Genomic DNA, 72089 nt, shown 5'->3' on the forward strand with positions numbered 1-72089 from the left:
TTGGCCAGTACCATTCAGGCCGGATGCGCTTTCACAGGCCCACGGGACGGTGCACCACCCGCCCGATGTCTCGGGACGGCTGTTGGTTTGGCTCCTGAGAGGTTGATCCTGCAGGGCAAAGGTTTGCCTGAGACGGTTATCAACACTATTCAGAGTGCTCGTGCGCCTTCTACTTCTTCCCTCTATGCGGCGAAGTGGTTCGCCTTCTCTAATTGTTGTGAGACGAACCACGCTGTCCCATCTCAATGCGAGGTGGGAAGCGTGCTTTCGTTTCTGCAAAACTTATTGGAAAAAGGTTTGGCCTTCTCCACTATCAAGGTCTATGCGGCAGCCGTTTCGGCTGGCCATGCAGGCTGTGATGGTGGACCGATCTTCAGCCATCCACTGGTCAAGAGATTCTTGCGTGGGGCTAGACGGGTTAGGCCTGTTTCACGCGTGCTTACACTACGCTGGGATCTCCCCACCGTGTTGCGCGGATTGTCCAGGGATCCTTTCGAGCCTCTCTCCCAGGCCCCTTTGGATGCCCTGTCATTTAAGACGGCGCTCTTGTTGGCCTTGGTTTCTGCCAAGCGGGCCGGTGCGCTAACCGCTCTGTCTGTCAGCCCGAGTTGCTTGTTGCTAAACGAGGACAGCTCCTTCGCGTTGCTCAGACCTAATCCTGCGTTCCTCCCGAAGAACATTAATAGTTCTTTTCGGTCGAGGGATATTGTGCTTAAGGCTTTTCACCCCCCGCCTCATTCTAGTGAGGCGGAGGCGGGGTTGCATCTCCTGTGTCCGGTTCGGGCGTTGGCTATGTACGTGAATCGCTCGGCAGCGTTCCGCTCCACACAACAGTTGTTTGTGTGTTATAGCGACGCTAGCAGGGGCCGCGCTCTCTCTAAGCAGCGGTTTTCTCGCTGGGTATGTGAGGGTGTTTGCCTAGCCTACTCTCGGCAGGGCTTGGCGCCACCGTTGGGCGTTAAAGCTCACTCCACACGGAGCGTGGCCGCTTCAATGAAGCGGCCACGCTTGAAGCACGGAATAGAACCGGAGTCTTTACAGACTCACTTTTTTCTCCCTTGATCATTGCCTTGCTTGATCTAGGAGGAATTAGTTTTTATAAAGCTGTTGTGTTTTACACTTTCTTGGCTTTTTGAGTCTTAATGTGCTCTGGTGACTTAGGTCGTTTTGACTGGGGTCCAGCAGGAGTACATTGATCGGGCTCCGCTCGCAGCTTCACCTTAGCCCACAAGGCGAAGCCTAGACGGCGTAGCCTACACAAAATAGAATGATAGTTATGTTATTATAACTCTAGTTCTATGATTGTAGGCGTAGCCGTCTAGTTTCCCACCTGCTGTACCCTCCAAATGCTGAAAGAAAAGCGTGGAGGATGAGCGACGGTATACACCGCGTTATATAGACACGATGCCGTGGGAAATGTGGGCGGTGCCCACGCTGATAGGTGCATAGTTTGAATTTTCAGCGGGCTTGTCCCGCGCACGCACGGGACAAGCCCATAAGGCGAAGCCTAGACGGCTACGCCTACAATCATAGAACTAGAGTTATAATAACATAACTATCGTTTTCGGTTTCAGAACAGGTGATCAGCGTTGGGTTAATCAACTCTGAGTATGTTCACTCTGGGTTGAGGGCGTGCCTGTTGACTATAAAGAGCCATCATCAATGGATCTCTGATAACATGATCAAACATGGACCAAAAGCGTAGATCCACTTACTTTCTCCCACGGAATTGGAAATTCTAATGAACGCGTATGCCGAGCAGTTACCCAGAGAGAGCTTGGCCTGAAATAGCTGAACAAGTCAATGCGTGAGTAAAATAAATTGGTAAAATAAAATAAAATAAGAGGAAAGTTTAATATCTTCCACTTAATCAATATGTAAATTGTGTGTATGTGTGTGTGTGTGTGTGTGTGTGTGTGTGTGTGTGTGTGTGTGTGTGTGTGTGTGTGTGTGTGTGTGTGTGTGTGTGTGTGTGTGTGTGTGTGTGTGTCAATTTACGCAACCCAGAATTGCCCCAAGAGGACTTGGCAACAAATGAAGATGAAGTACAAAAATATAGTTCAAACAGGTAGACTAATGTTGAATTGAAATCAAATCAATTGTGCTGTTTTGCCTGCTGTACCTAATTTAACAGCTATATTCAACATGTGATGGGCCTATATTTAAGCAGTAAATGTAAGTATTACATTTCCCAGCCACCCCCAACACTGCCAATATTTAATAGGATTTAGATATATTAGAAGGCTACACCTAGGCAAAATGCATTATATATATATATATAATGCATTTTGCCTAGGTGTAGCCTTCTAATATATCTAAATCCTATTAAATATTGGATTTAGATATAGATATAAGACTATATATATATATAGTCTTCAAAATAGCGCTTACTGAATATTAGGGTAACATTTTCCTCTATGTTAGCAAATCGAAAAAAAGCAGAGGCCCGGAAGACTGGAGGGGGTCCACCTCTGCAGCCCTCACAGAGGCTGAGGAGATGGCCCTCAGACAACAGAGTATGCGTCCTGTGGCTGAGGGCATCCCTGGGGGGAGCTCCTCTGATCCCCCCCACCCCCCAGGATAGAAGTGCCTTTATAAGAGGTTGGTTATTCAAAATAATTAAATATGTACACGCAACCCAGCATGTTGCAAATTAGATGGGGCAATATTCTGCGGCTGCGCTCAAGTAATAATTTCACTGTCTAATCATCTTCTTCCAGTTACTGATGGCGTCATCGCCCTACTTGAACCAGATGCCCTCACCAACCTCCATGCAATTGTAACAATTCAAAAGATGCAAAAGGATGCTTTGGAGATCCACATTTTGGAACATAAGTTAAAGGTGAGTGAGGTGCAAACTGGGATACTGTTCCCTGCTCTACTGTTTTTTCAGGAAATAAAGAAATCCTCATAAAAAGTAGATTGTCTTTATTAGAACACGGGCTGTGGTGGGACAAGTTATTTTGTTGAACAGTTTACTCAAAGGGTTTTACTTCAGTGAACAATGCAGACGATTATGCTGAGCATGTGCATGTAGAGAAGAACAGCATCTGGTTAAAAGCAGTACCAGGGTCTTTTCTGCCTTGCATTCTTAAAATTAGTTTCTTGACTTGCAGCAGTTATAGGTCCGTGGTTAGTCAGCCACTCTGATCATGGGAAAGCCACAACGTTAAAGTGACTGTAGTACAGGGCGGGTGGGATGCACGGGGCGGATCATTCTGCACATGCGTTAATTGCGTAAAAAAACAAAATTTAAACTTAAAGCATGCCCCCGGTGCGTTTGACAGTTACCATGGGGACTGAGAAGGTGGTCTAAATAAATGATAGATTGCGCTGAAAAACGATAGCGGTCGTGAAGAAAATTATCAGGAAAAGAAAGTATATCCAACGGGGGTCTTAATAATCGTTCCTCACGGAGATTCCTTCTGAGGATCGCAGCCTCTTCATCCACAGGCTCTCGTAGAACAGGACATGCCATTTCTAACACTTCCTTCTGTCGGAGAGCTGCCTTCAGCCTTATAGACAACAAACTCAGAGTAGGTCTAACCACCTCCCGAGCAGGTTAGGTCCACGGCGTATGTTGCCGCAGCAACTAACTCTCGGTTGCGCTGAACCTGCTACCTGAAACGGAAAACCCAGAGTTTCCACTAACTCAGAGCGAACAAACTCGGGGTTGCCTCAAAACCAGCTACCTGAAACAGGCCTCAGGTCTGAATAGGCAACCACTCTATCAGGCTAGATTCATTGTTAATTGTACAGTATGGTGGCCTGCAAACTTAATACAACTTAAACCATACTTCTTATTTTTTTTGTATATTGTGAGTGGTGGCTTTGTATATTGATTGCTGTGTAAAGGGTGTGCGCCGTTGTGTTTTTATTGTTGCCACGTTGTTTTTTTCTTGAGTTTTGATATTGTGAGATCTTGAACGCTGCCATTTGGTGGTGCTATTGCTATAATAGCCTAATATATGTCGTCAGATTCGCGTTTGAGTGATGGCATTATTCAGCTGCAATTTTGGTCCCCTCTGTCACTTGCTACTGTTTTTGATGTGATGGTAGTAATATGTGGTATTTCTGGATTGCGTTATAATATTTTCCTGCATGGGCCCCACCAGAGTTTCCAAACCAAAATCGCCACTGGCTAGCACATCTGTCAGAGTGACGTAAAAAAGCCCTCAATGAAGAAAACAGTCACGTTGAATAAAAATGTAATTCATTTATTAAAGTTCAACTGTCTTAATTGCGGCTTGCTTTCAAAAGACACCATGGAATATGTGCATATTTCCCAGCCAGTGGAACCTATTTTACACCAAAAACAAACCCATTTACGGCAGCTCTGACATGTACCATTGTAAAGGTAACAAGTGAGCTGTGGTTTGGAGTAAAAGCCGGCTAAATCATTTATCTTTAGATTAGTTTCTGACTGAAGTGCACTATTCATGATAAATCCTCTTCTAGGTTATGTACGGTAAATTAACCTCTAAATATAACTCAAACTTGCAAGCAACGTCAACTGCATAGGCCTACTGTAGTAGGCTACCTCATCACAGCGTCTCTCCTATCACAGGAACCAAGAATCAAATCATTTCGGGCAGTGTTCAGAATATTGTGTTCATGTAACATGTTCAAGAAGAAAGATATATCTTGTATGGGCTCGAAAAACTCCAGCTAATGATTTCCAGAGCCACCGAGTTGCATTGGACAGTAAGTACGTCAATCAAACGGTCGTACTGCACTCCCCCTCCCCCGCGCCCCGCGCGCGACCCCTTCGTGCAGCACTCGTGACCCAGAGCTCGTGACCCAGAGCAAGCTCCTGTTTGTTGTTATCCTGCGGTAGCTACTGGAACTAGTTAATCCACATTTGGACCTAGCAGTAGAAGACCATTTCCATGGCAGACAAGACGCCACCATCCCCACCACCACCACCACCAGCAAAGAGAAGGAAAACCCTACGCTAGCCTGGCTCACTCTCATGCATCTGTGTTCGCGCTCGTGCATGATTGCGCGTCCAGGTACTTGGAATGGGTGGAGTCAGAGTCAGCGTTGAAGGAGAGGGGGTAGGACCATTTGAGTTGTGTATTTTCAAAATCTGCTGGCGTTTCGCAAATCCCATACCCAACCTTTAAGTATACTCTGAAAGTAGGCCTACTTGTAGTTTTTTAATATAGAAAATTATCAAGTGCATGTTAAGGCGATTTAGGGTTTCAATTGTTTAAGTTAAAGGCACAATAAAAAATAGTCTTTGTTTTATAATTACAAAATTTATAAAAACATGTCTGACGCTTTTTATAATTTGTAGCTCTATTGATAACATTTTGAAAGCATTTTTTGCAGTTGACACTTCAGTTATTACTTTCATCCATTCATAAAAAAATTATATTTAATGTAAACAAAACTCCACATATCAATAAATATATGTAATTATGTAATTTGTCTTTTTGTAATTTAGGAGAAAATGTCCCACACAGTGAAAACGAATACGCACCAAAACGTAAAAAAAATAAAAGTATGAACTACGATAGAGGACTGGCTTTAGGCATCTGTAGCGGACTTGAGTTGTTCCAGTTCCATCTCAGTATTTGCAGGGACCTTTTTATGGCCCTTCTGAAACACGGCCGCGATCTCCTTGAAGGATTTCCCCTTTGTCTCCGGGACCTTCAGGTACGTGACAACCGTGAAGACCAAAAGCAGCCCAGCGAACAAGATGAATACATAACTCCCCAGAAATTCCTAAAAATACAAAACTCAGAATGAACACGACGATGACATGCCAATCACATCCTGTCCTACACCACACACAGTCTACGAAGAGGATTAAAACCATATGTGAATATTTTTATTCTGATTTTAAAGTCAGATTTCTGAGATTAAATTCAGAACTCCAAAAAGTAATCAGTTCAGTTTTTTTACTTCAGAGTTTTAAATCAGAATTCTGATTTGATACTCAATATTCTGAGATTAAAATCAGAATTCTAATTTTAGAATCAGAATTCTGAGATTAAAATCAGAACAACAAAAAAAATATTCACATGTGGCCCTAATCCTCTTCCTTATGAGTCAGTAGAACTTCGCTCACGGATAATCATGAGGCAGAATATTTGTCTGCAAGTTGATTCAACCCCTTCAACATTATTTTCTTTATGTTCTGTATATATGTATAAACTAGCGACCCCCTATTCATTTCAAGGGACCCCAAGTAGGGTCCTAAAACCAAGGTGGAGAAATACTGATGCAGACGCTGTGATGGGGTTGGTTTACCTGTATGTAAGGGAAGGTCATGCCGATGAGGAAGTTGCAGGTCCAGTTGCAGCAGCCAGCGAGAGCGATGGCGGCCGGTCGGGGCCCCTGGCTGAACAGCTCCGCCACGATGAACCACGGAATCGGACCCGGCCCGATCTCAAAGAAAGACACAAAGAGGAACACAGCCGACATGCAGACGTAGCTCATCCATGAGTAGCCCATCTGAAGAGAAAGACAAGATGAACACAAAGAGTGAGACCGTGAGAAAGAAGAGTGAGCAAGTGAGAATACACAAGTCAAGTATATTACTATTTGACTATTTTAATCATTTATTAGATGCTTAAACCACAGAAACTCATTTTTATACACATCTTCAGTGAGAACGTATATCTGGCTTGGGACCTAAATGTATAGACTCTGGAAGTCGGGTTTGGAACCCACAACCTGGTCGAGTCAAACACCCTCGGCCCTCGACAATCCATGATTATAATAGATGTACTGCAGTTGCATTCAACTGAATGCATATACTTAAGCGTTTCAGTTAATTTGTTTGTTTAGTCTTAAACTATCTGTTGAATCTGTTAATCTATGAAAACACTGGATGTGATAAGTAAGGGATAATCACCTCAAGGCAGGGAAATGAACAGTTTTCCTGTTCATTTCATGTAGGCTACGGCGTCTATGCTTCACCTTTTTGGGCTTGTCCCTGAAAATTTAAACTATGCCCCAATCACGCCCACATTTCCCACGGCACCGTGTATATAAGGCGGCGCATACCGCCGCTCATCCTCCCTTTTCTTTCAGAATTTTACTGATCAACAGCATGACTTCTAAGCTTCAAGAACCCTGTGGCAGCGGCGTGGGCGAGGCGACAGACCACGGCCCTTTTCAGGGCCACCGGAAGGTGGGCCCTTTTCAGGGTCTCATTGTGCTTCCTGTCCCGCTTCCCTGGCGCCGTGTGACGGGCACCTGGCGTGCTTCAGATGTCTTGGCGCTCTCCAGGCACCTCTTCTTCTCAACATCGGTGGACCTCTCTGAGGCCATCGACATTTTTAAGGCCGGAGTTCCGGACGTCGAAGACGACGACGACCACATCAAGGTGGACGACATCGCCTCCTTGAACGACGTCTTTGCGGACTCTGCATCCGGGTTCTCCCACTCCGGTCTTACACCGCCACGGTCGTCCCCAGGGAGAAGCCACGCCGGATGGCCAATCTATTTGGCAAAATCAGCGCTGGCAGCGCTTTTCTGTCCGGGCGCCGGATGGCGTCCTACCGAGAAGCCGCTCTCCCCCGACCGCCTCCAGAAGCAGATTATCTGCCTGACGGACAGATGGTTCGTCTGTGCCTCACAATCTGCGGCAGCGGTCAACAATCTCGCCCTGCTCTCCTCTGCCCTGGTCTCCTTGTCGGCTGGCAGGGAGGCTTATGGCCCGGAGGAAGCCGCAAGATGGCTGGTGGTTCCCCGCTTCTCCAGCACCATCCTCCAGCTATGCCAGCCGATAGCCGTTTCGGCCGGCCGGCATATGGTCTGGACGACCATGATCCAGCCGCAGCCGGGGAGAGCAGCACAGCGGAGACAGAAGCACCGCAAGCTGGCTCCCAGTTTTTCTTTCCATAATAAAGACTGTTTGTCCGAACGGCAGTACATACTTCCTAAAGAGCAATATCCTTAGGCCAACTGTGTCCTACGCTTGTTGTGCATTCCTCTAGGCTGCCTCTTTCCCCTCCTCAGTCTGGTGGCTGTAGGGTGTCGGCCGGACGGCGTGTTTACATAACCTCTGGTTCACCTGCTTCAATTAAGCGGCGTCCCTTTGAGCTAACCCTTGGCAGAGGTGGCCAATCTCTTGGGGAAAGGGGCCATCACTACCGTTCCCCCCCACGAGTCACACCTAGGCATTAACTCCCGCTACTTCCCGGTTTCCAAGAAGTCAGGGGAGAAGAGACCTATTCTGGATCTTCGCGTGTTCAACAGATTTGTTGCCGCGAGGAAATTCAGAATGCTCACTATCAGAGCGCTGCTCCGATGTGTGAGAGAGGGCGACTGGTTCACATCCCTGGATCTCAAGGATGCTTACTTCCGCGTCCCTGTTCGGCAGGCGCACAGGAAGTTTCTCCGCTTTGCCTTAATGGGGGTGGTGTACGAGTACCAGTGCCTGCCATTCGGCCACTCCCTGGCCCCGCGCACCTTCTCAAAGTGTGTGGAGACGGCGTTGGGACCGCTCAGGCGTCAGGGAAGAGGGTTCTCTTCTACCTCGACGACCTACTTATTCTGAGCAACTCAGAGGAAGCTGCGAGAAGGGAAACCATCTCTCTCCTGGGTTTTGCCATCAACTGGGAAAAGTGCTCCCCGCTCCCCAGCCGGCAGATCGTCTACTTTGGGGCTTTGCCTAGACTCAGCCACCATGACAGCGATGCTCTCGCCTCCTTGACGAAATGCAATCCTTTTGGCACTCTCCCGCTTTTGCGTTCGCAGAAACGTAGCCGCACTGTCCACCATGTTAGGGCTGATAGCAGCCGCCCATCCCGTGGTTCCCCTGGGTCTGCTCTTTATGCGCAGACTCCAGAGGTGGTTTGCTCGCCAACGGTTGGACCCCATGCGACACAAGCTCAGGGTGCTCCTCGTACCCCGTTCGGTGTCACAAGACCTGGAATATTGGGAAAACCCCCCCGCCCTTCTCAGGGGTGTTCCCCTGGGCAGAGTGACGTCCGACTTAGTGGTCTTCAAGGACACCTCGTTGAAGGGTTGGGGAGGAACGTGCCTCTCCCACTCAGTCGGAGGCAAGTGGCTTACACCCCCCACAGCACACATAAATGTGTTGGAACTTGCCGCTGGGAGGAAAGTGCTGTTGCATTTCTTTCACCTGGTACGTGGCCGCCACATTCTGATCAGTACAAACAGCGTGTCAGGGGCGGTGTATATAAACAGACAGGGGGGAGTGCGCTCCTCTGCTCTCGACCGAAAGGCGGTCTAGCTCTGGCTTTGGGCTCTTCAGTATCTCCTCAGTCTAAGAGCCCTGCATATCGCTTTGGGGCGGACCTCATGTCTCGCGGCGGTCCCCGCCGAGACGAGTGGTGCTTACATCCCGACATTGTCAGACTGATCTGGCAGAGGTTCGGGACGGCTCAGGTGGACCTGTTCGCGTCCAGGGAGAACACACTGCAGGTGGTGGTTCTCTCTCAACCTTCGGGATCTTCCCCCATTAGGGGTGGATGCGTTGGCACACACACCTTGGCCGCTCTCTTGTATTACAGGAGAGGTTATCCCTCATTGTAGTGGCTTCAGAGAGTAGTTTCCATAGCTAGCAGCACTCTCACAGACAGCGCCGTGGCCGGTACCCTTCAGATGGGATGCACTTTCACAGGCCCACGGGACAGTGCACCACCTGCCCGATGTTTCAGGACAGCTGTTGGTTTGGCTCCTGAGAGGTTGATCCTGCAGGGCAAAGGTTTGCCCGAAGCGGTTATCAACAGAGTGCTCGTGCACCTTCTACTTCTTCCCTCTAGACGCCGAAGTGGGGCGCTTTCTCTAATTGGTGTGACAGAAACCACGCTGTCCAATCTCAATGCAAGGTGGGACGCGTGCTTGCGTTTCTACAGTACTTATTGGAAAAAGGTTTGGCCTTCTCCACGGTGTTTGCTTAGCCTACTCTCGGCAGGGCTTAGCGCCACCGTTGGCATTAAAGCTCACTCGACACGGGGCATGACCGCTTCAACGGCTCTACTCAAAGACGTTTCAGTGGAAGTCATCTGCGCGGCTGCGTCTTGGTCTTCCCCCGGCCCCTTTGTCCGTTTACATGTTAGACATGTCCAGGGGCTCTCTCAGCCACTCTGTGTTGGAATCCAGGGCCCCTTCTACGGCTTAAGAATATAGGCATGTTCTTTTAAGCGCACCTCATCCTCCCTTATCCTCAACACAGGGGCCCCCCAGGGCTGTGTTCTGTCCCCTCTGCTGTACTCCCTATGCACACACGATTGTGCAGCCACTGCGGACTCAAATACCATCATAAAGTTTGCTGGCGACACCGTAGTGCTAGGCCTAATCCACAACAACAATGAGACGGCCTACCTGGAGGAGGTGAGCTGCCTGAGAAAAATGGTGTCAGAAAAACAATCTCCACCTCAACGCAAGCAAAACTAAGGAGATGCTGGTGGACTTTGGGAGGACGCAGGTGCGGGACTACACTCCTTTAACCATAAATGGGACCCCTGTAGAGAAGGTGGATACATTTAAGTACCTCGGTGTCCAGATCACCGATGATCTGACGTGGTCTACCCACCTTGACACCGTTGTAAAGAAAGCCAGACAGAGACTGTTCCATCTCAGGAGGCTGAAGAAATTCAGAGCATCCAAACCATTCCTGTGGAGCTTCTACACCTGCACCATCGAGAGCATGCGGACTGGGAACATCACCGCTTGGTATGGGAACACCACCAGGCATGCAGGACCGTAAGGCTCTGCAGCTAGTTGTGCGTTCAGCTGAGCGTACCATAGTGAGGCAACTCCCTAATCTAGGATTTATTTATATCAAGCGGTGCAAGGGCAGGACCACCAACATACTGAAAGACCCCAGCCATCCAGGCTACGGACTATTCTCTCTGCTCCGCTCAGGGAGCAGATACCGCTCACTGGCGGCAAAGACTGAGAGACTCAGGAAGAGTTTCTACCCCCAAGCTGTCAGGTATCTAAATGGTACTGATTAAGCCCTTTATATCAACTGCATTATTATTTTTTTTATTCCTATGTGCAATAACCCTCTGACATCTTGAATGTATTTACTGTTTTGTTATGTTTGTTATGTGACTATTTAGCATTTAGCAGCCGACTGAGAACATTTCACTGCAATTTTTTGTGTATGTGACGAATAAAATCAGAATCTGAAACATTAATATCCTCCTGCCGGCTGGCGAGTTGAATTTGACTGCCAGTATTTCTCTCCCGCCGTTTTTTCAAATGACAAACGGATGAGAGAAGTTCTTTATTGGAGAGTTGGCTCCCTGCCCCCGTTGGTAGCGGACCTAATGGAAATCGTATTTTCATGCATTCCATGAAGCACGGATTGAGTTGGAGTTTTTACAGACTCACTTTTTTCTCTTGATCATCACCTTGCTTGATCTAGGAGGAATTAGTTTTTTATTTAGCTGTTGTGTTTTGCACATCCTCTGCTTTTTTGAGTCTGACGTGCCCTTGTGACTTGCGTTTTTTGACTGGGGTCCAGCAGGAGTACATTGATCGGGCTCCGCTCGCAGTTTCGCCTTAGCCCCTACGGCGAAGCCTAGACGGCGTAGCCTAAATGAAATAGAACGATAGTTATGATATTATAACTCTAGTTCTATGATTGTAGGCGTAGCCGTGTAGTTTCCCACCTGCTGTACCCTCCAAATACTGGAAGAATAACGTGGAGGATTAGCGGCGGTATGCGTGCCTTATGGGACACAGTGCCATGGGAAATGTGGGCGGTGCCAACGTTGATTGGTGCATTGTTGAAATTTTTAGGGACAAACCCGTGAGGCGAAGCCTAGACGGCTACGCCTACAATCATAGAATTAGAGTTATATTATCATAACTATCGTTTGATATGCCCAGCTCGTCTTCGCTACTCCAAATACATTAAAACTGACAATGAATTCGTCCATTTCTAAAACGCTGCAATGTTTAGAATTACGGTGAATAACGTCAGCTCAGCTGTAGCTAATTTGTTTTAATAGGAACCACACAAGGCTGCATCTGATCACTCGTTTAATACCATAGTTCCTACATTGTATCTCGCTTGCGAAACTATGTCTATGTAACTTGTTATAAAAATAAACTTTTTTAAACAAGGTTTATTTTTACAATGGACCTCACGTTTGAAATTGTGGCGTATTGATCTACTATTTGATGACGCTGTGCTCAGTCAGAACTCAGCAGCAAGTCAGCAGGCATCTTGCCGGGTTAATGCCCTCCTCCCAGCCAATCACAATCAAGCATTCTTTAAGGAAGTAGAATAAAATGTTGTATTGGTTGAATGATGAAAAAACCTCCCATTGGTTGACAAACCTGTAGATTGAGACCCACAGTCATGGCGACGGCACAACAGCACATCCCTCCGAGGCCTATGAGAGTCAGAGTGCGCCTGCCAGCCCTGTCCACAAGCGCCACCTAGTGGAACAAAAATACATTGCAAGGCATTACCATATGTGTATGACCCTCATTGTTGGCAAATGTAAGAATGTTAATTTACCTCAAGCACACGATAGGTGATATTGTATTATTGGTTGAAAGTGAGGCCGTCCTTTAGTTCCAGTGTTTGCCTTATGTCCTGTATGTGGCATTGTTGCCTCGTTTCTCTAAACTGGCTCTATGTGCCATAGCTACTCACAGACACCAGGGTGAAGATTGTGTTGATGACCCCAACGCCGATGGTGGCGTACACCGGATAACCAACACCAGCTCGGTCGAAAATGTCAGTCGAGTAATAAAAGATCTGTGGCAGACAAAGACTCTTCTTCATTTTGTTTGTTGCAATACACAAGATTATGTGCTTACCCTAACTACAACGATGAACAGCGAGAGATAATTTGGTTATATGGAAGTTTGTTCAACAAACCAAATTAATTTATCCTATTGTCAACTTTTTCTTTTTATCACACTTTCTTTCAATATCACAGGTAAACATTAAAGTTGACCAACCTAGTTAAAGAAGAATCTGTAACATGCTAAGTGGAATAAATGTTGATGTTTGATGTGGTTAATATGCCAGTTTAAAAGGGTCCTCACTGCATTGATACCAGAGAACTGCTGGGACAGATGCATCAAGAGGGCCACCAAGAGCTGCTGTCTGTAAACTGAGGACCGCAACTGCAAGGCAGAGATGGGACACAACAAAATACACACAAAATATTGATCTTTTCTTTTAGAACCATTCCAACCACCATGCTCAACAAAAATGGCTAACTATTTAACAGGGGAGAGGCCAGCTTTCTGGCTCTCCCCTCCATGCTCTGCCCAGCAGGCCACCTACCAAGGACAGAATGGAGATTGTGTCCTCCTTCTCTCCCTCCTCCTTCTCTTTCTTCATCTCCTCCAGGTCAGCGCTTTGATCGTACTCTCCTTTCAGCCGACGCAGACCTGCGACCAGAACGATAAGAGTGTTGGTATTTTGCGCGACACACAAAAGCAATTTGAAGATGCTAGGGACAAAACAGACGGAGACAGAGATACACAAAACTTTAAAGAAACGCTGTACAATCTCCCGAAAGACCAAAGAGACTGTTTTCAGATGAGGGGCTGGATCGCAACATGGTTTCACGATACATTTCAGAATAATTGTTTTGAAAATGTTCAAATGATGAAAACGTTTCTGAAGTCTGACCCCTTTAAGACAAATTTGCGTGCTCAAAAATGTTAGCAGATGATTTGCAGCGTGTTTTTCCCCACATGCTCAAAAGTGTCATTGTAGGGGGTAGTGTCATTTTGAGCCCGTTGAAAATCTAACTGTGGTTGAAGGGTTCATATTGTGCTTTTTTGTAGTTAATAATTCATTTTGAGGGTACTATTAGAATAGGTTTAAATGCATATGTAGTCAGGGAAGTTTGTATGTGCTAACCTGGGTTACACAACAAAGATACAGCTATGGGAGTTGTTCAAACTAGTTGGGAATATAATGAATGTCAATTGATCGCCCACTGCCCAATTTGGGAATGCGTGTACACCACGAGGGAGGGCGAGTTGAAGAAAGACCTCAGCTGATCTACATCTAAACATAGACAATCTCACCAATTAACCCAATGTATAAACAAACCTGCCAAATCCTTTCAGGGGTGCAATCAAACCCGCCTCGCCTTATTCACAAGTTCTGTGTGTGTGCGTGTGCGTGTGCGGGTGCGCGTGTGCGTGCGTGCGTGTGTGTGTGTGTGTCTGTGTGTGTGTGTGTGTGTGAGCGTGTGTGTGTGTGTGTGCGTGTGCGTGTGCGTGTGCGTGTGTTTGTCTTACTCTTGCTGGCCTCCTCCACCTTGCCCTGGCAAATGTACAGATAGCGGGGGCTCTCGGGACACAGGGGCAACAGTAGGGACTGCAGGATGGACGGGGCCCCCGACAGACCCAGGAGCAGGGGCCACATGCTGTCATTGCCCAGCAGGAAGTCCAGGCCTATCACCTACAGACACACATATAAACATGTATCTATATTAATATATTTATATATATATGAACCCACACACACACATAACCACACCTACACCTACACATAAACACACCCACCTTTAAGGAAACACACACAGAAATGTACGTTCACACGCAAACTGGACGTGCATGCAGCCCGTTTTCTTACTGGTGTGTGTCTGTGCATGCATCTGTCACCTGGCTTAGAAGAATACCAACGACGATGGCCAGCTGGTGGAGCGTCCCCAGGGCCCCCCTGTAGGCCTTGGGGGCGATCTCCCCGATGTACATTGGCACCAGCCCCGAGGTCAGCCCTGATGTATCAACACATCACATGTAGACACATACATTGATTTGAAGTGATTATGCATTTGCAAAATATACAATTTGGAAGTTCATCGTTATTTCAAGAGAGACAAATTTTACATAGCCTGGCATTAACACCGTCATATCGTATTTGTGTAGTGCTCTTCCGAGTGCTTAAAGACACAAAGACACCACTTGTCTGGTGTGGTTTCGCCTCCTTTACCGCAGTAGAAGCCCATGACAGCGCGGCCTGAGATGACCATGATGTGAGGTTTCCACATTTTGCACAGGCCCATCAGCAAGCCCCCAGCCATGGCCAGCACGTTGACCATCAGCATGCCCTTCACCCTGTGGGGGCGGGAGGGAGAGAGTGGGTGGGGGCCAGGGTTTGCTAGTGATAAATCTTTAATTCACTATCCATTGCTTTTATCCTCAGCAGTCCCTAGTTAATCTCAGTTATTTGAGGTCAATGTCATTATGTCATTAAGGAGGATCCTGCTCTGACTCCTCTTACCCCATCCCTCCCTTCTTCCTCACCTTCCTCGCAGGTCCCCCACGAACCCCACCAGAAAGGAGGAGACCATGCCTCCGACGGAAAAGATTGCCACAGACAGCGACCAATACATGATGACTTCAGGGTGTTGTCCCGCGTCTAGCATGTCCACGCCCCTCGTGCTGTTCTCTGATAGGGCGGGGTCCCCCTCTGGCCACAGCCCTAGGGAGCGGGCATAATGCTTCTCAATGACCTGTGGGGTAGCAGGTTTGGTTTGTTTAGGGGCCAAACATGAGAACAAACAAAGGATTTGATTAGAGGAGAAACCAGTGTGCACTCTCAAAAAAATAGAAAATAGACTCTTACTTCTGTGCTCTGCAACTTACATGTCTTTTTTCATTTTTCATTGATATTTCACAATATCGACTATTTCTTTTACAATTTTGAATATATTTCAACAAACTATTCTAACAATACTTTGTTTGTGTTGGGCTATGGCATTGTAGCATATAAATACAATGGTTCTACTTTTTTTATATAGATGAGACAGAAATATGGTCAATTGGTGATTGGTAGACTGACTAATATTATGAAGACATCCAAAGTGACTTACATACAGCTGTATTGGAACCCACTGTGTTAGGGTTAGGGTTAGTGCATATTACAGGTTTAAGGCTTGTTCAATTACCGACCTTCTGGGGTGCATTGATGACTCCCATGCTGTAGCCAAACTGCAGTGAGCCCAGCGCAGCTGTGAAGACAGCCAGGGCCAAGGTACCCGTCAGCTGCTGGAGAAACACAGTTCATATTCAATATATATAGGTATACATACATACGAAAAATAAATATACACATTAATACGTACAAAGATACAAACAAACTTAAAAGGATTCCAGAGATGTACTGCAAAAAACAATACATAAATGCAATAAATACACACCAACACACGCACACACAAATACAGAATCAATACATGCATACTTTTCATTTATATTTATTAATTATTTATTAAGTTTATTTAGGCTTACTGAGATATTTTAGGAAATAAACAACCAATAATAAAATGTGATAAATACACAAACACAAATGATATGCAATTAAAAAAGTCTGTCATGATGTAATCAAGACATTGCCCAACATGTCATTGATCGCATTCTACAAGCGCTGCAGATAGATAACATTTCAATCTTCCCTCATCAGTTAATGATTTGCAGGAGTTAATATACATTAGCAAGTTAGACCAAGGGCAAACCTGTAAAACAGCTTGGTAAAGCATATATTCCTGCAATGTAATTGTGCCAAGATATGTGGATTTGTGTGTGCAAAGTAAATTTTCAATTAAGACAAAATATCATCAAACGTCATACAGCTGAATAATTTTATTTTGGTTTGCCTGATTGAGCAAACTGGTCATTCAATCTTTTATTTTTTTTCATTGTTTACATATTTTTAAAGTTACAATTATGCAGAAAGAAATGAATAAATAAATAAAACTGCAACTTTAACCTTATTTTGGACTGAAATGCTAGTTAACCAAGTGAGTGTGATTGTGCTAATACACACACACACTCATACAATTGATACAAATATATCTTTATCCTTTTTTTCAGCTGTTCTTGCACATATTAAACGCATAATTTATGAATTAAATGTATTCATGAATTCTACATTAATCTTAAGCAAAGATTGTTCACGTTTTCAAAACTTAACAATCCATAAAAATAACCATAAATCCTGTTAGCTCTTGCTAAACATGTAGACGAAGACACTAGAGTTTGCAATGAGAGGGTAAAATCGCCCCTACCTTGTCCGACTCCATACTCTGTCATTCCTCCCTTAGAGAAGAGGCTGCTCACACAAACACAAACACACATGCAAGAGTCCAGAGTACCTTTCACTATCACCCCCCCGCCCCGACACACACACACACACACACACACACACACACACACACACACACACACACACACACACACACACACACACACACACACACACACACACACACACACACACACACACAAGTCCAGAGTACCATTCCCAGCCCTTCCCCCCCACTCGCAATCACACACACACACACACACACACATACGCACACACAAACACACACACACAGGCATGCACACACGCACACACACAAACAGGCACACACACACACACACACACACTGCTAATCACCGATGGGCCTTGTTTGTCCATGCACCGGCCAGGGTGGTCATTATCCGGCCCCTCGCACATGGTGTGCTACAGGTGGACATTATGGCTAGAAAATTTATTATGAAACAAAATGTGTTTTGATAAGTGCGAGGACTCTTTGTACTTTAGTGATGTAGTGGAAAACTGCATGTCAAATGGATTAAATGCCCTCTGTCTGATGTTACCAGGAGCAGCACGTGGGGATGGCTTAATGACTGACAGCAATATCTAAGTGGTCCATTACTGTGCTTTAAGCATCTGGATAGTCCCCCCCCCCTTCCCCAGTCGCTCTCTTTTCAATAGTTAATGATATACAGGTCCAATGTCTGATAACCAGACAGTCCAAACACATGCACACATGCACGCACACATGCACGCACACACACACACGCATGCACGCACGCACACACACACACACACACACACACACACACGCACACCCACGCACACATGCACAGCTTGTCATTGCTATCCCGTTCAGCCTCACTCCCTGACCACAACCATAACCAAGAGTCAAGACAGCAGTTTATTTTGTCAAAAATATAAAAAAAATTAAATTACAGTACTATGGGCTTTTTTTTTTACAAAATCTTAAATTAAAACATGGTTGATATTTTTATTTTGTTTTTAAGGTGTATTTTCTTTTTTTGTATCAGTGATAACAAATATAGATCTGTCAGATTGAGACACGAAACATAGAAGTTCTACGAAAGCACAGAAATAACATTATTCCCTTATGAATTTAATAATAATGATGAACCAGAATAATAATCATAAAAATATAAATGCATATACAATTTGTTTTACTCGATTAGGTATTGAGTTACCAGTTTTAAACCGTTCAATTTAACCCTGTGAGGTCTTTAAGATGTAAGGCCATTTTTCAAACACTCATCCTACTCCAATCTTCTCCCTTCCTGTTGAAGCTTGTTCATCTTCCACTTCTCCGTTCCAAACATGAGGTCAATGTGGATTTACGCTGTTGATAGACTGTAATGGATACTCATAATGATACGGAATACGTTCCATTCCCTATCATCCATCCCCATCGTCTATCCCTACCCGATTCAAATTGCATGTGCACATGGTAAGATTCTAATCAGATGGATGTCAGACGGATGCTTATGTTATTAAATATGAGTATAGCTGTTGCAGCACCAGAGGGGTGTTCCACGAACGGAGGTTTAACAAACACTGAGTTAACGCTGAACTCTAGGTTGATTGACCCTGTGCCGACCAACCCAGAGTTTTCGGTTCCACAGCAGCGGTTATGCATTAGTTCAATCAACTCGGGGTTGCTTGGTTGTGCGCGTCCACGCCAAACTTAAAAAGACGTGATGTATGGATCATGGAAACCCTGATCGATATGGCGAAACGGGCCGCTTATTTCAATGAAATTGAACTCCAGGTTCTCCTGGAGAGCTATGACGAGGAGAAGGACATTATCACAAGAAAAGGGAACGCTAAAACCTCTGGAACCCGGAGAACCAAAGCCTGGCAGCGGATCGCTGACCGCGTAAATGCGTTAGTTACGCGTCAAAAGCATGATCCTTAATATTTGCGCCATGAATATATAAATATCCCAGTTAAGCATTCTTAAAGATCCTACCACATAACCCCTTTCTTCTAAAACAATATGTACTCCGATAGCTTCCAAGCGGTCAGAGGATCAAGTATAAAAATGAGGTATAAAAAACATACAAACTGGTAAGGTTTTCCCACCATCGTATTGGTATAAATTTGAATAAGCCATTTTTTTAAGCCAATCGTGAAAAGGCCGACAGTCGGCAGACTGGATCTGGCCCTCAAATTGTCTTGACCCCGGTGGAGGAGCTGTTAATAAACATAAATTCAGGGCGCCCTGGCATGGAGGGAGTACCTGGGGGTAGGCTACCTACCACCTCAGAGTCATGGGCCATACGGTACCCACACTGGTTGAATGTAGGTTTTTGTGTTTTTGCCTTCGAAGTAACACATGCAAACCGTGTGCTTGCCACAGCGCATACTATTCCAAATGTTTCTTTTTTTGGTTACTGTAGAAAACCTAAAAGTGACAATTCATCAACTTCACAGATCAAGATGGATCAGTGCTTGTAATGAAGCCGCCGGCTACGATCGAACATTCTCCAGTGGAATGGATGCAAGTCCGTTAGGACTATTTTATACTTTATGTTGTAAATGCCTCTCGGCATAGTACTCAGACAATATTGCTCATTGTATGATAGGAGGCCGATACAAATCTTGGATGGGTCATCTGAAACGACTGAGATGTGCTCAGCATCTCCAGCATTATAGCCTAAAACTACCATTTGAAAAAAACGGAGGGCAACGCAAATCTGGAGTGAACTGAGGCCAGGTCCTCGATTGGTAGTGTTGGCTATGTAAGGCTATTTAAATATATTAAAGATTTGCGCGAGAATCTATATCTCTCCACTCCAGCAAAAAGTCATCCAATATGCCAAGATGTCGAGCCGTGGTCTTATCAATCGCTCCCGGTGGATTGCACGTATAATTTGCGCTCTGATATCAGCAGTTCTCTCATCAAAAGGGCATGCCATTGTGAACACATGAAATCTGCGGTGAACGCCGGTTGAAATACCCAAAACCGGGTTATATTTCAAACTTAACCTGCGCAAACCTGGTCCGACCGGAGGGGTGTTCCACGAACGGAGGTTAAACAAACACTGAGTTAACGCTGAACTCTAGGTTGATTGACCCTGTGCCGACCAACCCAGAGTTTTCGGTTCCACAGCAGCGGTTATGCATTAGTTCAATCAACTCGGGGTTGGTTAACACAGGGTTGTGCGCGTCCACGCCAAACTTAAAAAGACGTGATGTATGGATCATGGAAACCCTGATCGATATGGCGAAACGGGCCGCTTATTTCAATGAAATGGAACTCCAGGTTCTCCTGGAGAGCTATGACGAGGAGAAGGACATTATCACAAGAAAAGGGAACGCTAAAACCTCTGGAACCCGGAGAACCAAAGCCTGGCAGCGGATCGCTGACCGCGTAAATGCGTTAGTTACGCGTCAAAAGCATGATCCTTAATATTTGAGCCATGAATATATAAATATCCCAGTTAAGCATTCTTAAAGATCCTACCACATAAGCCCTTTCTTCTAAAACAATATGTACTCCGATTGCTTCCAAGCGGTCAGAGGATCAAGTATAAAAATGAAGTATAAAAAACATACAAACTGGTAAGCTTTTCCCAACATCGTATTGGTATAAATTTAAATAAGCCATTTTTTTAAGCCAATCGTGAAAAGGCCGACAGTCGGCAGACTGGATCTGGCCCTCAAATTGTCTTGACCCCGGTGGAGGAGCTGTTAATAAACATAAATTCAGGGCGCCCTGGCATGGAGGGGGTACCTGGAGGTAGGCCTAATACCACCTCAGAGAGTCATGGGCCATACCCCACACTTGTTGAATGTAGGTTTTTGTGTTTTCTTGTATTTTAGATTTTTTTTGCCTTCGAAGTAACACATGCAAACCGTGTGCTTGCCACAGCGCATACTATTCCAAATGTTTCTTTTTTTGGTAACTGGGTAGAAAACCTAAAAGTGATAATTCATCAACTTCACAGATCAAGATGGATCAGTGCTTGTAATGAAGCCGCCGGCTACGATCGAACATTCTCCAGTGGATGCAAGTCCGTTAGGACTATTTTATACTTTATGTTGTAAATGCCTCTCGGCATAGTACTCAGACAATATTGCTCTTTGTATGATAGGAGGCCGATACAAATCTTGGATGGGTCATCTGAAACGACTGTGATGTGCTCAGCATCTCCAGCATTATAGCCTAGATAAAACTACCATTTGAAAAAAACGGAGGGCTACGCAAATAGTCTGGAGTGAAGTGAGGCCAGGTCCTCGATTGGTAGTGTTGGCTATGTAAGGCTATTTAAATATATCAAAGATTTGCGCGAGAATCTATGTCTCCACTCCAGCAAAAAGTCATCCAATATGCCAAGATGTCGAGCCGTGGTCTTATCAATCGCTCCCGGTGGATTGCACGTATAATTTGCGCTCTGATATCAGTAGTTCTCTCATCAAAAGGGCATGCCATTGTGAACATATGAAATCTGCGGTGAACGCCGGTTGAAATACCCAAAACCGGGTTATGTTTCAAACTTAACCTGCGCAAAACCTGGTCCGACCAGGTTTGATTCAGAGCATATGTTGCTATAGCAACTAACATACCGTGATCCTTTTGGAACGGAAAACCTAGGGTTACAGCAAACCCTGGGTTAATTTACCCGGTTATGTGATAAAACCGGCTTTGTGGAACACCCCACAGGTTTGATTCAGAGCATATGTTGCTATAGCAACTAACATACCGTGATCCTTTTGGAACGGAAAACCTAGGGTTACAGCAAACCCTGGGTTAACTTACCCGGTTATGTGATAAAACCGGCTTTGTGGAACACCCCACTGGATTAGTTAGTTAACTAATAGAGGGGAGGTGGGAATGTTTTTTTTTAATTAACAAACATTATTACACGGGTCTTTTCAACGTTCCGTTCACTTGCATGGGCACTTCACAACTTCCGGCGGTCAATTATTTTTGGTTATTCTACTTCATTTAAGAATGCTCGATTCTGATTGGCTGGGAGGGGTGCATTAATCCGGCATATTGCCCGCTGATTTGTCGGTTCTACTTGCTGCTGACTGAGCACAGTAGATCAATACGCCGCTTGTATCGTTTTCTATCACATACATTTCAAACATGAGGTCCGTTGTAAAAAATAAACCAAGGAGTGCATGTTTGATCGATCGTCATTAAAGCTGACTTGATACGAATGTAACAACTACGTTGTTAAACTAGTGAGATCAGATCCAGCCTTGTGTGGTTGCTATAGAAACGCGTTACCTACAGTTGAGCTAACGTTATTCACCGTAGTTCTAAAGGGAACTACTTTTTCGAGGGAGATGAAATTAAACAGAGCATACATTTAATAAGCATGCAATACGAATAAGAAAAAGGCTAATTATTAAAGTATATGAATTGTTTTATTATGTTGGCCGGCGCGAAGTAGAATAAACGGAATAATCACCTCAAGGCAGGGCAATAAACAGTTTGATATGCCCGGCTCGCGGAAGGTTACCGCCCTCGACTTCGTCTCGGGCGGTAAGCCGTCCACGAGCCGGGCATATCAAACTGTTTATTGCCCGGCCTCTCGGTGATTATTCCTTACATAATTCATTGGCAACGGATGAATAATGACCGCTGTCAAGGTAAACAAAAGGACTTTTTGCCTTTGGTATCACTCCGCACGTAGTCCGGTAACTTGTCAATGTAATAAGCGGGATCTGTATCAACTAGGGCTGTCAAGCGATTAAAATATTTAATCGCGATTAATCACATTATTGTCATAGTTAATTTACGATTAATCGCAAATCTTTTTTCTATGCTAAATATCCCTTGATTTCTTTGTCACATTAATTGTTCTAATTGTAATGCTCTTATCAACATGGAGAAGTGCATCGGCTTGCCTTGTGCAAATGTTTTTTTATTGATAACAACATTGGCATGTACGCCTACTGATCAAAACAGGAAGATACAAAAAAAAGCCTAAAGTGCAATTCAACGATGAACATACAAACATACTGCCTTGAACAGTAAATGCCAATGTTGTTATCAATAAAAAAACATTTTAATAAAAAAACATTGCGTTAATCGCGCGATAAAAAAATTAACGCCGTTAAAATTGGATTGCGTTAACGCCGTTAATAACGCGTTTAACTGACAGCCCTAGTATCAACCCAGTTGATACGAGGTTGTCAGTTGCTAAACGACGACGTCAACGTCTTGGGCGGAGTATTTCTCTGCTGATCAACACTATGAATGCTGGTAACAAATACTACATTGTAAATGAATTGTTTTGTTTTGGGAAGTAGCCATTTAATAAGCGGGATAATGTATAGAACTTCGCCGGTCATTATCGAAAAATAAGCCCCTTCATGGCGAAGCAAGACACCTCCGCTGCGCGTCGGTGTCCTGTTCGCCCTGTCGGGGATTATTTTCTCGATAATGACCGGCGTTCTATACATTATCCCTTACTTATTTATACAGCATTAGTTGTTTTTTTTTAATTTTGAACGACAATGAATGGGCGTAGTTAGTTCTGGCGGGACACTCTAGTCATGCGGCCCTATCAGCTGACTGAATACACGATCCAATCAAACGTACGTACGTAGGCTACGTGGTAAATTTCCGAACTACTATCTCAAACACACATTCTGCAAAGTGACGTGTGCTGAGCTGCATTTCGCCACCAGCATCTCAGCCTCCAGCTGAGTTGGTTGTGTTCTGTGTATTGTGATATGTTGTAGTTTGAGGCACCAAACTCATCATTAACTGACAAGGTGGATTCCTTTATCTGACCTTACTACCTTTAAAAATTGCCTTTCGATGAACTAACATGTAAAGATCTAAAGATCATTGGATAGGTTTCTGACAGTGAAAAAGTGATTTAATGGAGTTGTAATTGCATGTTATTGTTGACTGATTTCATTATACGATTTACTTTGTATTTAATGTATTTAACAAACAAGTTCAGTTTCTGAAACAAGTTCAGTTTCTAATATAATCTATGAATAGATTATATTATTGTGACGTATTTGCATGCTTAAAATATCCTGTTTTGGATCTTTCTGGCCATATTCAAAATTAAATACAAGAAAAAGGAAGTGAAAGAAGGATTTATTAAGAAAAGCCACAGCTGCTAAAACATTGAAATGTATCATGAAGTTATGCTAATTTCCACTTTATAATCAACAACTGTTGATGATTACTTATGTTCGCTGAACAGTGAAGTACGACATAAGAAAAAGATGCGAATAAAATGAGCGATAGGATTTGGATAATCACCTCAAGGCAGGGCAATAAACAGTTTGATATGCCCGGCTCGTGGACGGCTTACCATGGTAACCTTCAACGAGCCGGGCATATCAAACTGTTTATGGCCCTGCCTTGAGCTGATTATCCCTTTGCTTGCCAACATAATAAAACAATTCAAATATTTTAATAATTATGCTTTTTCTTATTCGTATTGCATGCTTATTAAATGTATCCTCTGTTTGAGTTCATCTCCCTCAAAAAGCAGTCCCCTTTAATTACGATCGATCAAACATGTAGGCCTATTCCTCCTTTTGCCATTTCGTCGTCCTCGTAGCTCTTAAACAAGTCCTCAAATGTCTTCCATGCTCCAAATACATAAAAATGGACAACGAATTTGTCAATTTTTAAAACGCTGCAATGTTTAGAACAACGGTGAATAACGTTAGCGCAGCTGTAGCTAATTAGTTTCTATAGCAACCCACACAAGGCTGAATCTGATCACTAGTTTAATAACGTAGTTGCAACATTGTATCTCACTTGCGAAACTATATGCATCGACTGACCCTCCGATAGATTTCCGACACATTTTAGAAACTTTTTTAAACAGGGTTTATTTTTACAATGGACCTTATGCTAGAAATTTCTGTGATAGAAAAAAATACAAGCAGCGTATTGATCTACTATTTGATGACGCTATGCTCAGTCAGCAGCAAGTACAACCGACAAGTCAGCCAATCAGAATCAAGCATTCTTAAACGAAGTAGAATAATGAATTGTAATGGTCCAATTAAAATACCAATTAGAACGCTTAATGAATAATCATCTTCCCTTCCCTCTGTGCTGCTATGAGTGGTGTTAACTGAGCCTGTGTCTCTCTTCCAGTGGGAGAGGGGATGTGAGCCTGTGTCTCCTCTCTCTCTCTTCCAGTGGGAGTGGGGATGTTAACTGAGCCTGTGTCTACTGTCTCTCTCTTCCAGTGGGAGGGGGGATGTGAGCCTGTGTCTCCTCTCTCTCTCTTCCAGTGGGAGTGGGGATGTTAACTGAGCCTGTGTCTACTGTCTCTCTCTTCCAGTGGGAGTGGGGATGTGAGCCTGTGTCTACTGTCTCTCTCTTCCAGTGGGAGGGGGGATGTGAGCCTGTGTCTCCTCTCTCTCTCTTCCAGTGGGAGTGGGGGTGTTAACTGAGCCTGTGTCTACTGTCTCTCTCTTCCAGTGGGAGTGGGGATGTGAGCCTGTGTCTCCTCTCTCTCTCTTCCAGTGGGAGGGGGGATGTGAGCCTGTGTCTCCTCTCTCTCTCTTCCAGTGGGAGTGGGGATGTTAACTGAGCCTGTGTCTACTGTTTCTCTCTTCCAGTGGGAGTGGGGATGTGAGCCTGTGTCTACTGTCTCTCTCTTCCAGTGGGAGGGGGGATGTGAGCCTGTTTCTCCTCTCTCTCTCTTCCAGTGGGAGTGGGGATGTTAACTGAGCCTGTGTTTACTGTCTCTCTCTTCCAGTGGGAGTGGTGCAGCTCACACTGAGGTCCTCCCTCAAGAGTGGAGCTGGAGCAGGGCAGTGCTACACTGCTGTGTGTCGCCAGTGGGGGCTTTCCCTCAGTGGACTGTAAGGTGGGGGCCTGCGGCAGGTCCGGGGGTTGTCAGATAGCGGGCTTAGTGAGCTGAGAGGTGGGTTAGAATGGGCCAGACGCAGCCTGTCACTAGAACCCTGAATTGTAGAATACCGATCTCCTCTGACACGACTGCTTTATATCTCATGTCTAAGGTGCCACTGCAGCTTTGTATGATTCATTCATATAACTTGTCTTTGATCCATTAACAGCTGTCTGGTTTTTACCAATATTTAATACAACTATAAAGAATATATGATTTGTTGTAATCATTTCCAATCGTATACACTCTTTATTTTTTATAATTTTGCTACCAATGAATACATAAAACTTCTGCTTTCTTCATTAAACAAATATCATGTGTTAACATTTAGCATCTCTAGCTATCTCGAAAAGGCCGGAGAAGGGGCGTGACCTCCAACAGTACAGTAAATGTACATTAGACAGAGGTTAGTTTCTAGTCCCCATTTTTTGTGGGATGGAGCTGTACATTTGTGGCTTAAGGTGTGTAGACACAGCTGGCCTGTGGCCACGTTTTTGAAGTCTGGGGTCAAAAGGTCAAAAGGAGCCGGCACCACGCCGCTTATGAGATAACAAAAAGTTAATGTGTATTTCTCTCATAACTTTTTGTCATTATTAAAGAGAGGCCTGATTCTCAGATATGCATGTTGGATGGCTAGGGTGTAGGTCTGGGAAGAACTAAAGCGAGCGAGCGAGCCGCTGGGTGAGGTGCAATGAGATGGAGCACTTGCTGAGTCATTTCCTGTATGGCTGGAGCCACAGCCACACATAACATTATGTTTTGGGCCATTTTCGGCCGAACATGTTCGGTGGCCGAATATTCGGTGCATCCCTAGCACATACCACTGACTGAAGTGAGCTGTTGCTTTTATAAAACGGTTACAATTATGGCAAAACGAAAGTCATAGATACCCTACATAAAAAAAGTTAAAAAGCAGTTATTTTAAAGAATACAAAAATGTAGTCCCTCCTGGCTGCATTCAGAATGCACGACGGTCGCTATGCCAGACACTTTAGCGTCCCTCCGAGAGAAGGCTCGGCTAGAGTCGGTAGCTTGGTTCGCCGGTAATTTTGATGCCAGCCCGAGACCGATATAACTGCTTAATCCGTACTGTTGGCCTTTCCCGTTTCTGACAGTGGCATACAAATCTCTCAAAATGCCATTACAGCGCTTTGTAACCGTTTCTACTTCCAGGCGCGGCGTGATATGGAACTCTGCAAACTTTAAAAAAAAAAATGATTGGACGTCATAGCAGTTATGTATACGCCCACTATACAACAGTTATGAACCAATCAGATCGCTGGATTTAAGCCACCCGTTTTATAAATATATATAATCAATGCCTATATGTTGAATAACGATATTTACGTATTGCAACTCTAGATTATATGAGTATAGGCGCAGCCTTTTAAGTGTCGGCCTCATTGTCCTTTAAATAGCTGAAGAAAAGCTGTTTATTGGGAGCCGAACGTCCGCTGGCGCCCGCGCCCGCGGACGTAAATGAGGCCCGCGGACGTGATTGAGGATTGGTGGGCGGGGATTATACATTATATTATATATTTTCAGTGCTACGGCTCGCGCCTAGGGATAACCCCATAGCCTTAACCTGCATAACTGGCTGGAAACCCTGTGGCTCTTGAGGCGAACTACAAACTCTTCATCGCTGCTTACCTTTCAGATGTAGCATGTCTGGATTACAGGTGACTTAATGGAGAAACTGTATTAGTAAATGTTGTAGTGCATTGGTACACGTTGGTTAGCTAAATATGCAGATATCACCAAAACAGCTAATCGGCTGTGGGGGGTGGCGGATTGTATCTTTTCCGAGGCGCTCGGAAAAGGTTCATATATCATAAAGTACAATTGGTATCACCAACATGGCTCCTGTTTATGAATACCAAAATCCATATGAATTGAAATCGTTCTGAAATGTTAACATATTCAATATCAAAGACAGAAATTACTCCAGAGAAATTCTAGAGTAATTGTTGTCTTTGATATTGAATATGTGTAAATAACATGTAATAACAATTTTTTTCTGTAAATACAACTATCTCATGCTCTTTCGGAGAAAGTTTATGTGCAGTATTCAGTTTAAGGACTCATTTCATATAGAAACCCTTACCCTCCAGTAAGTCATAACTTTTAAAACATTTAATTTCAATGTGTTGAACATTGTCATTTATAATTTTGGTACACCTATTCTTCTGTATCCATACATGTCTCTTTATCTCAGACTTCCTATAATGCTTTGTTGGGCTTCTATGCGTGTGTCATTTATTAGTGTCATGTTGAGTCAATGTATATTTGATGACTTAATGGTTCAAAACAACACATTTATTTGAATTTGAAATTAAAAATTATTAAAAAAGCTAACCATTCATGTGGCTGTTTACGCATGGAAAACATGATATAAATGTATGTTGGTTCAAATAACATACCGTACATAGGTTATGATTCTGGTTAGTGGCCATCTCCAAAATGCACCAGAATACAGGAAATCATATCTACCAAATTAAAAATTTTGTCGCCTCTCTCTGATGGTTATGATGAAAAATTTGGCCCTCTTTATCATTAAAGTTGCCCATCCCTGCTTTGGATGGTTACGACATTTTTGCTAATCATCAAAACCTCTATGGAGAAATTGAATGGGACATTCACCTCCGGGACCACACTGTGGCGCTATGCTACTTTTTTGTCGCTCTGGCGCAATAGCGGTTCGACAACACGTGGGGGCGGCCGTTCGCTTCAACCCGAGGTTCACTCCACGTGTTAGTGAGGAGGTTAAAATAGCGAAAATAAGTTCACCAACTCTGATCCGAAGAGACTTATTCAACCAAGTTTTGACGTATCAAGCTATGTTATGATGTTATTTAGTCAATCTTGTTTAGGTGTTCTATCCAAACTATAGCTCAAAACACGACCAAAAACGAGCCCTTTGGAGCAGGGTTTATAAAGGTTTCAAAGAAGACGTGAGGTTCAGAAACAAGTAGGCTACACTGTGTCATCAGGAACACTGCAGTCACTGTGACCTGTTTTAGGACTGCAGTGAGGAAGATGATAAAGTAAGGATGATCAACATAGAGAGGGAAGGAGGGAGGCAGAGAGACTGCGAGAGATCGAGCGAGGGAGAGAGAGAGGGGGGGGGGGGGGGGAGAGAGAAAGCAAAAGAGCGAGTGAGAGAAGGAGGGAGGCATAGAGAGAGATCGAGTTACAGAGAGAGAGGGAGAGAGATGAGAAAGAGAGAGGGAGAGAGATGAGAAAGAGAGAGGGAGAGAGATGAGTGAGTGAGAGAGAGAGAGAGAGAGAGAGAGAGAGAGAGAGAGAGAGAGAGAGAGAGAGGGCTGCTCAATCGCAGAGACTGTGTTCCAGCTTCATCAGAGGAGCGGTGCATCACGGAGCTGGCTGCAGGTAAGTTAGGAATGCCAATGAGATGTTTTTTTGCAGACACAGGTCATGTCTTGAATGAAATCAGCTACCGCATGCCTATCAGAACGAATATCATGTCGAATCACTGCCATTGTTTATTGGGCTACTTTGTTTGATTATGCACATTCGAACATCATGCATCTGATGGGAGCCGTGTATTAGTGTACATGTTTTTTAGCTGTGATTAAGTTGCTGCCCGTCAGCCGCAAGGTGCAAACGCTCGTCAACAGTGTGATGCACTATGAAGACATTTCACTCCTTCGACGCGGTTTGACTGTGTCCTCTTCTTACACAGTGCCCTACACTACGCCTTGAAAACACGTAGCTTAGTTATCGGTGGTCTTTTGTGACGACCTAACTTTAAACTGGGGGCGATGCGTTCGCTGTCCGTGGTGCTGAAGCTATAAAGGCACCCCACACAACACTGGGCCAATTCCGATGCATAGGATTCACGTTAGAACGGGGATAGGCTATGTGAGGATTTAATTTCTCAATTTAATGTTTAGGTTTGTTTTTCAAAATTCATCTGATTAACACCTTCCTTTTATTTCTGCCATTGAGAAGAACACTGCTGCTTTCCATCATTCCATAGGCTATACTTTGATATTTGAATCTAAATAGAAAATTGTGTGCATTTATTTATTTGTGCTTTAAAGAAAAAAATGCCTAATCCACTTGAGATGGGAATGAACCCAGCTTGTCTCCCTCCCACAGAAGGACACCTCTGAGGGCCTCACGGTAGAGGCATGACCATCGGGTCCACCGCCGCTTCCTAGGGACTAGGCCAGTCCATGGATCCCTACTCCCGCCCAGTGGACATGATTCTCCTGCCGTCGACGCGCATCGAACAGTGTGGAATATGACTCTCCCTACGGCCCTCTGCGCCCTGTACCTGCCCGTCCTCCTGGTGGCGGCGGCGGTGGTCTCGTCCCACGACCACGCCAAGCGGTCGCTTGTGCCGCGCGCCGCCACACGCCTCGTGGCCCGCATGGACGGCGACGTCATCATCGGAGCCCTCTTCTCCGTGCACCACCAGCCCTCCGCTGAGAAGGTGGCGGAGCGCAAGTGCGGCGAGATCCGCGAGCAGTACGGCATCCAGCGGGTAGAGGCCATGTTCCACGCGTTGGACCGCATCAACGCCGACCCCCACCTGCTGCCCAACATCACGCTGGGCTGCGAGATCCGCGACTCCTGCTGGCATTCGTCGGTGGCCCTGGAGCAGAGCATCGAGTTCATCCGCGACTCGCTCATCTCCATCCGCGACGACAAGGACGGCGCCCGTTGGTGTGTGGAGGGCGTGCCGCACAGCCAGCCGCCGCCCTCCACCAAGAAGCCCATCGCCGGGGTGATCGGGCCGGGCTCCAGCTCGGTGGCCATCCAGGTGCAGAACCTGCTGCAGCTCTTCAACATCCCCCAGATCGCCTACTCAGCCACCAGCATCGACCTCAGCGACAAGACGCTGTTCAAGTACTTCCTGCGCGTGGTGCCGTCGGACACGCTGCAGGCCCGCGCCATCCTGGACATCGTCAAGCGCTACAACTGGACCTACGTGTCGGCCGTGCACACCGAGGGTGAGTCCATGGGTGGAGTTCACACGTGGTGTCGAGGGAGGAGGTCTGGGGAGAAGACTCTTTTCCAGTGAGGTGCATTGGCTGTAAGGGCCTCACACTGAGGGTCACACAACATAGAGCTATGAGGATTGGATCAGCCTAGGGTCGGCTTAGCTCAGGAGGTAGAGCAGTTGTCTTGTAACCGAAAGGTTGCTAGTTCGATCCCCAGCTCTTCCTAGCTGTGTGTTGGAGTGTCCCTGAGCAAGACACCTAACCCCCAACTGCTCCTGATGAGCTGGCTGTCGTCGGTGTGTCAATGTGTGTATTAACCGATGTTAGTCGCTTTGGCTGAAAGCGTCTGATAAATGCCCTAATTGTGAATGTAATCAGCCTTGCACATCTTTTTGAAGTCAGGTTTAGACCTTCACCACATTGATGTTCCTCATACTATCCAACGGCATCCCAGTAAGACGGCATGGGTAAAGATATAAAAGAGACAGAGTCAATCATAATAATGTTGCATTGCATTTATTAGCGTTTTTCAAGATTCCCAAAGCACTTTACGTACTGAGGGCCCTATCTTGCACCCAGCGCAATCGACTTTCTACACCAACACATGTATCGTTGCTAGTTTGCAGCCGGTGTAAAGCTGATTTCCCCCCGCAGCAAACTCGCGTTACTACACCTGCGCCCTGAGCGGCGCGTTGGGCGAAAAGCAGAGGCGTGTTCTGTTGCAAATGATACATGGGGCTATCTTACTGATCGAAAAAGCAATTGCGAAAGATTAGCCTGATTGAAATATTATGATAATGATTTGGATTGTTGAAAAATTAAATTCCATAGGGGCTGCATGAATGAACACTGTAGTAGGCTATGCAATGCGTTAAAATAATAATAACAATAATAAACTCGAGCAAAGTAGGCTATACCTTCCAAAACAAAACCTTGTTTTAGGGTAAATTCTAACGTTGGTTAAATTATTTGGGAAATAATAGCTGATACACCGTTAAAAAGTTGTACTTTTAAAACAATGCATCTGCAAACACCATACAGCAAACACATATTTTTTTGACACAGACATCGTGTACAAGCCCATAACTTTTAGGATTGATGAGTATTTGATCATGAGAGAACATAGTCACCGCGAGTGAGTGTTTAAAAGAATGAATGAAAGTTGTTTGTTAATGTGTTGCAGCATATCATTAAATCGACCCACAGTTGCGGCCACAGGACCGCATATCATACATGTGTTAAGTTCTCTTTACATGACGACTCAGTGTTTCTGAAGTAGAAGAAAGTTTGAAATTCATGTGGTCTTGCATTTGTCTCAGCGGAGACTGAGCACGGGTAAAATATACTGTCAAGTTCAAATGCGCTGGCTCTTTGAGGGGATAGGAGATGGAACTCTCATTGGTTTGTTGCACGTTACACCCAAAACACACCTACGGGTTTCAGACCGACCCATTTTGGAGTTGCATCGGGCGCAAGAGTCATTTATCCGCCGGTATGATAGCAACAGCGCCAGAGATCCGCTCACAAAGCTACTTGCGTTTCGCGCTTCTCACTTTTCAGACCGTTAAAATAGGAACCTAGTGTTTTGTTTGTGAGTGTGTTTTTGAGGGGTGTCAAACCTCATCTAATACCATTGTAGCACCCACTTGGGTGATGCGCGGCAGCCAGTATGCGCCACTCGCATGGTGGAGAAATGAGGAATGAAATGGAGGAGATATGGACAGGAGAAGTTCTTCTCGCTGTTTTTAAGTGATGACAAAAGTGGCATGTTTGATGACATCCCCTAGCCATAAGCTTTTGAAAATGGAAGGCATGGCACGAGAGATAGTAGAAGTAGGAGTTTCTCAAATCAATTTCCATGGATTTCTTCAGAATGCTTCATTTTGACCAATAGATTAGTGGAGGTAATTCATCATTTGGCCTGGTTCATATGCATGTGTAATGCTTTGAGGTCCTTTCACTACTTAATTAGTGTGGTTGGAAGTGTGTGAAAAAGAGCTTTCTTGACGCACATGGTCGTTAAAAAGCATATCTTTAAAGGTTGGGTATGGAATTCTCTTTTTTGGCCATTTTTGCAAAATTCCTTGAAATCCTTTTCACTTACAGCCACTGAGTTAGAAGTACTGACATGGAAATTAAACAAGTCAATCATCTGGAACGGGCAGGGCTCGAAAAACTCCAGCCAATGATTTCCAGACCTACCGAGTGGCATTGGACAGTAAGTATGTCAATCAAACGGTCGTACTGCACTCCCCCTCCCCCACTCGACCCCTTCGTGCACGTACTCAAAGCTCGTGACCCAGAGTAAGCTTCTGTTTGTTGTTATCCTGCGGTAGCTACTGGAGCTAGCTAACTAGCTAATGGCTCATCTGTGTTCACTCGTGCATGATTGCACGTCCATGTGCTTGGAATGGGTGGAGTCAGAGTCAGCGTTGAAGGAGAGGGGGTAGGATCATTCGAGTTGTGTATTTTCAAAATCTGCTGGCGTTTCGCAAATCCCATACCCAACCTTTAAAACACAGCACAACCGTCGAGTCACTTGCACAACTCAAGCCTCTCCAGTCTAAAACTCTGGCCCTCTTAAGGAGCACCAGAATGGGTGTGGTTCAATTAGCCTATGAGCCACAGATGCAGACTATCACGGTTAACCAGCCAGACAGGAGCACGTGAATCTTTCATAACATGTTGAAACCAGTGAAGATGCCATTCACATCTTCACATTACCATCCCCCTCTTTTAAGCTTGCAAACACAGTTTCAAGCGTATTAGATAAAAAAGGTAAAATATTGTGCAAGACAGTCATTTGTGCTAAATAAACAGTTCAAAAAGTCTCTCTGGTGACCGCCAATCTTCATTCCAAGATCTCTCCTTCTTGGCCAAACACTGCACTCTTCACAGTTGTCCTCCGCCACTGCTGTTCTGCCAAGGCTTGGCAATAGCTCCCCACATGGCTCACGTCAGCAACAAGGAGTTCCCGAGCTATTCCTCCTTCAGGCTTTGGCCAACCCCACAGGACAGCAGTTCAACTCCACCAGTGATCTCCTCTCCCAGCAGGTCTCTTCGTCTACCTGCTCACACTTCACTGCGGTCCACCATGAAACTCCTTGAACAATGTCGAAATGTGGGTCCCCTCCACTCGGCTAGAGGAATGATCCCACCACTTCCACCACTTCCACCAAATGTGAAAAAGAGCTTTCTTGACGCACATGGTCGTTATTACAAAGCATATATTTTCTTAAAACACAGCACAACCATCGAGTCACTTGCACAACTCAAACCCCTCCAGTCTAAAACTCTGGCCCTCTTAAGGAGCACCAGAATGGGTGTGGCTCAATTAGCCTATGAGCCACAGCTGCAGACTATCATGGCTAACCAGCCAGACAGGAGCACGTGAATCTTTTAAAACATGTTTAAAAACAGTGAAGATGCCATTGACATCTTCACAAAGTGTTTGATTTGAAAAGAGAGAGAGAGAGAGAGAGAGAGAGAGAGAGAGAGAGAGAGAGAGAGAGAGAGAGAGAGAGAGAGAGAGAGAGAGAGAGAGAGAGAGAGAGAGAGAGAGAGAGAGAGAGGGGTATAGAGAGTGGGCGGTAGAGAGATAGAGGGGAAGAGACTGTTATTTGGTGTTTTCTTTGTGTAAGTCTTGGAAGAATAATGATGATACTTTTATCTTACTACCATACATCTATATATCCAGTTACTGCAGCTTATAAAAGATGGAGGCAAGGTTTGGGTAACTAAGATCTTTGAGACAGTCCATTCATGAATGACATCGTAACCTTCTGTTTCGACACCACCAGAAGCCCAAACCCCCAAACAGACAGACATGTCATTTCCTTGCTGTGGGGTCACAGAGAAAGAAGGAACCTAGGGGTCACTACTGTACAGATCTTAATGATACACATATATTCTGGAACTAGGTTTCTAGTTTGTGTTGATGTTGCATCAATGTGTTTCAGTGCTCTGAGGCTTTGGTCATTGTGAATTATTCTCAGGAGACTGAATATTTTCGGTCCAAGTAATATATAACTAAAGCAGAAATAGACTATAATCAGAGTGGAAAACGCAAACAGCTAAGGTCAATACGTTGGGAACATTATGCTACAGTTCATATAAACTGGAACACGTTATCCACCAGTATAGTGTTCAGTAAACCCCAGCTGTTCATCAGAATATGAAAATCAAACTCTCTAAACAATAATGAGGCCGGAGATAAAATGTGTAACTTCAACTTTATCCTATATAAAACATAACATGTATATACCATAACATAACAGCTTCCTGTTCCTCCCCCTCAGCTGAAGCCTCTACTTCCTGTCTCCCCGGCAGGAAACTATGGCGAGAGCGGCATGGACGCCTTCAAGGAGCTGGCCGCGCAGGAGGGGCTGTGCATCGCCCACTCGGACAAGATCTACAGCAACGCGGGCGAGAGGCACTTCGACCGGCTGCTGAGGAAGCTGCGGGAGCGGCTGCCCAAGGCCCGCGTGGTGGTGTGCTTCTGCGAGGGCATGACGGTGCGTGGCCTGCTGATGGCCATGAGGCGGCTGGGCGTGGCCGGGGAGTTCCTCCTGATTGGCAGGTGGGTTTTACTTTAATTTGTTTGATTGTCTGTTTAGTTCGTTCCTTTACTTGTTTGTTTGTTTGGTTTGGACTAGAGGATTTGTGTTCTGCCTGCGGCGTGCAATGGGACATCATTTAAACCTGCACTAGGTCAAGTCTTCCCGTTAGTCACCTGTAGGGGCTTGAGTTCTAGGTACAGGTGGAGCTGTTTCAACCTCAGGCCAGAGTTACTGTAGTCTGAGATGTTCCAACGGTGGTGGGGGCTGATTGATTGCCTTGATTGATTGACTGATGCATGGTTGAGTTTTATTCTTGAGAAACTTTCGAGTTCAGGTCGATTTTAATGGAGTAAACAGCTGCAGTAGAAAAGTTAAGTACAGCAATTTAAGGCTTAATAGAATAACGATGTGACGGTAGCTCGCCATCCAAATCCCACATGAATAAGCAATGTTACACATCAGACTCACTCTTTAAGCACCGCTCCTTAAAACGGCTTCCTCCTGGGATGTAATCCTAACTCGGTGGCAGTCCCTGATCTAAGTGTTCCCGTCCTCCCAATGTCCCCGACCCTGAGCCAGTGATGGCTCTGAACTGCTCCTTCTCCCCCCCCAGCCCCCTGATGCTAGCTAATCTCCTGGTCACACAGCTGTGTGATTGAGTGTCATGGCGTCCTCCTCAAGGTTTACAGGCGCTCAGCCAGGAGACGGCAGCACTCCCTGGGTTGTCTTCTGCCGCTCTCCGTGGGACTGTGTTGTTCCACGCGAGGCAGAGGGCGATGCTGTGGTGTTCGGCGGTGGGGGGGATGGAGGGGGGGCTCTCTGTCGTGAATTATGCATGGCCCACACACACTGATCTCCCCCTCTGCCTGTCAGATCACAGCCAGCGAGTGCTAATACGGGGACGCCTCCTCTAGTGTGAGAAGCTTCAATGAGCGGGAAGGCGTGAGCTACAAAAAGCGTCGACAAGTTGAGGAACGCGACCCAGACAGCTCCTCTCCGTAGCGGCTCAGTCTGTCCGAGGCCTCCTGGGTCTTGTTTACATTACACTACATTTATTTTGTCCAAAGCGACTAACAATGAGTGCAATCAAGTCAACCATGAAGACCTAAGAAAGTGCAAGAATCATTCGAGTGCATCAGACATTGATGGCTATGTTGTTGTTTTAAAGGCCCAATCTTGGCGAGGCTGATGAGATATATGATACAATAGATGAGAGACAAAAGATGATGGATTAGATGTCCTTTATAAATTTGAGAAGGAACAATTGGGGTGTCATAGCAATAAGTACAGCACAGTAATAGACATGAGGAAGAGATGAGCAAAGAATATCCCTAAAATGAGAAGGAGAAATGCAAGAAGACATGAGGAGCTCAAAAAGTAATGAATAACACTCTTAAGTAATATAAATGAATAAATATATGTATAGTGAATATATGTATATATGAAGTGATCAAATATATAACAGTTAAGCAATAAATCAGAAGTGATAGTCGGTCGATCGTAAATGAAGCATTTTGATGAGACGATTGAACCGTGTGTCTCTCATAGAGCACAACATTGGAGAAGTGATATATTTTTGTTAAAGCCTTCGATAGGATGGAGCCTGAAAATTTTTTAATGACCGCCACAAGAACTCCATCTTCCTCCCCACATTTCACAGTTGGAGGCATTTGTTCATCATACTGTATGGTTATTAATAACCACCGCAAGTATGAATAATACATCTCGTTCACAATGCTTTATGAGAGCCAGAGAGAGAGAGAAATAGAAAAAATAACTGAGTAGCCATAGTCCCAAATAAGAATTAAAAAGGTGAAAATGATCATTCTCTCTCTTTCTTTCTTTCTTTCATGTGTATACGTGTTTGCCAGCGTTGTTGTGGGTAAGGCCACTGTGTGAGACGCCGCAGTGTGTACGTACACTCTGTTTCTGGGTCAAGGACTGCTGGGAGAAAAAAAGAAGGCCAGACTTTTTCTAGAGCATTGCGGAACATAGCATGTGCACGTGCTTGTGCTGGTGCTTGTGCTCACGCCTGTCCAGAAGCCAGAGTTACTGGTCATCGGCCATACATCCACCAGCCCCCCCCCCCGACCCCACTTGGCCATACACCCACTACCCACCCGCTATATGCTCTGTGTCGTACCACTCTTTCTTGCAACCCATGTTCCCTGTCCCTATTGTCACTGTCTTGTCCATAAAGGCACAATGGCCCATGAAGAGCCGTCTTGTCCATGCGTAGCTCTGCGTGGTTGTGGTTGTATGTGATTGGTGCTACTGCCCATGTTTGCCGACATGCCGTTGGCGCGGGGCTGTTGGCAGGGGTTGAGTTGGAGGGACGGGGCAGGACTCTGCTGGGCACCAGATGGCTCGCTGCTTTTGAGGCCTGCACAGGAGACCCAGGGTCAACCAGTTCTTGAAAAAAAAAAAACAGCAGATGGAAAAAATGCCAACCAAAGAAGTCCAAATGATCAATTTCCCTCGTTTGAAAAATTTTCTTTGTTCGTTGGGAACAAATATCTACATTCACTGCCGGTATACACCAGGTTTTCTCTCCTAATTCGTGCAGAAAGACAGGAGACAGAATTGATTTGCTGTGAGGTGTCAGTGTTGTGGTCCTCTTAAGGATATAATTTGCTTTTGATGATGAGCAATCTCTCAATTATCTCACTCTTATAATGAAAGGGACACAACACAACTAACACAAATAATTTAGCACAGCATTTAAATCTGCAGCACTTGGAAACCGCAAAGGGAGTCAACGCTGCTTGGTTTGAACCTTGTGAGTCCCACAAGAACTCTGGTCTTCATGGTCGAAATCCTATATGAAGGAAAGGAAGTGGAGTCTCCTCAGGAGTCATGGTGGGATGACATCATGACTCCTTTCTATTGCTTATACAGACAAGGGGCCCCACACCTCTCTTCCCGGAGGAGCAGGTAGGGTGAGGTGTCTTGCTCAGGGATACCCCAACACTCAGCTAGGAGGAGCAGGGGATCGAACCAGCAACCTTCCGGCTACCAGCCAGGCCGGCTCTACCTCCTGAGCTACTTCGTTTTCCGTTTTCTATTCCATGACAGGGATGGTTCATGTTGTTGTTTTGGTAAAATAGAGAAAATATCTACAATACAAAATTAAAAAAGAAATTAAAAAATTAACAGTACAGGATTCATTAAAAAACAAATGCATAAACTATACAATATAAATCTAGAAAAAAATTATATAAAACGTAAGGTGTTTGATAAAGATATGCTGGTTTGCAAATGAAAAAATAGCTATGGACACAGTTGATGTTAACTCACAGTATCTATCCATTACACTCAATAATGCTTTGTCTGTTTCTCTGTCCACAACCCACTTGGCCAACAGATCTTCACACCCAGTCTGTAACCCAAAACCTGCGATCTCTCGCCGGACTTGTGATTGCATCTGTGGTTTTGGTGGACATCTTTAGAGCAGTCCGTGCCCTGTAAAATCAAGGCAATTGCCACAAATAGAAGACCTGAAGATCATGAACCGTATTTAGCCTGCATTATATAGTTACGATTTGGGGTTGGATATCACTTAGTATAAAGCCTATTATATATATTTTTTTTTTTTATAACGGGAATTTAAATTGTAGGGGGAGTTGAAAAGTCTTTATTAATGCCCTACAACATAATATAACAGTTAACTGCCGTTATCACCGCAGACTGTAGTAACCACCAATTCTTGCCCGCTCTGATCTGCATGGCAGAAGCAGACTGTATCCCCACTGACTGTAGTAGCAATCACTTCCTGTCCCGCCTGTGACTCCACAGCGACGGCTGGGCCGACCGGGACGAGGTGGTGGAGGAGTACGAGCAGGAGGCGGTGGGAGGCATCACAGTGAAGCTGAAGTCGGAGGAGGTCACCTCCTTCGACGACTACTTCCTGAAGCTGCGCCTGCAAACCAACACCCGCAACCCGTGGTTCCCCGAGTTCTGGCAGTACCGCTTCCAGTGCCGCCTCCACGGACACCCCCTGGAGAACCTCAACTACGCCCGCAACTGCTCAGGTGAAGACCACGAGTTCCTTTCAACTGATTCTGGATGACTTCCTGTGGCTTTTGTCTTATGTGTGCACGTGGGTTTGTCTTTTTGTACTACTGTTGTGATTGTGTTAAAGTGACCTGGAGACATAACTCCGTAACGTACAAACGCTTAGTAAGGTTTTTTTGTTTTTTTTAACATGGGAACTCTTATTTTCTAGTCTAGTCAAACAATATCTCGTAATACGTATCTTTTTTATACTGTTCATTTGTGGGACATTCTGCTCTACAGAAGATGATCTAGGTAAAAATGAAACTCTTTTCACTTCTGCACACGCAAGGGATGAAATGCCTTAGCTTGTGTCGGTCGGCTAACCCTAACCCTAACCCCGACACAACGCCCATCAAGCACGTTTCCCCGCCCCACAAAAGGATTATTTATTTGATAACATTATTTTTTATTTATTATTTAGTTGATTTTAACTCTAATACATTTTTCTCACAAGCATAACATAACACTAGCATTTAACCGCAGGGACAGAAGGATCTCTCGTGAAACGTAAACTCTGTTTCTGATTGGCTCATATTGGCGCAGTGATATCCCTTGACACTAAAATGAACCAATCAGCAGCAGCATTTGCATAGCCTGTGTTTGGTAATGGTGTTACTGTACTGCTTGGTTGCTCTTCAAAATACTCCCCAATATCCTATATTTACGTTTTTCAAACGAACATCATGAGGCAAATTTCCAATACCAAGAAAATAAAACAGGGGTAAATTTGAAGAGACAAATTTATTGATGTATGATGAACGTAAATATAAAAGACTGCATGCTTTGGTGATTAAAAGATCATTTTAAATCAAGGATACAGACCTAATGTCCTTCGTATATATATTTTCCTCATCTCACCACTCCTTCAGCTATCTGTTATTTATTTAACTATATTTTAATATTAAATTCTCTCTAATATTCTTCTCTTCTACACAATATCAATGGGAAAAGTATGCGAATACCTTGAGCTGTCGACCCATCCATTTGAATGACCCCCCCAACCCTTTCCCCTCATAAGAAGTGGCCCTGTCCTCTTTTGCCAAAGACGTTGTTGCTGTTGTTTTTTTAATGTACTGCCATCAGTGTTGTTTTGTATGTGATTTTATGTTCTTATGTTCTTGTTTTTGTTGTGAAGAACTCCAGGATGGTGAGTGTACTGTCCTAACCTCGTCTCCCACCTCACTGCCATATACACAGAGGTCCACTGACACTAACCTCACTGCCATATAGACAGAGGTCCACTGACACTAACCTCACTGCCATATACACAGAGGTCCACTGACACTAACCTCACTGCCATATAGACAGAGGTCCACTGACACTAACCTCACTGCCATATACACAGAGGTCCACTGACACTAACCTCACTGCCATATAGACAGAGGTCCACTGAGATTAACTCTACCACCTCACTACCATATACACAGAGGTCCACTGACACTAACCTCACTGCCATATACACAGAGGTCCAGTGACACTAACCTCACTGCCATATACACAGAGGTCCAGTGACACTAACCTCACTGCCATATACACAGAGGTCCACCGACACTAGCTTCACTACAATATACACAGAGATTACTGAGATCCACTGACATTAACTCTACTACCTCACTACCATATACACAGAGGTCCACTGAGATTAACCTCACTGCCATATACACAGAGGTCCACTGACACTAACCTCACTGCCATATACACAGAGGTCCACTGAGATTAACTCTACCACCTCACTACCATATACACAGAGGTCCACTGACATTAACTCTACCACCTCACTACCATATACACAGAGGTCCACTGACATTAACTCTACCACCTCACTACCATATACACAGAGGTCCACTGACATTAACTCTACCACCTCACTACCATATACACAGAGGTCCACTGACATTAACTCTACCACCTCACTACCATATACACAGAGGTCCACTGAGATTAACTCTCACTTGTACACGGCATAAAATGGCATTTTTTGAAAGGTAATATTAAAATGAATAATCAACTTAATAAATGCTGTACTTAATATCAGTTGACCTCATATATATAAAGCTATTGGGATGTTTTCATTTTTGGGATTGATTTACCATGGTGAGATCTGATTCTATGATTGTTCTATGATTGTTAAAACCTACAGCCCAATAACCCTAATATGAGGTGCTAACTAGCTCATTTTGCATGTTGGCACAGAGCAGTCAAACCACAAAAACCCAGCCTCTGACATTCTGCAGGGATTATTCCCTCCCCCCCTCAATTATGTTGCAGTCTGTGCGGGAGGAAGTGAGAGGGGAATAGCTGAGATTTATAACGGGGTGGTCGTCGAGCTGTCCTTCACTCTTTATGTGTGTCTCGCTGTAGTTGAGAGACAGTATGTCCCAGGCTGCATGCTGCTGACAAACCATAACTCACCATGACGGAAACATCTTATTTCACCGCGTGAGGCTGTGTGTGCTCCATCATGTTTCACAGCTCTAGGATATACTCCACCCAAAAGTGCTGCAAAATAGGTCACATCTGATGCTCAATTTCCACACTGCCAAACCCCCCCTACCCACCCGTTACCCCACACACCCTGTCACTGGATTAACTGGTGAACTGTTTTTGTTCATCAGAACAGTTAATCATCTACTGAGTTGTTGTTAAACTATTTTTATACAATGTACTATTAATGTACTACTACTCTCATATATTCTAAAACAGTACCCATTTCACCAGCACAGAAAAAATCAAATTGTAATATAAGTAATGTATGCAACATTAAATTGTTGGTGCGAATACGTAGAAAGATTTACCAAACTTGTGGTTTTCAGATTTCATTATATTTTATTAAGGTGGTTTTCAGATACAACACATTCTTTTGACGGTGGCATTGTTTTACAATTGGTTCATAACTAATACAAAAATAAACTAAAATGTCTCATATTTTCGCCCTGAAATCCTTAAAAGTACACTATCTGGTACCATTTTGTTTCTCCGGTCCATTTGAAAAAGAACGGAAGCCAATTAAAAAAGGAGGAAAACCTTCTGCTCTCCTCGGGATTTAGCACAGTGCACTGAACAAAGATCGGGGAGGAAATGTTTCATCAAAGGTGGCGTGAGAGAGCAGATGTCCTCAGATGGTAGGTTCCCTTTGAGTCCTTTCTGCATTACAATGTAAAAGTGTTGAATCCAACTGCCAAGTGGACACTACTCCGAGATCCTACTTAAAAAGGGAAAACAATGCTAAGGATACCGACATAGTGATCTGAAATGTTTCGACTGCTTCGTATATAAACCTTCATCATCCCACCACTCTTTCAGCTATCTTTTCTTTGGTTAAATATATTTTAATCTTTAATTAATTTAGCTTCTTCTTTGCCCACTGTACTTGAGCTTTCGTCCCATCCATTTGAATGATACTTTACAAGCCCCTAAATAGGAGACCTCCTGTCCTCATTGCTGTATCGAGCGGTGGTAGGGCTGTGAAAGGACGGGCTCTTAAATTTAGAACACCCATCCATATCATTAATAGTAATGATATGTGTCATTTGTAATTTATCAAGCAAGCTATTGCTTCTGCCCTGGCAATGCTCTGCTTATTGTTCTTTGTCCGACGCTCTGTACTCACTCGACTGAGCACTCCAGACATTGGCCCACCAGGAGGAAGCTGGTGGTCATCCCCAGAACGGCATGCGCTTGTGCGGCTCTCTAGCTCGCATTACACTGAATTGATCAGGTGTGTTTGGAGACTAACTCGAAGGGCACGAGAACCAACCCCTGCTGGTGGCAGGTGGGGGAGGGGCGGGGGAGGGGGGGAGGTCGCACAGAGAGAGAAAAGGTTTGAATAAATGATACGTAGTGCTTCTTCCCTCGCTTGGACACAACCCCGGCTTCAGTGTTTCAGTGCTAGCCGGAGCCGTGATGAAACAGAAATCTGTTCCATGGTGGTGGTTTCCCTTCCCGGGAGAGACAAAACACTGCCTCTCGTGTAACCCGCTTCCTAAACCAGTGTCCAATACCTGTTTCCTGGGGTTTCAGCGATACTTAATGTGAGGCATTTTTGAACACCCTATCACTCCTCTGTAATAAACCCACGCCAAGCACCCTCTGTACCATGCTGTCTACACCGTCATCGACTCCAGGCCCTCCTAATGCCGCGTTGCCTCATCAACACCGCACCGCCCACGGCGCTCCCGCTTGCATAGTGAAGGGAAGAGCGTTCTCTTCCTTATCACTATTCATAACACCATGATGTCACCGTTGTATCGGTAGGCTACGAGAGTCTGGAGGACAACTACGTCCAGGACAGCAAGATGGGCTTCGTCATCAATGCCATCTACGCCATGGCACACGGCCTCCACGACATGCACCGCCGTCTGTGTCCCCGAAACGCTGGGCTCTGTGAGGCTATGGACCCCGTGGACGGCAGCCAGCTGCTGGACGCCCTTCTCAAGACCACCTTTGCCGGCGTCTCCGGGGAAGACATCTGGTTCGACGAGAACGGAGACTCCCCCGGCAGGTACGGCCAACGTTACAACGCTGACCTTTACAACATTATAACGCTGGCCTTTACAACGTTACAATGCTGACCTTTACAACATTACAACACTGACCTTTACAACGTTACCATGCTGACCTTTACAATGACCTTTACAACATTACAACACTGACCTTTACAATGCTACCATGCTGACATTTACAATGACGTTTACAATGTTACAACGCTGACCTTTACAACATTAGAACGCTGACCTTTAAAACGTTACAGCGCTGACCTTTAAAGCGTGACAATGCTGAACTTTACAGCGTTACAACACTGACCTTTGCAATGTTACAACGCTGACCTTTACAACGTTACAACCCTGACCTCCTGACCTCTACAGAGTTACAACACTGACCTTTACAACGTATCAACGCTGACCTTTACAAAGTTACAACGTTGACCTTTGCAACGTTACAAGGCTGAACTTTCAGTGTTACAGCGCTGAAACAACATTACAATACTGACCTTTACAATGTTAGAATGATGACCTTTAAACGTTAGAATGATGACCTTACGCCAAGCAACTTTGTGAAATATAGGGTGGAGAACACAACAGTTACCAGGCTAGTGGACATTTGATGTATTTATTTTTAGTACATCCGAGCAATTGTAAAGAATGAAAAGTTTCACGAGTAAGTAAAATAACAATAGTGACAACAAACGACAAACAAAAATTCAGAGTTGCAATCAGAATTAGGGGAGGGGCAGAGGGGAAGAGGAGAGGAGGAGAGAGGAGAGGACAGGAGGAGAGGGGAAGTTGAGTAGTGAAGACAGGAGAGGAAGAGAGAGGAGAGGACAGGAGGAGAGAGGAGAGGGGAAGTTGAGGAGTCAGGACAGGAGAGGAAGAGAGAGGGTAGGACAGGAGGAGAGAGGAGAGGGGAGGGGAAGAGAGGATAAGAGAAGAGGAGGAGATAGGAGAGGGGAGGATGAGCGAGGAGAGGAGAGGCGGTGAGCAATACGAGGTTAACAGATGTATTTTGCCCAGTCCTGTATCAGGTTTCATCATCCGCATACTAATCACCCTTTCAATCCTTTTTCTTGTTCCCACCAGGTACGAGATCATGAACCTGCGGCAGGTGGACCCGGGGGTCTACGACTACATCAACGTGGGCTCGTGGCACGAGGGTCTCCTAAGCATCGACGACGACATGATCCGCATGAACCGCAGCGAGATGGTGCGCTCCGTCTGCAGCGAGCCCTGCTCCAAGGGTGACATCAAGGTACGACGCACAGGAAGTGCTGCTTGGACACTCAAAAGGGAAAACAAACTGCGTTGGATTAAGAAAATGAATGGTGTAGCTTTATTCAAGAAAAATACCAATGAGTGAATGCAAAACGACGAATCAGAACAGCGCCACTATGAGTAGATAGATAGGTTAACATGAATTCAACATGTAGTTGAAGCTCCAACTTCTACTAGATATCTATTAGCACATACGTTCCTGGAAAGTTGAGAAAGATACTCTGAGTGTTGCACTTTAAAAAAACAAAATCTATGCTAATCTTCAGGTGGGCTGCTTGTTAGTAGGTGTAAGATGAGGTCCTCTGCTGTGTGTCTGTGGTTCAGGTGATCAGAAAGGGTGAGGTGAGCTGCTGCTGGATCTGCACCGCATGTAAAGACAACGAGTTCGTCCAGGACGAGTTCACCTGCAAGGCGTGTGACCTGGGCTGGTGGCCCAACGACGAACTAGAAGGTACAGTGACCAAACCTCGCCCCCGCCTGTTTCTGAAGGTCATGTGTTGGAAATTCACTTTAGAATCGTGTTGAAAAGACGTGTCAAGTAAAATAGCAAAGAGAAATTGGGGTAAATAGTGGAGTCGTTCATGAACACACCAGACTCAATCAACCAATGCACGATGCAACGCTAAGTCTCGCTCCACCTGGAGTCTCAGGGCCCAACCAGGCCCATTCAATCTGGCCCCCTAATCATCCTCCTGTATAATTGGCTGACTCATTAATTCCCTCACTCTCCACCTCAAGCTGGTGTGTGGTGAGCGTTCTGGCGCAGATTGGCTGCCGTGCATCACCTAAGTGGGTGCTACACACTGGTGGTGGTTAGTGAGGTTCCCCCTTCCCTGTAAAAGCGTCTGAGTGTCTAGAAAAGCGCTATATAAATTCAATCCATTATTATTGATGATTATATCTGAAGGCTTCAGAGAGAAGAGAAGGTTTATCCATCCCCCGTGCCCCCAACTCCCAAGTCATGACTCCTGGAAAATAAAGTTCTTCCTCCTTCCTCCTCGACAGCGCGTGTACTGTACACCTCCTCCCGTTTGTCCCGCTGCCGATGTCGTGCTGCGGTTCACCTGACACGCAACCGCTTCCCGCCCTATTTTCTCCAAAAAGCGTTCCCATGGCACCGGAAGGCCATTCATCATCTTCGCCGCTGAGCCCCGAGAGCAGAGCCTACTTCATACACTCTCTGACCCACTTTCAAAAAGCCCTCAGCACTCCTCAAAGACAAGACACTTTCTTAATAGGATTCCTCCCCCTCCTCCATCGCCTCCCTCTGTCTCTACTTCTAGTTCCGCTCCGCTTGCGACCGTGTCCATAAGGTTGGTGTGCAGCGCATTAAGGGACTGGAAGAGTTGACGTCACCGAGCAATCCGGTCCCATCCCTCTGGAATTAGACAGATGAGACGGAGCTCTAAAACCCCTTTACTTTGTAGAGGTGGTCACTGGACATAATCAGGAACTATTGAAGGAGAGTCCTTGACCTGTTGGCTGCGTACAAAGCAGAGGCATACACAGCTTCTCCCCTACTTCCTAGCGGTGATAAAGACATGCAGGGGTTCACTTTGTCCCGTCGGCATCTCCTCGGTAGCAAGGCCTGTCCCTGGCCGCCTCCAAGCGGGGGGGGGTATTTTTAGTTGTGCTGGAAACCTACTTTAGGTCTTGAGGTGTTAAAACTTGATTCAGGGTTCGCAGGCTCCTGTGTATCGGAAAAAATTGTGGAGGAATTTGGAGGAAGTGGAAGTAGCTTCTATATGTATACATATATCTATATATATATCTATATCTATATATATCTATATATATATATATATATATATATATATATATATATATATATATATATATATATATATATATATATATACATATATATATACTGCATACATAGGATATATAAATGCTTTTGTACAATTTTTCTTTTTTATCTTTGTTGGTTGGGACCTTACTCAATGGTTTCTCTCAAAGGGATATAAGGATTAATCTCGCCACGTGCTTGCTGATACTAGTTTAGATCACTAATGTTCTCCTCCTTTATGTATTCTGGTTCTTCCTCCCTCTCCTATCCTTTTTTCTCTTGATCTTTCGTCTCCTCTATTCTATCATCATTTCGCCCTTCTTCTGTTCTGCTTTTTCTATTTTGCGGATTTCACTTTTTACCTCCTTCCCCTTTCTTACTATTTTCTTCTCTCCCCTCCCTCAACTCATCTTTTCCCCTCCTCTCCTCTCCCCTCCTCTCCTCTCTCCCCTCCTCTCCTCTCTCCTCTCCTCTCCTCTCCTCTCCTCTCCTCTCCCCTCCTCTGCTCTCCTCTCCCCTCCCCTCCTCTTCCCTCCTCTCCTCTCTTCTCCTCTCCCCTCCTCTCCTCTCCTCTCCCCTCCTCTCCTCTCCTGTCCTCTCTCCTCTCCTCTCCTATCCTCTCCTGTCCATTCCACTCCTCTCCTCCTCTCTTTCTCTCCTCCTCTCCTCTCCCGTTTCCGGTGTGTGAGTGTGAGCGGCGGTGGTGGGGGTGCGAGTGGCGCGGAGTTTTGAATTGTTTGCTGTCCCTTTTTCACGGTTTTCCCTGGTTTCTCCGTCTGTTCTATGTGCATGATCAGGTAAGATTTATCAATATCTTTACTGTGTCGGCGAGTGATCAGTGGTTGTGTCGGGAGGTTTTCGGGAGGAATGGCGTCCCCCGAGACGCCACCTCCGTCTATTCGGCAGGGAGTTAGGATAGTCCCGCCGGATAGTAGCGTTACTGTGGAGGAAGTTCTGTTGGCTGTCGGTGAGCAGGTAGGTCATGTTAAATTATCTTTTGCATCGAGAATGAATAAAGCAGTGGTTGTGTTCCTGAAAGAAGAGCCCCTCGTGTATCAGCTGGTAGAGAGTGGCGTGTTTATTAGGGACCTATTCGTGCAGGTCTCCCCGCTGTCGGTTCCCTCCACGCGGATCACCGTGTCAGGTGTTCCGCCGTTTATACCGAACGAATTGTTAGAGAACGAGCTCCGTAGGTTTGGCAAGTTTGCCGGTGGATTTAAAACGGTGAGTTTGGGATGTAAGGATCCCAAACTGAAGCATGTGCAGTCTCTGAGACGGCAGGTGTTCATGTTCCTGGACTCGCCGACACAAACACTCGATGTATCGTTCAGAGTGAAGCACGGTGATGGGTTTTATATGGTGTACGCCAGCTCAGGACAGTTCAAATGTTTTGAGTGTGGAGATGTGGGACATAAACGCTTTGCGTGTCCACATAGACAGCAGGGGGCGGCTCGCTCCGCTGATGCGGCGGACGGCTCCGTTCGGTCCGCGGCTGGCGGGTCGGGTAGAGGGTCTGCGGTTGTCGGGTCCTGTGTTGAGCCTGCGGCTGGCGAGTCCGCGGCCGGCGGGTCTGCGGCTGGCGAGTCCGGTGCTGGTTCCGCGGCCGTGTCCGCGGCTGGTGAGTCCGGTGCTGGGTCCACGGCTAGTGGCTCCAGTGCTGGCGCCGCGGTCGCGGATGCGGGTGCGGATCCCGGTGCTGTGAACGTGGTAGCCGGTGCCACTGGTTCGGTGCCTCATTTTGAGGAGGTTGACTTAGATAGTGAGGAACAGAGCGATCCTAAGAAACAGCAGGCTCCTGTGGCTGCGGAGAACCTGAGCAGTTCTCAGTCTGCAGGCACTGAAGCAGCTTCCACAAGTTGTACAGGCAGAGATCCCACTGTGATCACCACTGAAGGAAAGGGTATTTCAAGTAGTCAGGCATCCTGTGAAGGGGAGGACATGGAGTATGACTCTGAGTCGGAACAGTATCTAGCATAGGTGAAGCTTCCAAGAACACAGATCTCTATTCTTTGGAGGAAATAAAACATTTTCTGGATGTGACATTTAAAAAGTCTGTTAGACTGAATGACTACTTCAGTGACACTGAAAAGTTCATCAGATCGGTTGATGTACTTAAAAGATTGGTCGGGTTTGACCTCTTGGATGAAAAGAAACGCTTTCGCCTCAAAAAGCATATTACAATTCTGAGGAAAGCGAAAAAAAGGTAAAACTGCTAAGAAGACTAAAAAAGTAACATGATCATGTACCACACGGTGTTTTTCCTCTTTTACTGTTTCTTGTTTTGTTCATTGTATCTGTTTCTCTTCTCTGACCTCTATGCAGAGCCTTAAAATAGGGTCCTTGAACATCAATGGTGGAGGGAGAGACAGACAAAAAAGGGCATTAATCTCTGAAGTCGCCACTCAAAAAAGGGTTGATGTGCTGTTTTTGCAGGAGACGCATACTACTCCAGCAGACGAGATAGATTGGGGTTTATGGTGGGAGGGTTCATGTACCCTTAGTCATGGCACCAACCTCAGTGCAGGGGTAGCTGTTCTGTTCAGAAAAGATGCCAATGCAAAGGTTCTATCCTCTACTGAGGTGGTGAAGGGCAGGCTTTTGATAGTCAAGGCAGAAATAGAGGGCTCTGTGTTCTGCTTTGCTAACATTTATGCCCCAAATCGAGAAACGGAAAGAGTGGGTTTTTTCGCCCTGCTGGAAAGTGAGGTGGCGAATTACCAGCATGATCATTTCATCTTTGGCGGGGATTTTAATTGTACCCTGGACTTTACTATAGACAGGACAAGTGAGGAACCCCACCCACAGTCATCCCAGAGCCTTAGCGGTGTCATTGCACACCTGGATCTGTTGGACACATGGAGGGTAAAACATCCCCAATCCAGAAAATACACATGGGTGAGGGTCCGCAATAACAGGGTAAGTGCAGCTAGGCTAGATAGGATCTACATTTCCAAAAGTCTTAGCTCTAGATTAATCAAAAGTCACATAACTCCAGTTGGCTTTACTGACCATCACTATGTCAGCGTAGAGTGGGTCATTTCGCCAGGTGAAAGGGTGCGGTCCTACTGGTCTTTTAACAGTAAACTTCTGCAGGACCGTACTTTCTGCAAAAGCTTTGAGAATTTTTGGCAGCAGTGGAAATCTAGGAAATCAGATTTTGTTTCTTTGAAGCTGTGGTGGGAAGTTGGCAAGGCCCAGATTCGTGTTTTTTGCCAGCAATATACCTCTCACTCGACTTCTAGGATAAAGGCAGCAATTCAGGAGCTTGAAGTCAGTATTAGGAACATTGAAAAGGGGTCACATAGGGTTTTGGATCCCACCACGGGTCATCGGCTGCAGGAGAAGAGATTGGAGTTGAGCTCCCTCCTGCAGGAGAGAGTGAAGGGAGCTCTTGTCAGGTCTCGCTTCCTCCAGCTAAAGGATATGAATGCCCCAAGCTCTTTCTTCTTCAATCTGGAGAGATCGGTGGCACAGAGGAAGCAGATGACCTGCCTTAAGCTTCCTGATGGCAGAGTGACTACCAGTCCTAGTGAGATGAGGACCCATGCGATGGATTTCTACGCGGACCTCTTTGGGGCAGAGCAGTGCAGCATGGAGTGCTGTGAGGAGCTCCTGGAGGGACTTCCTCAACTCATCCCAGGAGAGAAAGCTGCTCTGGACTCTGAGCTGACTCTGGACGAGTTGACAGCCGCTGTCAATCAGATGGCATCAGGGCGGGCACCAGGGATTGATGGTCTCTCCACTGACTTTTACAAGCGGTTCTGGAATATCCTTGGACATGATTTACATGGGGTTTTATTGGAGTGTTTCAGAACAGGATCGCTTCCTGTCTCGTGTCAGCGAGCTGTGCTTTCCCTGCTTCCCAAGAAAGGAGACCTGCCCTTACTTAAGAACTGGAGGCCGGTTGCTCTCCTTTGCACGGACTACAAGGTGCTTTCCAGAGCCCTATCCAACAGACTTAAGGACATCCTGGGAATACTTGTACATACAGACCAAAGTTATTGTGTACCTGATAGGAAAATTATGGACAACATTTTCCTTATTCGAGATATTATTGATGTGTGTAGATCCCATAATGTAGATTTTGGTATTGTTTCTTTGGACCAGGAGAAGGCCTTTGATAGGGTGGATCACTCGTATTTGTTTTCTGCACTTAAGGCTTTTGGTATAGGTGATGGTTTTCTGGCCTGGATTGGTTTATTGTATAGTGGTGCTCAATGTATGGTAAGGATGGGGGCAGGGCTGAGTCGGCCAATACCTGTTCAGCGAGGGATAAGACAGGGTTGTCCTATCTCCGGTCAATTATATAGCCTAGCTATTGAGCCCTTGCTGTGCATGTTGAGAGGTCGGCTCAGTGGTCTCTCACTGCCGGGGTCCAATAATCTTGATCGTCCACTTACTGTTTCTGCGTATGCAGACGATGTTAATATTTTTGTCTCCAGCCAGGGGGATGTTCAGTGTTTGCAGGATACTCTGTCCCTGTTTGAAAAGGCCTCATCTGCTCGGGTGAACTGGGCAAAGAGTGAGGCCTTGTTGGTGGGACAGTGGAGGTCTCAGGCAGTGCCCAGTCTGCCTGGAGGTCTTTAGGGGGAAGGAAGGCCTGAAAGTGTTGGGAGTATTTTTGGGCACTGAGGGGTTTCAAAACAAGAACTGGGAGGGCGTTAAGGAGAAAGTGGACGCTCGGTTGTCTAGATGGAAATGGGTGCTACCCCAGCTGTCGTATAGGGGAAGAGTTCTGGTGGCCAATAACCTGGTCGCCTCGACTCTTTGGCATAGGCTGATTGCTCTGACGCCACCGAGAGGCCTGATCGAGGACGTTCAGCGAGTCATCCTGGACTTTTTCTGGTCTGGCCGGCACTGGGTCCGGGCAGCAGCACTCTACCTGCCTGTGGCTGAAGGGGGGCAGGGACTGATTAACATCCAGGTGAAAATTGCATCTTTTAGACTTCAGACTGCACAAAGGCTGCTGTATAATTGCGGGCCAAGCTGGTTTGACGTAGCTCGATTGCTGCTGAAGAGAGCTGGGCGATTGGGCTACGATAAACAGCTTTTCCTTCTACAGCTTGAGGATGTGGATTTAACTGGACTGACACCTTTCTACAGCTCGGTATTGCAGGCATGGCAGATTTTTAAGGTTGCACGTGCCACAAATGAGACTCCGGGCATGTGGTTGTTTGAGGAACCTTTGTTTTATAATGACCTCATAAGGACTCAAACACTGCAATCTGCCAGCCTGCGAGCCTGTCTTAGAGAGGCTAGCTGCACCAAGCTGGGCCATCTGATGAAGATGACGGCAACATCTGTGGACGCCTTGAAGGAGAGAAGTAACATCACCTCCATCAGGTTGATCAGCAGAGTTGTGGCGGAAGTCTGTGCTGCCCTGCAACAACCTCTGAGAGAATTTGCAAAAAACCGCACTTTGTTTGACCAGTGGAGCGAAGAGGGAGAGTACAGTTTCCCCGCTCTGTATATCACCCCAGTTGTGGGGGAGTGGCAGGAGGGAGGAGGTCAGCTGCTGTCTCTCACAACCCCACACCTGGAGACTTTTCAGGCTGCCGGGAAGAAGGATTTGTACCAAATCTGCTCTAAGGTTTTGAACCTGCGCTCTTTGGCAGGCTTGCAGGAGTCGAGGTGGACAGATTTTTTTGGTCCAGACGTTTCACCGAAAGGCATCTGGCGGTCTTTATACAAGCTGCCCGTTGAAAAACGGACAGCAGACCTCCAGTGGAGGATTGTACATGGAGCAATAGCTACCAACAGGTACAGAGCACACCTGGATCCAGAGCAGGGGGTGGAGTGTATTTTCTGCTCCCAGATTGAGACCCTGGTGCATTTATTCGTTCAGTGTCCTCGGCTGACAGTATTGTTTGAGCTTGTAAAAAAGTGGTTTCAGGATCTAGGGGAGAATTTTTCTTTTGATTTGGTTATTTTTGGCCCAAAGTACTGTGCTCAGAAGAAGAATGTACACACATTGGTGAACTTTATATCGGGTTCTGCCAAATTGGCCATCTGGCTAACACGCAGGAACCGGGTTCAGAGTATCGGTAGTGTGGAGCCGGTGCTGGTTCTGAAGGGCCTGCTGAAGGCCCGACTGAGGGTGGCACATGCCTATTATCAAATGATGGATGATATGCAGGGCTTCAGTCACATATGGGCTGTTGGAGGGGTCTTATGCTCTGTGGGGGGTGTAGGAGAGCTGAATGTAAGTTTCTGATTAGAGAAACAGGTTTTTTGTTTGTTGTATTTTAGGGATGTTTCTGTTTTGGTTCTGTTTTTTTTTTTGTTTTTTTTGCATTGCTGAAGTGATGATGGGACAGTGATCTGTTTTCTCCTTGCAGTTGTGCAATAAAGGGATAAAAACCAAACCTCTCCCCTTCTCTCCTCTCCTCTCCATTCCACTCCTCTCCTCCTCTCTTTCTCTCCTCCCCTCCTCTCCTTCTCTCCTCCACTCCTCTCCTTCTCTCCTCCTCTCCCCTCCTCCCCTCTACTTTCTCCTACTCTCCCCTCCCTCCCTCCCCTCCCCTCATCTCCTCCCCTCTCCTCCCCACCTCTCCTCCCCTCTCCTCTCCTCTCCACCCAGGCTGTGAGCCCATCACACTACGTTACCTGGAGTGGAGTAACCCTGAGTCGGTCATCCAGGTGGTCCTCTCCTGTGTGGGCATCCTGATCACATCCTTCGTGGCGTTCATCTTCGTGCTGTACCGCGACACGCCCGTGGTCAAGTCCTCCAGCCGGGAGCTCTGCTACATCATCCTAGCCGGCATCTTCCTGGGCTACTTGTGCCCCTTCACGCTGATCGCCCGGCCCACCGTGGCCTCCTGCTACCTACAGAGGCTCCTGGTCGGCCTGTCCGCCGCCATGTGCTACTCTGCGCTGGTCACCAAGACCAACCGCATCGCCCGCATCCTGGCGGGCAGCAAGAAGAAGATCTGCACGCGCAAGCCCCGCTTCATGAGCGCCTGGGCCCAGGTGGTGATCGCCTCGCTGCTGGTGAGCGTGCAGCTGTCCCTGGAAATCACCCTCATCATCCTGGAGCCGCCCATGCCCGTCAAGTCCTACCCCAGCATCCGAGAGGTCTTCCTCATCTGCAACACCAGCAACGTGGGCATGGTGGCACCGCTGGGCTACAACGGCCTGCTGATCATGAGCTGCACCTACTACGCCTTCAAGACGCGCAACGTGCCGGCCAACTTCAACGAGGCCAAGTACATCGCCTTCACCATGTACACCACCTGCATCATCTGGCTGGCCTTCGTGCCCATCTACTTCGGCTCCAACTACAAGATCATCACCACGTCCTTCTCCGTCAGCCTGAGCGTCACCGTGGCGCTGGGCTGCATGTTCACGCCCAAGATGTACATCATCCTGGCCAAGCCCGAGAGGAACGTGCGCAGCGCCTTCACCACCTCCGACGTGGTGCGCATGCACGTGGGCGACGGCAAGATCGCCTGCCACAACAACAGCTTCCTGAACATGTTCAGGAGGAAGAAGAACGCAGGAAATGGCAGGTAGGTTCTCTATGGAACTGAGGGTGTGAGTGTGTGTGCGTGTGTGTGTGTGAGATCCTCGCTCAGGGACATGCTTGCTAATTGGCACTCAAAGGGCAGCCGTTGGCGAGCTGTGATTCTCACTCCAAAGGGCACCTGTTGTCTTTCTGTAATTTGACGGAGACACCTGTATTGGTGTCTTGCTAGTGGTGAATGTAGGTCATCGCTCAGACACTAACCACATGTGGAGCGTCCACATGTGGAGCGAGTGCCCCACACACACGGGATGTAATAAGTGTAATTATTACAATTTTTTTTCAAATAAAGTTTGATTGTGTCAATAACTATACGTGTGACTTTCACTGTAGACATTGCCTTTAACACTTTTAAAGGCTTCAGCTCAATACAATAATTATTTTTCCATCAACCAGAAATGCATTTTGTCTCCACCTTTCTGGGTTCCTGTGCAATAACAGCCGTCTTTATTCTGTTCATAGTTCTAATGGAAAGTCTGTGTCATGGTCTGAACCAGGTGCAAGGCATCCTCCAAAGGGGGATCACATGTGGCACAGACTGTCAGTGCATGTGAAGAGACAGGACGTATGCTCCAATCAGACGGCTGTCATCAGGCCCTTAACTAACGCCTACCATAGCGCAGGCCTGGAGCTCTCGGAGCTCAGCACTAAGACTCTGTACAACGTGGCCGAGGAGGACGAGAGCCTAGAAATGCTTAGATACCACCCCCCTGACGCCCCACCCCCCACCATGACCCCCAGCGGGCAGGCAGCCTCCGGTGCGCAGGCGGTGCCCCACTACGCCCGCGAGCCCCTCGCCACGCAGCCCCACCCGGGCCTCCTCCCTCAGCACCTCCTCCCCCAGCACGTGCAGGAGGAGGAGCCGGCGGAGGGCGGTGGCGTCCCCGTCTACCTGCAGGCCCCCCTCGGTCAAGGCTTCCCTGCGCCGGGGGGTCTGTACGGGGGGGAGGGCGCCTCTGCAATCGTGCAGGAGGAAGAGGAGGAAGAGGAGGAGGTGGACAACGAGCAGCTGGGCCTCCTACGGGGGTACATGTACAACAACGCACAGGTCCACGAGCAGGAGGAGGAGGGGGATGCGGGTGGGGAGGAGTATAAGTATGAGGAGGAGGAGGATGAGGATGACGAGGTGGCTCAGCTCAAAGTGGCCATTGAGGCCGGGAGCTCCATGGCGCTGATGCCCCCCTCCCCGTTCCGCGACTGCGTGGCCCCCCCCAAGAGCCCCTTCCCCGACTCCCCCGTGTCCGAGTCCGTCCTGTGCACCCCCACTAACGTGCCGTACGCCGCCGTTATCCTCAGAGACTACAAACAGACCTCCTCCACTCTGTAACCTTGGCAACGGGGTGGCGGGGGCGCGGCGGTGGCGTGCGATACGTGTTTTATTCATCATCCTTGTTGTGATGGAAGCTGTTTAAGCCGGTCCTGGGTTGAAGGGGTGTTCATTATTTTATCGTTAGTGCTCTGACACAGATACACGGTGTAAGCTGGAATATTGAACTGTTTCGGTTCTTGATGTTACCTACGTTGTTAAGGAAATCTGCCTGTTGAAACCTATTTCTACTTACTTAAGCTTTTAACTGACTTTGTGCTTATTATAGACCAGCAAGCTAAGGGCGTCTATGTATTTTGCTTGAACTTGATACATATTAATAGCACAGGAGTAGTAACTAGAATATTAACTCGGGTCAGTAGATGATAAAACAACAAGCAATGGAAACTTATTAGCAGTTTGTTTGTAATGCCAAACAGTTTCCAGCCACTTGATTTGGTTAAACCTTTTAAACTTTTAATCTTGCAGATAGTTAACTGTATACTTTGTAAAAAAAATAATAACTTTAAGTTATAAAGGGAAAATCCGATAACAGTGTAAGGACTTTGTAAGATCGTTATTAGTGGTCAAAGGAGAAAATGTGTACATTTCTATGTTTTCCTGTACAGTAAATGGTGTTTAAAAAAATTCTATCAGTGCGTACTGTAGCAGCACATCTCAAAGTGCCACGTTCTTACCATCCAAGTATTATATTTCTGTTTTATACATAGCCCATTTCTAGTCTTCTAACTTTATATATTTTATAATCAGTGGTCTAATAACTCGCAAGATGATTGTATACGATTATTCTAAAAGACCATGTTTTGTGAATGTAAGAATTGTGCGTGGCATTTTGTTATTATTATCTCTTGTAGTTGCATTACAACAGACACATTTCATCAGGGTTTTAACCTGTAAGTATATTGTGTGTTTGTAATCTGTGCACTGGATACATTTCCTCAATATTTAAACTTTAAAAGCCTCTGAATTGATGTGTTGTAGTATCATTGTATCATTTAACAAATTGTTTTGATGTGCGTTGCCTTAAAGTATAAGTATTTGCCAGTGGAAATATTGTTGTAGTGAATAGATCGGAGTCAATTAAAATATTTTTTTTTCTTGGTGTCCTGTCTTATGCTCGGAAGGAAATTATAATATTTTGCAGGCCTATAGGGCACGGGCGTAGTGGACGCGGGGTACGCGGGGCGGGGGCCATGTCCCCCGCCATTCCCGTATCTGTGCCCTCTGTCCCCCGCACTTTTTACAGCCATTACAACCATTCAATTCATTTTAACACGTGGAAACGCGTTTTTCCGAGCCGCCTTTGACGCACCATGAGCAGGCGGTGCCAGGTGGTAAATACCGCTGCCGTGTTGTGATTTCAATCACACTGACGTTGAGTCAGATCTGTTTCAAGCATGTTCAACAAACCAGCAGCCAAGAGGCAAAAGACTGCCTGTTTTTTTCCAAACAAACCGTGTATGTTGGGTAATGCTGTTGCATGTTGTTTAACTAAATGATGACTGACTAATAGATGTCAATATATCAAGTTAAGCTAGTTAACAATTGTTAACTGCTACCTATGTTAAATCGCTTAGTAGGTGCTGAGGTGATGGTAACTTGTTACATTTACTCTGTTACATTTACTTGAGTAACTTTTTGGATAAATTGTACTCTTAAGAGTTGTTTTAGGCTACTGCAAAATACTTTTTTACTTAGGCCCATATTATTCTAAAGCAGGGGTGTCAAACTCATTTTGGTTCAGGGGCCGCATCCCATCTGATCTCAAGTGGGCCGGACTAGTAAAATAATCACGGATCACAAGGATCTAGCCCAACACATTTATTCACAGATAGGCCAATGGCATTTAAATAAAATGCATTTCACATTTATTATCAACTGCTTTATTTTTATAGTTATCTTGTTATCCTGTTATCTCGTCTTTGTACTGATCCATATCAGCATTACGTCCGGTCCAACGCACAGCGGTTAGACATGGGAAATGGGCGGTGTCACCACTAGAGCTGCGTCTCCCAGAGTGACAACATTTTGTTAAGATTATTCAGGGGCTGTGTAATATCCGCCATAAAGGCAAGATCCTGCACCCACTGCGGACATTTAAGTTCCTTCACTGGGCTACCCATTTTCTCCATGAATTGTCCAATATCCTCTTGTAGCTCAAAGAAACACATGAGCACGGCACCTCGGCTTAACCACCGTACTTCAGTGTGGTATGGTAGGCCAGCCTGAATGTCATTATCTCTGAGAAAAGTGTCAAACTGACGGTGATTCAGACCTCGGCCTCTGATAAAATTTACAGTTTTTACAACCACAATCATAACATGATCCATTTTTTGTGTTTTGCAACACAACGCTTCTTGATGCAAAATACTTTTGTACTTATATCATTCTAAAGCAGGGGTGTCCAACTCATTTTGGTTCAGGGGCCACATACAGCCCATCTGATCTCAAGTGGGCCGGACCAGTAAAATAATCACGGATCATAAGGATCTAATTAGCCCAACTCATTTATTCACAGATAGACCAATGGCATTGAAATACAATTAATTTCACATTTATTATCAACTGCTTTATTTTTATAGAGTTGAGGGAATACATTTTTACATCTGAACACCTGAACCAACTCACCACCACAAACAAACTCAAGTGGTAGCTAGGAAGATAGCTATCATGCTGCTTTGAAAATGTAAATGTGCGCATATATAAATAAAATAAACAAACATAAAAGTTATAGCAGTGCATGAGCAATGAGATTAGGCTACATCAGATCAAACTGTTTTGTAGGCTACTGAAGCTGAGAATGATATACTGCACAATATTCATTGTCTTTTAACATGAAACCTGAGTAAACCTTATTTTCAAAGATCTGTATTCATCAGAGTGCAAACATTTCTGAAATAGCATCACAAGAATTATGCCCAGGCCTACTTGCTGATTAACCTTTTTTTTTTCCACTGCAGTCTTTGCAGCATCCCGCATTGAACGGTGAACTCTTTACGCCTAGCAGCTATAAAAAGCTATAAAAACTAAAAAATGACTATTAAGGCAGGCTATGTGGAAAATACGCCGACCTTGGCTCAGCCTGGCTCCGCCCTCTTCCGCTACGAAGCTAAGATGGCCGCCGTTGAGTACGAAAAGTGTACAACGCCACACACACTTCGCGATTTGACCGTTTTCAGTACACTTATTTTCGCCCGATCTGAATCGGAACACCCTACGTACTCAAACTTAGACTAGTAAGTACGGATAGTATGGATATTGGAACACGGCGATGTAATCATGAAGCGGACGAGGCCACGGCGAAGTCTGGTGTGGGACCATTATGATTTAAAAAATGACTTATTGGGGAGCACTATAGGCCTACCACTCAAGGCGAGGTTAGCATCGAAGCAGAAATAAAGAACTTAGCACAGAGGTTTTTGTGCATCAAGGCAACATCGGTCCCCTCGGAGCGGGTGTTTTCGGCGGCTGGACTGACGGTCACCAGGCTGCGGTCGCGTCTGACCCTAGAGCATGTCAACATGCTCATCTTTCTGAACAAAAATACGTAGACTGGTTGGTAAAGTTATAACATGATTTTTTATATATTATTATTGTTATTATTTTGGGAAGAAACTAGGGTTGTGTTTATTTTTAGTTATGTTTATGAGCACCGGCTTCGAGCTGCATGCTCCGTTGCTTAGAGCAGAGTAGCGCATAACTATTGAACGGATCTGGTTTAACTGAGTTGTTCAACTAATAATAAAGATCCCAATGAGGAAAACACGCTGCATTTGTATTTTTTTATTTCATTTTTAATCTATATATATTTTTAAATTTTAATGTAAAATATTAACGATTATCGACTAATTGATCGCTAATTCTCCCGACGATCGACTAAGACAACTTAATCGAATGCCCATCCTTAGTGGAGAGTGTCATTTATGCAGATGCAGAGATTTTCGGTCTTGCCACGCCACGCGTGGAGTGTGACGTCACAAACGAGACATGTAGTCTTTCGGTGCGTTCACATTGCTGGAAATTATGGGGGAAATATTTTCGTGACATTCTCGTGAACGACACCTCCTGACGCTCTTATGATTCTACTTCCGTTCGGCAACTGGAGCCAAATTTTGTTGCCCAGTTGGTGACGTATGGTTTACTAGTGACGCGCATGAACATGACGGAAAATGAATGTTTTACTCAATATAAAATAATCAACCATCATATCACATACTTTACTATTGATTGACGTTGTAACCGTCTTTTGTCATCGACTTTGCTCAGTTTTAAACGTTGTGTACTGGTAAACCAGCTCTAGATAAGGGCAAGTGTAGCCTTCCATGCAGTGGCAATACAATGTGCTTCTCATAAATAAAAGCAAACAGACAGTAGGTGATAGGCTACAAGGAAATAAAGGCGTTCGAACTTGAAACTGATCCTACTAATTACTGTTTAGTTCTGACTTTTTTAAAGGACAAAAAAAACCTGCTGTGAATAACTTTTCGATTCCCAACGGAGTGCACATAAACGGTCGCTATCGGGAACACGCGCAAGCATGAGCGTCATCACTGGTGAGCCATCTCGTTATCACCAGGACCATGAACACGCCTTTTCTAATTGTGTTTTCTCTACAGCCTCTAATTGAACAATTGCACAATAAACTGTCAAACTCTTGACATGAAAAATTATAGGCCTAATTTAAATCCACAGACAACATATGTGTAATCCGGTGCATAAAAAGACTGGGACCAGATAATAAATTCTTTCTCTGCATTGAAACCCATTCATATTTTACGATCTCATAGGTCCCATGGGGACCACCGGAAGGGGCGGGACTTACGAGTTCTATAGAGCTTACAAGCTCTGTAGAGCTCGTAAGCCGCCATTGCTCATGGGACCTATGAGACCGAAAAAAATTAATGGGAGTCAATGGAGGGAAAGTAATTATTTTCTGATCCCAGTCATTAAATGCCTTGGATTACTCATATGTTTTGTGTGGGTCTAAATAAAAAAAATTCACGTAAAGAGTTTGACAGTATATTGTATGATTATTCAGCTAAAGGCTGTGGAAAAGACCCAACGAGAAAGACTACACGTCGCATATGTGACGGCACATCAATACACATTCCCTCCACTTCTCAACTCAGTGCTAAAACTAAAACTCTCCACATGTCCAGATTTGTAGTGGTTTTCACCTCGATCAAGGCTTCTGTGCTCTCCTTGAAAGAAGGTGGTAAAGTGCACCAAAGACACAGCCATGTTCCGACTGCGGGATCTGTTTGCGAGTGGTGGTGACGTTACGCATATCATACGCGTCGAGAGCAGCGGGAGTTGTAGTCAACAAAGCGCCCCACACAAAAACTAACCGTATCAAACTCCTACCCGCTAAATTATAGTTTTCTTTGCATGAAAAATTATCATTTAAATCCACAAACAACATATGTGTAATCCGGGGCATATAAAGACTGGGATCAGAAAATAATTACTTTCTCTCCATTGACTCCCATTCATTTTTTTCGGTCTCATAGGTCCCATGAGCAATGGCGACTTACGAGCTCTATAGAGCTCGTAAGTTGCATGCTTCTGTGTCCGGTACATCGGACCTTAATGATCGATTTTCTCATAATGCATTTGCCGATTTTCTGGTCCCGTTCGAATTCTGGCATGAATGTCAACAAATGTTGTCTGTACATTTTTTATATAATTTTTCATTTCAAGAATGCTCCAATTTAGCAGGTAGAATTTTAATTTGGTTAGTTTTTGTGTGAGAGCGCTTTGTAGACTACAACTCTTCGCTGCTCTCGACGCATATGATATACACAGACAGAGCCTGCTCGAAACACATTTGGGTGTAAAAACACAGGCATCTTGATCTGATGTTCCTAAGGAATGGCTTTGTAGATCTTGGCAGAAGACGCAGCAACCGCACTGTGAGTGGAGAATTGGAGAGGATATGTTATGAGGTGACGTCACATAGGCGACATGTGTCTTTCTCTTTACGTCTTTTCCACAGCCGTTAGCCAAATAATCATACAATATACTGTCAAACTCTTAATATGAACAATTATTATTTAGACCCACGCAAAACATAGGCCTGTGTGTATTTTTCCTAGCCTAGAGGTTTGGTGGGGGTCTAGCGGAACGGGCGTGACTTACAAGCTCTATATACTGCAAATAGAAAAGAATCTTGGGAAAATAACCGTTGCTGATTAATCAATATGAAATTTTATTGTTCTATTCCGGGTGTTTGTGAGTAGGTTCTTATTTATATGACTAGAGGCTAGGTGCTTCCTACATATCCTGTTTATTTGCGGTAGAAGTTAAATGCTAACATGCTTGAAAACAATCTTTTGACATCATGCTAGCTACACAAACTAAGTCATATGAAAGATAAGACTCCAAGGAGACCAACAGTACAAGCCTTATATGCAAGTAGAAGAATGTATTATTAGAGCGACATGCTATATGTTGATATTTATATTAAACAGTAATATTACTGTAAATAAACAGTACCTTACTGCCGAAACTGCTGCCAGAACCTTTGTGCAATTTTACAAAAACAATTTTACAGTGTAGGGGTTGGGAAAACCAGTATTATCAGGCTTTATGTCAATGAAGACTTTGATCAAACATACAAGAAACCGTGGGAGTTGACTTCTCTCTGAAATCAATTGAACAGGTCACAGGAATCGTACTGAGAATGCAGCTCTGGGATAGGTCATTCGCTTAACAGACATTTTATTGAATTTATTCTGATAATCGTTTTAAATTGGGTCATTTCGGGATTTTTGTATTGAATGAACGGAATTATATTAAAGTCTGATCAAATAGGCTGGTGCTTATCAGACACCCAAATGAGCCCCACCCTAATCTCGGAGGCAGGAGTCCCACAACGTTTATTGCAATGCTATGACCGGGTTTCTAATGTTGACTGCCATCTCCCAGCTATAAAACCAGATAGACTGCTGGTGTAACGCTTATTGTCGTTTGATGTTAGCCCATAATTAAGGATTGTTGTTTTACACTTTTAACACTTTCACTGCAGATCCCTCCCAATACATTCTCCATGTATCGAGTTTTTCGTCCATTCAGTTGTTTACAATAACCTTAAAACCTGTCTGACATAACGGCTAACCATCGTATTTGATCCAGTTTATACTTAGTTGTGATTCTTATTAGTCACTCAGTAAAGCATTGAAGGGCCAAGTCTACCAGTAGGTGGAGGCTGGAGTTGATCTATCCATTAATACTTCTTTGTTGACGCTCCCACTTGGGATGTCACTAGCGGACCGATTTTGAAATGGCATGTGAATGAAGGACAGATCAAGGTTATGATCTAGGTTATGATTCACTAGTTTGCGCTGCTCCACTGCGCAAACTATTGAAAACCGATGAGCCCTGGATCTGGACTCCATGCTCCGAGGCAGTCCATCGCCTGAAAATGCAGCTTACCTCACCACCAATCCTGGAACACTTCGACCCGGCAAGCCCCACACTTGTGACGTGCGACGCCTCTTCCATAGCAATAGGCGCCTTGATGTCTCAACTTCAGAGTGACATGGAAAGGCCAATCGCTTTTGCTTCCCATGCACTCAGCCCTACGGAACAACGGTATTCTGTGGGAGAGCAGGAGGCACTGGCTTGTTTCTGGGCCTGTGAAAGCTGGCACATGTACCTGTATGGGCGTGAATTCGTGTTAAGGACTGATCACCAAGCCCTTGGCCACGTCAGGCACCGGCCACAAACCACTCAGATTGCACCGCTGGGCCGACCGCCTACATCAGTACAATTTTCGGGAATAGTTCACACCAGGAAGGGGCAACGTAGTAGCCTGCTATCTCGCTCCATCATCGCACCCACACCAGAGTCTACAGCACTCGTGCATGACGAGGCAGAGCATAACATTATACAGCTTCTGTATAATGTGTCACTGAGTGAGCTGCAGGACGCCTCAGCCGCCGACCCTGCCCTTTCCCTGGTGGCCTCGTACATCAGGAACTGCTGGCCTAACAACGTGCCGGGCAATCTTTCGGCCTACTTCAGGGACCGCGAACAACTTGCATGCTGGAACGACTCCTGTGTTGCGAGAGGGCTCTGCACTGTGGTCCCAAGTGTTCTTCGGGCACGTGTCCTTGCTATGGCGCATGAGGGCCACTTGGGCATAGTCAGGCTCAAGCAACGATGCCGGGACCTGGTATGGTGGCCGGGGATTGACAGAGACATTGAGACCCCTGAGACTGCACTGCCTGCCTTCTCAGCGGCAAGACCAGGGCCCCAGCCCCGCCCCCACCCATGCAGCCCCTGGACTTGCCGTCCCCCCCTCAGTCCTAGGAGCAGCTTCAACTCGACATCTTTTGTGAGCTGAAGGGAGTGCCGCACCACCAGAGATTTCTTTTGGTGACCTACGACCTCCACTCCAAGTGGCCAGAGGTGGCAGCAGCCGGCACAGTTACGGCTGGGGTACTGGTTAACATCTTAGACTCCCTGTTTGCTCGCTGGGGTCTGCCTAAGAAAATCACCACTGACAAAGGGGCCCCAAATGGTGTCTCACGAACTTTGTTCCTACCTGAAAGAGTAAGGAATTCACCATATTCGCACAGCTTTCTATAACCCATCAGTGTACGGTCGAACGGCTAAATCAGTCACTAAAGAATGGAATTAGGGCCCACCTGGCTCAAGGGTGCACGTTCAACACCAGTCTTCTCCAGTCACTACTGCACTACCGTGCTACCCCCCACGCGACCACTGGGGTCTCTCCGGCCTTCCTCCTGCTGGGGCGGGAGCTACAGTTGCCGCTGGACAGGGTTCGCCCTGGTCTGATCCACACTCCATTGCACCCGGCCCAAGCAAGGGTCAATATAGGCCAGGGCCAGAAGAAGAACCAACTTGACCGGAGGCAGCGAGCCAGACCACCATCCATTGCCGCTCAAGACTGGGTCAGAATTCGACAACCCCATCGCAACAACAAGCTGGTGTCATTCTGGTCGGAACCAATGCAAGTCAGCCAGCAGCTTGGCCCTGCCACGCTCAGGCTCGTAGATGGTACCCGCTGGCATGGCAGCCTTCTGCGCAAGGTTTTAGCTCCTCCTACACCTGGCCTGAGCACAGCTCCTGCGACAGCTTCTTCATCCCGGCAGTCAGACCTTTCTGCGGCCTGGGATTCACTGCAAACTGATGCACCATTGCCTCCTGCCGATCAAGGGGCCCCGGAGCCAAACCCTGAGACCAGTGCCCCACCTGAGCCCCGCCCGGTTCGTGCACAGAACCAGCCTGGGCATCTTCAGGACTTTGAGACTGAATATCACACTTGAATTCTTGTGAAGGGGGGGGGGAATGTTATGTTTGACATAGCTGTAACAATGCATGTTATGTTACGTATGTTTACGACATGCCATGTTCTAATTGGTTTTGCACTCTTGATGTGAGTCGCGCATGCGTGAGTTAGTTGGTTGAATAAATGGAGTAGGAAGCTCTGACTAGAGCTCTGTGACATTGCGGCTTTATTCATACATAACAATCAACCAAACAAAATAGGGGCCCTCGAATTAAGAAAGTATCCCAGCTTAGTGTATGCAGCCATGTTGTTGAGTGTTGTTGACTCAACATGTTGTTGAGTGTTACCAAGCACTGTCCTGGATAACGTTATATGTTATTTATGTTACCACAGGATAACGTTATGTTATAAATATGTATATATTGAGCTTTAAGTTATATTTTAGCATATAATCCTTAATTCAAAAGGGAACATTGTGAAATTCCGACTCTGCAGACCTCGGCCAGGCTTGGCTGTTTCAATGATGAGTCGAACTTCAGCTGCAAAAAAAAATAAACAAATCCATCCACAGGACGTAGTTCCAACAAACATTGTGATCTTAACTCCAGGCCTGATTGTGTTGGAGTTAGGGTTGTGTGTGTGTGTGTGTGTGTTTGTGTGTGTGTGTGTGTGTGTGTGTGTGTGTGTGTGTGTGTGTGTGTGTGTGTGTGTGTGTGTGTGTGTGGTGTGTGTGTGTGTGTGTGTTTGTGTGTGTGTGAAGCCAAGCCAGAACTTCACAGATAGAGGCTACCAATGTTAGAGAATGATTTAGGATCACCCTCTGGTTTCCACTGGTGGGTAATAGAGGAAGACGTGCGTGCGTGCGTGTATGTCTGTGTGTGCATCAGAGAGATAATGTTTGTGTATGAGTGAGAGAGAGAGTATGTTGTGTGTGGTGTGTGTGTGTGTGTGTGTGTGTGCGTGTGCGTGTGCGTGTGTGTGTGTGTGTGTGTGTGCGTGCATCAGAGAGATAGTGTGTGAGTGTCTTTAATCATTAACACAAACTCGCTAAAGTCAATGTTCAGATCCTTTTAAAGACAACAAAAAACGTCTTTACATACTTTATTGATGTATATATAAGTGAATGCCTCAGTTAACAACAACATTATGTATAGTTGACATAAACCCCAATAGTAAACATGAACACCAATAGTAATGGTATTCATCAGTTAACTCTTAATTTACTCATTCAATTCAGAACTAATGTCATTTTTTTCTTTTCATCCTTATTATCTTATTTCTGGCTTAATGACACAGCCAATCACACCTGCAGTTGACCAGATATGGTATTCTCTCTCTGCGGCTGTATATGTAGGACAACATGAATATTGATGAGTCAACGTCAAACACATGATGCTCGCTGACAAAGGACAGCTTAATGAGAACTGTCAGGCTGGGGACATGATCAAAGTGAGCCAGCCCGCCAATCACAATGCTGCTGGTCCGGTTGTTTCTGAGACTCATAAACCCACACAAACACAAACAGATCCAACTGTAGTGGGATGTGTGTGTGTGTGTGTGTGTGTGTGTGTGTGTGTGTGGTGTGTGTGTGTGTGTGTGTGTGTGTGTGTGTGTGTGTGTGTGTGTGTGTGTGTGTGTGTGTGTGTGTGTGTGTGTGTGTGTGGTGTGTGTGTGAAGCCAAGCCACAACTTCACAGATAGAGGCTACCAATGTTAGAGAATGATTTAGGATCACCCTCTGGTTTCCACTGGTTGGTAAAGGACTCCGTCCCGGGGAGTTCATATTCTGCTTTGCTGGTGTTCTGCTGAGGGCCCATCTCCCAATCACCTTGTTAGATTCGAGATGTTGAGCTCATTTTGATGATTATCAATGTTTCACACTTATAAACTGAACGCCTGCTGGAAAAATCTGTACTACATTCCCAGTTTTTACACCCAGCTGATGACCTATTGAGATTACCTTCCCGGCAAGAGTGGCGCTACCTATAGTGGACATATGCCGCAAATTGCACCCAGATTTTTTTTGAAATCGGAGTCTGATTATACGTTTATGTATGATGTATGTCATTTTGATTCAGTCTACACATTAGGCTTTTTAGAGCAAAAATATAAAGCACAATTTTAGCTATGCAGTCATTTACAACAAAACATTTTCTGATGTTCATTCAAATAAAGTATTTGGTGTAGTGTAGGGAGCTATGGCCGGTGTGTGTGGTAAGGTTCCCGTCAGCTCTGTTCAGCTCATGAAGCCTACGTTACCTAACACTAACCCTGTCAAAAGGTGCGTGCTTGTGGTGTTATTCTGGGTTTTAGTGTCGATTAGGATTTGGAACATGAACACAAGTACACTTAGGAAGTAAGTGGTGAATTTATAATGGTTTAGAAAAAACTTTGCACGATACAAGTTTTCTTTAAATGGACTGCATAATGTAGCCAGATCCATGCTGCACGTCCACTCCTAGGTGGCTGCCATACCCAACCAAGGTGACTTTGACCGGGCTCCTCCAGACAAAGGACACAGGATAATGGTGTTGAAAGGCGGTTTATTGTACTGGTTTGCAGCTTATGATACATGGCGCCGGTGCTCCATGTTGCCAGCAGGGACATCTCTCCCTGAGTGTGTGTGGAGATGTCTGGTTTAACATGTGCACACTGATTACTCAAGGTGCAACAGGTGTGCAGCCTCAACCCAGCCCCAGGGTCCCATCCCACTTGGCAAGGGGAGGCAGCCTAAACCAGCCATCCTCCACACACACTCCCACACAAAGAAGGCTTAAGAATGGAACATAGTCCTTCAATCTAGACTGAAAGGGGGGGTCCTTCACACCAATGGTGAAGGAAACAAAAAAAACAATCTGGCATGTTGACATTTTGAGTAACGGCCTGTTCTGTGGAGCCTTGTTGGGCTGCGATGATGAAGGTGCATATGATATGATTATCTGCTACTAGCTCGCTGTTAGCTCACTGGGGCTATAGGAGTCGTCCAATTAGGCTGGAGTTCAGCAATAAAAGCCAATTCCTGACGTTAGCAAACAGCAGGTGGAAGTGGAGGTAAACTGACATGTTCTGTGGGTATCTCTGGGAGGTGGCGGGTCCTCAGAACTCAAGCTCTTCTACGGCCACTTTGGGGGCTGAGCTTTGAGTGTGCTGTGTTCAATGTGCAGAGAACTGTACCGATTAGATTACTTTAGTTAATAACATGATATACAACACATATAGTCATATATAACTTTGTTTAAAGGGGCACCATCTGCTTTTCTTTATATTCTTTTTTTTATCTTGTTTTCAGCTTATGTCTATCACATAAGCTCAATTTTGTGAAAAAATCACAGAATAGTTGGACCATTGACATTATTCGTTGTGTGTTTTTGAAACCATGTCACAATATAACCAGTGAGGAGAGAGTTTCAATGTCCCTTTGTATTCTTAGCTGTCCCAAACAGGCAGGTAAACTTTCAGGTGTCCTTTCAGTTTGTGCCAGGGGAACTGCTCCACATCCAAACACACACAAACTATTTTCCACTCGTCTTGAAATGCACACAGGTAGACTAGTACGCTAGGTCAGGAGCAAGTTAACCTTGAGCATGGAAGGCTTTTCCTGTTCTTCAATACGTCACTTTGGTCACACCCGCCTTGGCCGTGCGTTTGGCGTACAGGGCGAGTTGAGAGGCAAGCTGCACTATGACGTTTGTTACTGGGCATGGCAGAAGCCAGCCTTAGGATAACTGACTGGGAGTATATCACACTACTGCTAATTATGGAGTGTTGTCCCAGGATACCAGAAGACCTAGATTCAGGAGTCTAACAGAGATGCAAAGTCCCAAACACTTTCACACCAGACACTTATACTCCAGTTTATAACTTAATCTCATGTCAGGCACAAACCCATACCAATTTTAACTTAGGATTGTTTGACAAAAGACTCAATTTTATAATTTGTTCTCAGAATAGACAAGAATGTTCAAATCTCACATGAGACTCAGAGGACTCTATCCCTTCTGTCACATTAAACACAATGACATCTTCATTATTTGGACACACAGATGTAACTTTTAAAACAAGTAATGAATCTCAAAGCTTTCATTACTGACATGGCCGCTATTCTGTCTGCCCTCCTGTGAGCGTAGATTTTGCCCGCAACTTTCGTATAGTTATGATGGCAACTTGGCAAGATCTGCAAGTTATTTCAAGTATAACGAGGTAAACAGGGCCAATGCTGACTGTTTTTCCTTTCTATGTCTCATTCTTGTCTTCATTGACACACTTTACCCGAAAGCTGTTCATTTTGTGCTTCAACTACTTCTGTTATTCCCATTTTAATTTCTATCATGTAATTATTTGCCGTTTTTTTTGCAGAAAGATTAATATCAGTCCGTTAATATCAATCTTCGCCTCAACGGGAATCAATTGGACTAGTTTACACACATTGTGCTTGGTTCTTAGACATATAGTTAGTAGACAGCATCACCTAGTGTACACAAGTGTGAAGGCGCACATAAAGAACCCATTACAAGAGGCATCGTTCACCTGAACGCTACTTATCCTTTCGTTGTATTTAAATCGGTATTTCTATCCTATTTATTGAAGTTTGAGATATATATATATATATATATATAGATATATATATATATATATATATATATATATTATATATATATATATATATATAAGGACATTTGATGATCTCGAACTTGTTTGACCTTCAGTTTGTACCGTGACTGTGAACATTTCCTTTCGAGGCAATTCAAAAAAGGAAAACGGAAGAAATTAGCTTTGAGGGAGTGTGTTGTTAATATCAGTGTAGAATCTGAATTACTGGCCTTATTAGTTCAATTGTCATAGAATCAGTTTCAAAGCAATGTTGAGCCTAATCGGGTTGCTTTGGGTAATAGCAGGTAAAAACCAAGTGAGGATAAGCAGGCGTGTCCCGTCGACGGACACCTGGGGTATGAGGAAATAAGGTACACAATGGGTCCTGACCCAGACACATTTCGTGTATCCTATTACCCTCCTATGGGCCTATTTGGTGAACAAAAATTATGTTTGTAGTTTCAAGTCAAGCGTTTCATTTATTTATTTGTCCTATTTTTTGTTTATTTATCTATTATTTATTTTTGTTTATTTATTTATGTTTCCTTTTAAAATATTTGTATAATATTTTAAATATAGGCCTTATCCTAAACTATTCCCCAGATACAAATACAATTGACATATGTAATCTTTGTATTCTTTTTTCTAATTTAAAATCAAACTGAAATGAATGAAGACAAATGCCAAATGAATCGTTTGGATTGGAAAGAATTTACTGACGGTTTGCATTAATTTGAATCATATCAACGCAAAATATTTTCATCAGCTCAAACCAGTGACAGCAATAGCCCTCACCACCCATCAACCACCATCACCCATCACCACGGTCATCACCACCATCACCATCACCAGCACCACCCATGGTCACCATCATCCAGGGTCACCACCACCACCACCACCACCCAAGGTCACCACCATCCATCACCACCATCACAACCACTGTCATCCCACTACCATCACCACCCATGGTCACCACCACCTCCATGGTCACCACCAGAGCTGTCATCCGGGTGTCCGTCGCTCGGCGCAGACTCACACCGCGCCGCAGCTCTACTGTTTCCGTAGCCAGTGTGTGCTACCAGCAGCTGAGCCCTCAGCCCAGGGAAACAGCTCACTCACGGAAACCGACCATCCCGGACCGAATCATGTCACAGATGCCCCGTCCATGGTGGATTAACGCCCGCAATCGGAAGAGAACCGCTCGCTGATCCATGTCCACGCGCGGCGCTCCGCCGTGCTCGCAGGGGAGCTCGTCGGCGACACCTTCCATAACATGGGAGATTAAAAAAGAGATATTAAGTTGTGCGTCTTGGGCTAGTACGCTAGCAAGCTACCCCCTCCTCCCCCCCCTCCCCTTAGTTGATCTGTCACCCACACCCTCACCCTCCGTTCCCATTTCAACGGTGGAAAATGAAGAAGTTAACATCAGAAGGTTGCTGGACGGCTTGACGGCGTCTTCTTCCTCGCTCCGCCCGGCGGCACCGGGGAGCCGAGACAGCGAGCTGGTCCAAGAGAGTCTTCAGTCGGAGCATTTCCAGCTTTGCAAGGTGGGCTTCGCCTCATATCGGCTAGCAACTGTTTTTGCATACTGCTCAACCGACCGACATGATGACAGATGACAGCCTGGCCTGGCTCAATGCTATTCGGATCACATGCTGAGTACTGTCTGCACAATGCATGCACAATGCACCTCCAGCCATACGCATCACTTGTGTCCGGGGTGATATCCCGTCGGCAGGGATTGTTTTAATCAGCTGGTCCATGGCGGGCGCTTTATTTACCGCTGTTGTAGCGAGACGTCCGCACCACCACGGCTGTTTGCGTTGCACTGAATGAGTCGCCCCGAGTCAGTGAATGAGCAGGGCCAACCAGTTCATCCGTCTCTGCAGTGAGCCTAGAAATGTTGTACTCATTATGTAGCATGCCTTCTTGATTTGGGCATTGTTATCTAGAAAACATATGCTTGAAATGTGCTACATCGACAAAATAATGGATCAATTTCCTTGTATTAAGTGTGACCCCTTGCTTTAGGCTTCTTTCTTATTATGGCTCCTGTGTACATCGCTCGTATTAAAGTTGCGTGCGAGCCAGCTGGCGGCCCATGCAGCTGCGGCCCCCAAACTGAGATTGGATAAGTCAGCTCACCAGGTTACTGGGCAGAGGCAATCGGATCATGCATAATTTTATCCCTGAACCATTTGTTGAGGTCATGGATGCACAATCCCATAACTAGCTTTGTTATGTCTTATCTACAGAATTCCTATTTTTTTGCTGCATGTGATCCACTGTGTTTCGAACGCAACCCCCCCAAACTTTTAACATCAAGTTTATTTGGCTGGCATGCAAAGGCTTCTGCTTTGAGGCTTCTGCTATCATGTTTT

The 72089-nt window shown here is 45.5% G+C and overlaps 2 protein-coding genes across 4 annotated transcripts; one reads left to right on the top strand and one right to left on the bottom strand.

Moving 5' to 3' along the window:
- Window positions 1-5229: 5229 nt before the first annotated feature.
- Window positions 5230-17104, bottom strand: slc2a2 (solute carrier family 2 member 2). Of its 2 annotated transcripts, none has more exons than XM_030355912.1 (12): window positions 16986-17104; window positions 15874-15969; window positions 15226-15434; window positions 14912-15036; window positions 14581-14696; window positions 14215-14377; window positions 13244-13350; window positions 13000-13080; window positions 12602-12706; window positions 12280-12381; window positions 6259-6462; window positions 5230-5730 (listed from the first exon to the last, which is right to left on the bottom strand). In XM_030355912.1, exons 1-12 carry the CDS (start codon window positions 16998-17000, stop codon window positions 5533-5535), a joined length of 1521 nt encoding a protein of 506 aa, XP_030211772.1. In that variant the 5' UTR covers window positions 17001-17104; the 3' UTR covers window positions 5230-5532. The 2 variants fall into 2 exon arrangements, with proteins under 2 accessions (XP_030211772.1, XP_030211774.1); XM_030355914.1 differs by having other exon boundaries at window positions 15874-15966; window positions 16986-17030.
- Window positions 17105-29176: 12072 nt separating this feature from the next.
- On the top strand, window positions 29177-56938 carry grm1b (glutamate receptor, metabotropic 1b). 2 transcript variants are annotated; one of them, XM_030355894.1, is made up of 9 exons: window positions 29177-29262; window positions 29995-30851; window positions 35172-35421; window positions 39197-39432; window positions 43712-43958; window positions 45034-45202; window positions 45550-45676; window positions 53595-54522; window positions 54999-56938. In XM_030355894.1, the coding sequence occupies exons 2-9, from the start codon at window positions 30140-30142 to the stop codon at window positions 55861-55863; spliced, it is 3534 nt and encodes a 1177-aa protein (XP_030211754.1). In that variant the 5' UTR covers window positions 29177-29262; window positions 29995-30139; the 3' UTR covers window positions 55864-56938. The 2 variants fall into 2 exon arrangements, with proteins under 2 accessions (XP_030211754.1, XP_030211755.1); XM_030355895.1 differs by having other exon boundaries at window positions 55034-55245.
- Window positions 56939-72089: the final 15151 nt, after the last annotated feature.

The sequence above is a fragment of the Gadus morhua genome, chromosome 5, assembly GCF_902167405.1.
Source record: "Gadus morhua chromosome 5, gadMor3.0, whole genome shotgun sequence".
Taxonomy (NCBI): domain Eukaryota; kingdom Metazoa; phylum Chordata; class Actinopteri; order Gadiformes; family Gadidae; genus Gadus; species Gadus morhua.

Coding starts and splice junctions, on each gene's coding strand:
- slc2a2 (XM_030355912.1), bottom strand. Junction 14,378..14,580: donor TTGGTATTCTTCTAAGCCAG/GTGACAGATGCA, acceptor GTGTGTCTGTAG/GTGATAGGCCTGGACTTCCT. Junction 5,731..6,258: donor TGACCTTCCCTTACATACAG/GTAAACCAACCC, acceptor TTGTATTTTTAG/GAATTTCTGGGGAGTTATGT.
- grm1b (XM_030355894.1), top strand. CDS start 30,140: ATGACTCTCCCTACGGCCCTCTGCGCCCTGTACCTGCCCGTCCTCCTG. Junction 35,422..39,196: donor GAGTTCCTCCTGATTGGCAG/GTGGGTTTTACT, acceptor GTGACTCCACAG/CGACGGCTGGGCCGACCGGG. Junction 43,959..45,033: donor AACGGAGACTCCCCCGGCAG/GTACGGCCAACG, acceptor TGTTCCCACCAG/GTACGAGATCATGAACCTGC.